General features: G+C 42.7%; 1 protein-coding gene across 1 annotated transcript; it reads left to right on the forward strand.

Annotated features, from left to right (window-relative positions):
* Positions 1–7,931: 7,931 nt before the first annotated feature.
* PDGFRA (platelet derived growth factor receptor alpha) lies at positions 7,932–43,617 on the forward strand. Its single transcript, XM_083862407.1, has 23 exons — positions 7,932–8,844; positions 16,275–16,335; positions 17,682–17,996; positions 20,726–20,989; positions 21,682–21,812; positions 23,149–23,320; positions 23,423–23,612; positions 24,114–24,229; positions 24,708–24,834; positions 25,331–25,524; positions 26,008–26,102; positions 26,212–26,344; positions 30,365–30,469; positions 31,139–31,249; positions 31,995–32,148; positions 33,404–33,570; positions 34,728–34,843; positions 35,394–35,516; positions 36,101–36,212; positions 37,990–38,089; positions 38,211–38,316; positions 39,009–39,244; positions 40,236–43,617. The coding sequence occupies exons 2-23, from the start codon at positions 16,287–16,289 to the stop codon at positions 40,381–40,383; spliced, it is 3,264 nt and encodes a 1,087-aa protein (XP_083718533.1). The 5' UTR covers positions 7,932–8,844; positions 16,275–16,286; the 3' UTR covers positions 40,384–43,617.
* Positions 43,618–72,089: the final 28,472 nt, after the last annotated feature.

A 72,089-nucleotide genomic window follows, 5' to 3' on the forward strand; every position in this document is an offset into this window, starting at 1 on the left:
CTGCAGTATGATCACCTCCCCCCTGTCACACACATTCCCCTTCACACTGCATACCCCTGTGACCTGGGGCTTCACCCTTGCTTCTCCTGCATTTGGACAGGCAGAGCAGCTTAGAAACAATGATGGCAGAGAGAAGGGAGGAAACAAATCTCCCCAAGAATGACATCAGGCTTTACTCCGGCTCCAGTGGATGCTTTGAGGGATCCAACGTGGTTTTTTGAAAGACGGTTTGTTACATCCTTAATTCCAAATAATCCTCCCCGCTGAAATGGGACGGAAACATCCTTCACTGTGATCATTCTTCTCTCCTGCTCTTCAAAATAATTGAGAAGTGATACTTACACAAGGTGACTGCCTACCCTAACTCCTCTTGTCCCTTTATCTTCATTCAGATGCTAATGATGGTTTAAACCAATGTTTGTGATTCACAGGCCTAAAGCAAAGCTAGGCAGAAGGTCTGCAGACAGTAGGGGAGCCAGCTATTTTTAACTCCCCTCCTTTCCTAAGTCAATATTAGGATAAGCAGCAATGAAAAAGGCCAACATACGGAGAAGGAATGTGAAGCCAGGAGAGCTGCAGAAGCCGTCAGAACAAGCAGCCTCACAGGGCAAAGGGCAGCAGAGAGACACTGGCAGGTGCTAACTGGGCTGGGGGACCATTTGTCTCCCACAAAAAAAGCACTAGAATCTTCAGATATTTACAATGGCTTCTGTCCACTCAAACTGTCTACCTACCTATATATTTTAACCTCCCCTAAACAGAGCTGCGTGCATCCAACATCCTTGTTACTGGCAGAGGCTATGGTTATACTTCTGAGCGCTGTTTTGATCAGCTCTCAGCTGTACAGCTGCTAATGTTTCTGGAGTAAAGCATTTCCTCAACCCTTCATCTTGTCAGGCTGACTAATTCCTACAATGTTTTGGAAAAGGATAAGCAGAGAAGGCTTCATAGATTCATTCAGACTACCAGAGACCCTGCTTGCAGCTTGCTTAGCAAGAGATTCCCAACAAAGTTTCATAGAGGCATGAATTTCAATAATACCTTTTTCCTACAGTAGTATATAATGCATTGGGAGAAAAATAACTAAGAAAAGAAAAATATAAGTTTGGTGATGGAATGATGGACAGGAATTGCAAGAATTTATTTGGATTTGTGTTGGCTTTACAAATATTTTTTCCCGTTGCAAAGAGAGGGAAAAAATATTCTGTACTCTCTTGACAATAAGGAGAGCACACTTGACTTTGAAATAAAAAACAGAGATAAAGTGACCTGCTCCTGTTCCTTCTTTCCATCAGTCATTTGTCCATGACTGTTGGACAAATAGAACTGCTCTGAATTGGGCATTTTTTTTTTTTATCCTAACTGCTATTCTTTCAGAATTTAACCTGTTAACAAGGGACAAAGGAAGCAAAACAACAGGGACCAGGTTGGTGACCACAATTCCCTTTCTCTGAAAGAAATCTCAAATGTGTAAAATCAGAATGGACTCCATCTTCCTGGATCTTGCAGTGCATGTTCTTTCAAATCTGCCATCTAGGTTCTCCTCTCATGTTTGCTTCCTGCAACCTCTCAAGGCACTCACACAGGGCAGAAAAAGGATGGTGGATAAGCTCATTGCAACAGAAGGTTGGGGTGTGATGTGTGTCTTGGTGCTTCCTAATACTACAAACCTGCTCAACAGAGAGGTTATAAGATTGCTCAGTGAAAGAGCAAAATGGTGTCTTTGTTCACTGATTCAGCAAGGAGTCCTCTACCAAAAAAAGGAGGGCTGACAAGGCTTGGTACTCATGTACTTTTGAAATAACAAAATAGATTTGATTCCTTCTACATGCCATCCCCACTTAAAAAGAGCAAAATACATTTTCCAAATTCATATCCTTCATATACCACAAGGAATCAAAGATAAATGACTCTTTCCCCTTCACCTCTTCTTTTCATATACACCCTAAAGAGAGATCTGATAATTCCATGATGAAAATTTGGGGCCAGTCAAGAGAATGACAAATGTCCTTGTGATTTCATTGGGGCTGAAAGCCAGATCTAACAAAAACTGATCAGCATCTTCTCACCAATTGCAATCAAATTATGTGACATATTTTCTATGATGGGCATGGGCTTAACAAACACAGTGATAGTGGACACAGAAACTGTTAAATGACATCTTGTTTTCTCATAGAAAATTGTGTAGTAATTTATAGTATTTCAGTGCTCCTCTAGGAACTCCTTGTACAGTTTGCTTTCCAGGGATACTGAGGAACTTGACAATTGCTCTTTCTCAATGTGTTGAGTTTAGCATGCAGATAACAAGGTTTGCACCATGAAAAAAAGCATATTGATTAAGGTATAAATTCAGAATTATTTCAGTGTTTTTGTTGTGACTTCACCAGCAAACAGAAGCTTGCAACAGCCACAGCATCAATCGTTTGCTTTTAACAGAATTTGGTTTTTGTTTGGACAATGTCCTGCAAAATTAGACGTTTCTGTACATAACATTTTAAGCACAGTTGGTTGTCAAGGGTTAACTTGGTCAGTGGAACGTAAGTGAAAGTTTTAAAATACTGCTGTCATAGAGAACAAATGCCTTCAAAGCATCTATAGCATATGTTATTTAAAAGAAGACTGAAATAAAGTCCTGGTTTTAATTATTTTTCTTTGCAGAACTTCTCTAATTTTATTGCCAAAGAAAAGACTTCCAGAGCCAATTTTTAATCTTCATTATACCAGATTCAATCTAGAATAATTCCCTTGAAGTTAGAGTTACACCAGGTTTACACAAAGCAGAATCTGGCCCAGTGTCCACATTAGACTTTCTCAAAAGATAATTTAGATTAAAAAGCAAAATATCTGACTAAAAGAAGCCAGCAGTCTAAGGATCATAATATAACTAAATGCTGCTGTATCCTCTGTTCTTGAGCTACATCAGAGCTTTCCTGTCAAAGCCTGAACTGTAGCTCCACATGCATGGCTACAGGAACTTTTACCTGCATTTTCCTCTCCTCTCACTCCCTCATTTCTCTCTCCACAACCACCTTGCTCAAGAGGAGTGAATATAACTGAGTTCTCTAAAGGATTGCCAACAATAAACAGGCAAATGATCATGTAACTGAGGCAGAAAGTGCTCTCTGCAGAATTAGATGAGGTACAGACTAAACCAAGGTGATCTCAGAGAAAAAGGCCAAATAGTCTTTTGGAGAAGTAACAAAAAAAAAAAAAAAAAAGTGAGGAACAGTGTCCCCTGACATTTCAGTGTTTCAGTCTCTCCTGTCTCTAAACTAAAGAAAGAAAAATGGGCATTGGCCACTCCTTGGAATGGCTTGAGGTGTGATTGGTGCCTGCTTGATTTCTTCCATCACTGATTAGGCCATAGAACCCTCAGTACAGGAGACACACAGTGCTGAAGAAGAATGTCAACGTGATTCATGCCTCCTGCTGATACACCTCCAGCATAATCTTGGTAAATATGAGTAAAATAAGTGAACAAATTCAATGACTAAGAGGAATGGCTACATTCATTTCCAGGCGTGGAGCTTTTTGCTGACTGTGACAACATGGATGCTGATATTAGCAGCTCCTAGTCGTGGCTCCACACAAAACCTGAATCTGCCAGCTCTTAGGAAGCATTAATGGCTTTCCATCTCCTTAATCCTTAGGACAGGCAAAATCCATGTTCAGAAACACTCCATGCCACAGAAATAGAGGGATAATGTTTTGTTTGTGGGGGTATTTTGGAGCATGAAAGATCCAGAGAGGAGAGGGATCCTTTTAGAAACCTAATTACAATTCATAAACCTTGGCTGTAGTATTTCCACAGCAAATCACCCCAAACATGTGTGTTAATCACTAAGCATCAGAAGAAAACCTGTTGTGGGATGAAGCAGAAAAATTACACTCCTTGCCCGGAGCATGGGCAGTTCCAGGTACTTATTACACAGATACGTTTCTCTCCTGAGTCTGACACTTTATGATGTTGAATGTCTTGGCTCTTCTGTGCCCAGGCTGTGTCTTGGCCTGTCTTGGCTCTTTTGTGCCCATGGCAGGAATGTACAGTGCCTGTGATCACCCCAAGCGTGTGTGGGGACTGACACTGACACAGATGCTGGCCCACGCCCACTGTGTCACTGTGACCATGCCCACGCCATCCAGGGTGGCCTCCACACCCCCAGCTCCCCCGTGCAGAGCTCGGGGCTGGGCTCCCAAGCACAGTAGCCCGAGGGGAGCAAAGCTGGTACTAATAGTAAATGGCTGCAGAAGGAAAGCGGCTCGGTCTGGCTGTGGTTTTGTTCTGCTGTGATCCATTATTTGCTGCAGCTCCAAAGAACAAAGGCAGAGATAATGGTCTCGGGAGTTATGAACCGAAGTCAAACCTGGGCTGAATCAGCAGAGGATCCTTTGATTTCAAGGGGAAAACTTTTCATTTGTGGCACGGGAGGAATTTATCTCTCCGCTTTACTTGCAACATGCCACATCCCCCGAGCTGCTGATCCCGGCGCGGGCTGGACCTGCAGTGCAGTCCATCAGATTCCCGGTTCGGCCCCTCCTCGCCGCACTCTCCGGAGCCGGGCTGTCGCTGATGGAGCACCAGAGGCGGCAGCGGCCGGCGGGGCGCGGTGCCCTGGCGGGCTCGGCTCTCCCGCGGGCTGCGGTGCCCTCTAGTGTCGCGGGCGGCGGTGGCACTGCCCGCCCTGCCCGGGCGCCCCGGCGGCGCTGCCCCTCCCGTCGGTGCGGCGGGGCCGGGGCTCCCCGCCCGGGGCTCGGAGCGGAGCGGAGCCGGGCGGCGCCCAAGGGCCAGGCGGGGAACAACCCGTTTATTCCTTTGCTTTGCTCTCCTCTAAACTGCCTTCAGCCTGCTGCTGGACCGGAGCGCTGTTTGTTCTGTCGCAGTCAAAAAAGTCAGGGCGGGAGCAAAAGGAAAAGCAAAGTCTGTTTTTCAAAGAATAAGGCTTTTGCGGCTGTTTCGGCATCTTTTAATGTCGAGAGCCAAACGCAACAATGAAAGCAAAACAGCTCGACGTCGTGGCAGCAGCGGCCGCGGTGGGAAAACGACGGGCATGGGGAAGGAAAAGGACGGGAACGGGGAACTACCTCAGCCATATGGGGAATAATAATAAAAAAAAAAAGGCTAAGGAGGGCAGGCTGGGCAAAGTTAAATTCTTTTGTCTGGCTGCCTGTCCTTCCAGTGACACGGGATCCTTGCTATTCAGAGCCAAATTCTGTTGAACAAACAAAATGAGGGAATCTGTACTTGTGGAAAGACTGAAAGAAAAAAAAAAAATCTAAAAATCTGGTAGGACTGTGAATGTACACAAGACCCTTCCGCCGCCAGAACACGTTTCCCGGAGGCGCTGGGGCCCTTGGTGGTCCCCCGCTTAGCCCCTTCCCAGGTGAGGCAGCCCTCACTGCTGTGTTTTCCTCCCTGGGCGGTAGATGTGAACACAGATGTGAGGCTGCTCTGCTTTCTCCCTCTCTCGGGGGTTATGAGGAGTTGTAGCGGCTCTTCACGAAGGGGTCCCAGCTCTAAAAGGTAAAAAGGGTGAGCAGCGCTCCGTGCATCGCTGAACGCGGGTGACGATGATTAAACCCAGATATGCCTTCCCATCCAGCCAAAGGCTGCGGCCCCTCAGCGGGGGCTCCCCCGGAGCCGGCCCGGGGCTCCCTCTGGCCTGGCCAGTCCCGCCGGTGGCCACACGAGCCACCATTGAGGTTGTTCAATTGGCTTATCCAGTCAACCGCTCCCCGGCTCACCCTTGGGAGAGAGGCAAAGGAAAGGATTTATTACTTGAAACAAATTGTAATTTCCCCAGAGAGAGGGATGCTGAGCGAGGGAGGAGGGAAAGGGGCCTCGAAGGCTCCCAGCCCCCCTGGAAGCGGCTGAGAGTGGAGAGGGCCGCCCGCAATAACCCGAGCCGTCGGTGCCCGGACTCTGAGGGCGCCGCGGGCCCGGAGAGGGGACACACACCTCTGCCCACCCCAGGGGGCAGCTTGGGAGCAAAAACAGGCGAGAGCGGCTCTGGCCTGGGCGCCGCGCTTGGTTTGAGACGTGCAGCTTCCATCTGTTACCACATAAACACACGCTAACGGGATGCTTTACGCGCCAGCCCTTCAGGGGAGGGGAAGGCGGGAGAGCAGGGGAGAGAGAGGTAGAAAATCCCCCCACCCCCAGCCTGTCCTCTCGCTAACCCCACGTTCCCCTCGCCTCCCTGGACGGGACCCCCCTGCACACACGGGGCGGGAGGCAGAGCTCAGCAGCCGTCCGGAGGGGTTATTTTAACCACCACCAACCCATAGACACCGCGGGCAGTGCGGGGAGGGCTCGGCCCAAGGCCCAGGGCGGGCAGAGCCAGCTCGCTGCTCCTCGGGGGGCGGCGCGGCCGGGCCCTTAGTGTGGGGAAGGGAAAGCTACGTCGGGGAAAGGGGCACCGCTCCCCGGAAGGGTCCCTGGGCGGCGGGACACCTCCATCCCTGTCTCCACAGAGCCGTCGGGCCCCCGCCCGCAGGGCCAGACTGGCCCAGCAGGCAGCCTTGCCAGGCCCCCGGTCTGCAGTTTTTACTTTTCGCTGGGTCTTGTGAGATCCCACGTGGAAGCCGTTAACGACCCCTCGATAATGATCGTGACAAAGGCATTATTCAAATGAGGCAGGTAATTGCAACCAGAAGGCGTCTCCTCCCCTTTCCTTTTGCTCCTTTCTTTTCTAAAGAGTAACTTTACATCCCAGCCTGACGGTATTTCGCCAGGAATGGCCCCGCACGTTAAAGCAGATCCGCTCCCGCCGGTACATGCGGGCCCGGGCCCTGCAGGATCGCCCCGGCGTGTAGGTAGTTGACGCTCATCCCCGAGGGCTTAAATTTGCGAGAGCCCGCAGCTCCCGCAGCTCTAATCCAAGTCATAATAAAGCATTTCCCTCCACAAACTGAGGGGTTCAGGATACGGGGTGCGCTCGCCCTCTCAGATGGAGAGTTCCAGGGTGCACTTTTTTTTTTTTTTTTTTTTGTTTTGGTTTGTTTGTTTGTTTGTTTGTTTTGTTTTGTGTTTTTTTCCTCCTGTGTTGTTTGGTTGGTTGGTTGTGGGGTTTTGTTTGTTTGTTTGTTCGTTTTCTTTTTCTCTTTTCCCCCCCTCCGTCCTTTTTTGGCTCACTGGGAGCCTGTTGTTTATTCACAAGCGTTACGGTATCCTGTTAGCATTCCGAGCAGGGGCTGCTCATAGATGTGACTCCGATGATTTCCTGGAGGAACATGTGGAAGCAATAGCGGGGCTGTGCACTCCCCCGAGCCGAGGATGGGCGCGCAGGGGGCCGGGAGCGCCGCCGGGAGCCCTGAGAGCCCGGGCACGGGTCCCTCAGCCTGGGCGCGCATCCCTGCGAGTTGGCGCTCCTTTCTGCCTCTCTTCTCTTCGGGGCATCCTCGAGTCAGAGGCTTAACTCCCCCTCGCTTAGGAAAGAGAAAAACCACTGGATGCTGGCTCTTGACTTGGAGAACAAACTTTAGTTTAACACCAAATGGGAGAAAGAGGTGCGGGTGGTGGCGGTGCTGGCCCGGGGAGGGAAGAGAACGGGACAAGTCCCGTCACCAGCCGTGGGGCCGGTGCCCTCCGCAGAAGGCGGGCGGCGGGCAGGACCCGCTCCTCTCCTCTCCTCTCGGCTCCGTTCCGTTCGTGGGGCTGCAGTGCCCCCTCTCCCGCGGCCGCCGCATCGCCGCGCACCGCCGGCCGCGCTCGCCCCGCTCCGCACGAAGCCTGCAGCAAACGGGGGCCAGGGCAGCTCTCCGGCAGCTCTCCCGGCCGCCCCTTATCGCCAGTGATAGCCTGGGCCAACAAAGCAGAGATAGGCAGCGCTGGTTCCCCGGCGGGGATCAAAGCTCCGTCTGGAGCGCGTTCAAACAGGAGGGATGGACGTGCGCTGCCCGCACCTCCGGCCCTGGCCGTGCCCTGCTGTGGTCATTGCTGGCTGTGTTTGCGCCGGGAAAAGCGAAGGAAGACACCAAGGGAAGAGTGTTCTTGTCCCGTCGGAGCTGCGGGCTTTGGGGGGGCTGACTCCTGGCGAAGGTTACCTTTCGTTGTGTCTTTCATTCATAAAAGTCAGTGGTTCGCCTCTCTCCCTGTCTCTCTGCGCCTCCTGGTCCTGGCTGGCTCACGGCCGTCCATCCGGCTCTCCAGCCCAAGCCCGAGCTCTGCGGCGTGCAAAGGACACGAGGGAGCCGCGAATTCGTTTCCGAATCAAACTCCCCATCCATAAACTCACTCTGCAAGCGTGGACGTCGAGCCCGGCGCCCGACCCACCGTCCTGGAGGGTCTGAGGAGGGAAGGCTCATTCATGAAATTTGGGAGCACTCTGAGTTTTCATGAAAGTTTTTTTGGGTCTTTTTCTTTCTTTTTATTATTTTTTTTTTTTTATTTTCTCCCCCTGCAGAGCAAAACCCCCCGCTTCCCCCTTTCCTCCCCCTCGCCCCTGCCATATGGCCGGCCTCCCCCTCCCCTGCGAGGCTGCCCAAATCTGGAGGCGCACACTGGCCCCCCTGCCTGCGTAAGAGCCTCCCGCCGGCGCGCCCGCCTCCGGCCGCGGGGCTGGGGGCGCCGGGCGAGCCACGGAGCTCTTATTGTGAAGGGACCTGAGGGGGGCTTCATTTCCTGACAGCTATTTACTTAAAGCAAATGATTAGTTTTGGAAGGATGGTCTATAACATTGAATCAATTACGGGACGCGGTTTGTGAGACCATTACAGTCGGATCGGGAGGGAGGGCGAGCGGGAGGGAAAAGAGCGCGGCTGAGCAGGGAAAGTCACAAAAGACGTGGACATATTTTGGATGTTTTACAATCTGCAGGATTGGGGCTGCGGATTGTAAGCGAGAAGGTAAGAGGTGCCGGGCATTTTCCCCACCTTTTTCTTTTTTACATCTTTTGTCCCGCGTTTTGGTTTTTTTTTTCCTTGTTTATTTTATCATTTTTTCTTTATTTATTTGTTGGGAGTTTTCTTCTTTTTTATTTATTTATTTTTCCTTTCTTTCCTTTTTTTTTTTTTTTTTTTTTTTTTTTCCTTTCTTTCTTTCTTTCTTTCTTTCTTTTTTTCTCCTTTTCCCCGATGCTGAGCGGAGCAGAGGGTTTCCTCCCGCGGGGCGCAGGCGGCGGGCTCGGCGGCCCCGCGGAGGGGAGCGGGGGTGCAGCGCCGGCCGTCGGGGCGCGGCGGCGAGCGGCGCTAATGACAAACACATTGGGACGGCGGGGCCACCGCGCCGCATTCCTGCCGCGGGGGCGGGGGCGACCCCCGGGGCTCCGCGGGCAGCGGCGGTGCCCGCCCGGGGGGGAAAGCGGGGCCGCGCACCGACAGAGCAAGCGGCTCCCCCTCTTCTCGCATCCCTCTCTTCCTTCACCCCGCTGCTCTCCCGTCCCTTCCCCCACCCTTTGTTTTTCACCACCTTCCCCCCTTTAGATCCCCTTTCTCACCTCGCTCCCCCTGACCTGGTAGCCTAAACCGCCCCGCGATCCCGAGCGGAGGCGCGCACACAGCCCCGAAAGGGGACCCGATCTCCATCCCCGTGCGCCCCGTCTTTTTTTTTTTTTTTTTTTTTTTTTTTTTTTTTTTTTTTTTAATGCCTCGGTGAAAAGGAAGATGCAGAATTTAGCCAAGGTTGGTACCTGGAGCCTTTCCAGCCCGCAGCCCCTCTCTCAACGCGAATGCCAGCCTTGCCCCGCCGGACCGCTGGAGCCCACTGCTGCCTTCCCTGGGAAGGGCAAAGTCTTCGCGGCCACCTTTTGGATTTTGTCAAGCGCGGATTTGCAAACTTGCCAGCCTCTGCCGGGCTGGAGTCCCCTGGAAAAGTCCTAGGAGCAAGTAGGAAATGGCTTTTTGGCTGTCCGCGGCATTGCTCAACATTTTTGGACTCGGATCCAGGAACCGTTCCAGAGAACAGGACTCGGACAGCTTTTTCTGGAGCCGGCAGCGACAGAGCTCTAGCAAGGTCCCGGGACACAGCCGGCAGCCCCCGGGGCCCGTACACACCCGCGGGGCGCGGAGCAGGGCCGGGAGCGATGCCCTGGCCCCACCAGTGCCGGGAGCGCCTTTCCAGCGCCCCTCGACGGGACTTTGGGCGCGTCTCTCGCCAGTGTTGGAGCTCCCTAGCGCTCCTTCGGGGCCTCAGTCTGCACGCCCGGAGAGGGCAGCGCATCGCCTCGGCCCGTGTGGGAACCGAGGAGCCCGTTCCCGGGGCTGCGGGGGCATCGCTCCCGCCTGTCCCACAGCTCCCAGGGGGGCTCAGCCTCTGTCCCCCCCGGGACCCCCGCCCCTCTCCAGACCCCGGGGCTCGGTGCTTCGCCTGCCGGAGAGGGCTGGAGAGGAAGCGTCGGGGGGTAGCCCAGCTCCGCAGGGAAACACGTCTGCGCTCTGCTCCTCTCCGTCTCCCCTGCCCCGCTTTTTCCTTTCCTCGGCTACCTCACATTAAGAAAAAAAAAAAAAAAAAAAAAAAAAAAAAAAAAAAAAAAAAACAAACAACAAAAAACCAACAACAACAACAACAACAACAAAAAAAACCACCTCGTCCCTCCAGCTTGGCAAAGGCTTTCCTATTGTTTCCCAGAAAAGCAGTAAAGTGTCTGGGAGCTGCCATCTCTGCTTGGTTTGCTCGGACAGCCTTTGATCTGCGCGGCTCCAGCCGTCGGGCTGCGCCGAGGGCGGGCGGACCGAGGGGGAGCCGCTGTCCCGCTCCCCGGGGGCTCCCCCCGGGCTCCCCGAGAGCCGCAGGGTCTGACCAGCGCCTGCAGCCCGATGGGGGCTGGAGAGTGTGAACGAAACTTCCCAGCACCATCCACAGCCCAGTCCCGACCGGCTGCAGGCGGCTGCCGTCTCCCCGACGGGACGCACCGGGGGAAGCGCGATGGCTTGTTGTGCTCTCGGCATCTCCCAGGGCCGAGGCTGAGCCCAGCTGCAGTCCCAGCTCTGTGTCCTTAGATGGGACAAGACACAGGATCAAAGCAAGGAGACAGGCATCAAAGATGCCTCTGTCATCGTCTCATCAAAATCGGAGCTATGGAGACCCGACTTTCAACTCTGTGTGCAGAAACGCTAGGGAAAGATTTTCCAACGAGGGACTTCGGGTTTAGCTTCTAGTTAACAATGCGTACTTTAGAACGGCCCTCAGCTAAACAGCACTTTAGCCAACCTCAGAGCTTGGGGAAAAAAAGTTTGCAGAAAAATGAGACCTCACAAAACACTGGGATTTAGGAGTCCACGAGCAAAGCAGCTCTCTCAGCCTGCAGGCACTCTCCTGCTGCTTTTAAATGAGATCCCTTGTTGTGGTACTCCTCTGCAGGCACTGAGGGGCAGGAGCTGTGCCAGTCCAGCTGCTGTCGGCTGCTGGGGCCATCTTTGCTCTTACTGGTTTGTTGATGTATGAGAAATCTTCATGTGGCTCTGAGGGTAATATAAAGGTATTAGGTTTCAAGAAAGCAGGAAGTAATAAATATTTTAATAAAATACCTCTCTTCTGTACTACAGCATTGGGCTAGGATTGAAGTAAAGTATATACAGACAGAAAGTCTTGCATAGCCAAGACCTCGCAGGTTATTTCCAGCTATACCAGTTGCTCTAAAAAGGAGGCAGAAATTTAAATAATCCTTGCCTTGCTTGCTTCTTTATTTCATTATGACTACAATGGTACCTACTTTTGCATGTGAACGCTAAAATTTTTAATAGAAGATGCTTCCTTTTTTTCTTTTGAAGACTTAAAGACAAAGGAATGACTTCTGAGAGGTGATTTTTCCTAATGGTGGTGAGAATTGCTGATAATTAAAAAGGAAACAAACAAGAAAGCAAGCTATCCTTTCTCTCCCTCTTGCCTTGTTCTCCTGCTTGACTCATCTCTTTCCAACCTATAAAGCTTTGCATGGGCACCCAAGGGAAAAGTTTGCAATAGCTTGGCTTCCTAGTTCTTGTGGTCAACAGAGATGGATTTTTTTTTCCCACATAATGCTTCTCAGTACTTGAGTTGGGATCTGAGGTGTTCTTTTATTTTATTCTGAGAACCTAAGGAAGATTTATTACTTGGAAGTGCCAGCTGTTTGTTTGTTTGGTTGGTTGGTTGGTTTTTTTCTCCCATTTTCTGGGACAGTGTGGACGACCCTTCTTGGATCAAGTGGAAAAATTTAGGCTTTGCAATTCCCCCATCACCTTTAGCTCCTAGACTAGAGTCCTAGAGGGACTCTGTCCTGGAGGGTTAGGCTGAAGAATTGGGACTGACTAGAAGGCTTGTTGGGAGGCAGCCTCACTGTGTGTCCTGTAGAGCCCAAAGCACTCAGCAGGAGCCCGGCACTGGGCTGTTCTTGATGCATGGTTATTCCTTGGGCTTTTCTTGATGCACAGTTTTTCTATGTAAAGACTATGCTGGATTCGAATATTTGTAAAGGGACATGGAACAAGTCTCATTTGGGGAGAATATTTATGCCAGTCTTTTTCACTGAAGAGCTTTGAACCTTTCCCCAGCAAAACCATCAGACCCACATGTCAGCATTGCAGGGCAGCGTTGCTCTTGTGAAGAGTTGAGTTTGCAGTTCAGGAACTGAGGACCAAGAAATGTTTCAGGAGGTCCTGTCCGAACATTTACATTCAGCTGGTGTCATATACCACAAGAAAGAAATGTCTTTTCTTGGGTTGGCCTTAACTCTTCCTGGAAAAGATCAGCTTTCCCAGAAGGACAGACTGCCACTCTGACAAAATCATGACTGAAATTACCCAGACCTCTCATAACAAGGATAATCATATCATTACGTGCCAAGATTTACAATCTAAATACTGTCCTATCACTTATGTAAATACAGAGAAAATGGGACCAGGATTGGTGTGTTGTTGTTGTTGGGTTTTTTATTGTTGTTATTGCTTTTGTGTTTGTTTGAGGTTTTGGAGTGCTTTTGGTTGGTGCGGGTTTTTTTGTTTGTTTGTTTGGTTGGTTGGTTGGTTGGTTTGGCTTTTTGTTTTGTTTTATTTTGTTAATCACATGAAATTAAAAATGTAGGAATTTTGAATTTTGAGTTGATCCGGGGGACAGTTCAGGCTGCTCCGTTGGAGAGCAGCGCTGCCTTTTGCAGGACAAGGAATGTGTCTGCCTAATGTGGATCAACATTGCCATCCTGTGGCCGCGGGTACCAACTGCAGTGGCTGGGGAGTGCAGGGAAATCAGCCCAGCCCTCTCCCGTGTCCCGGAGATGGGCTGGTTCTCTGTCTTGAAAGGGGTCTTCGGTTGATTCCCAGCAGTGTGAAAATAACATATACTCTTGGCTCTTCTCGGTTCCCCTCCGCTCTTTCTCTTTAGGTCACGTAGAGCACTCACCTAGGAATACCATAGTTTTCTAAACATATATTTCCACTGAGTCTCTCATGGAACATGGAATTTACTTTGTCTTTTGTGGCACAGTCCATGAAACCTTTCTTTATAGGAAGCCAGTGCTTGGCAGTTAGTGTTTGGAAAATTGACTCCTGACGTCCTTCAGAATTAGTTTTCTGATTTTTTTTTTTTTTTTTACCACAAAGTGCACAAGAGAGATACCAGCATTTCAGTCAGAACCTTTCAAAAATCTATGTAAATTCAATAACTTGCTCAACCTGGGGCAAACCCCTGCAATGAGTTTGGCAAATCCTCCAGAGCATTACTTAGCTTTTACTATACACATCCGTATTTCTATTTTAGCTAGCAATATCCTAAGTATGCAAGAAATTAAGGTTTGCTCAAACTCACATTGCACATGTCACGTTAATACTGGGTTACAGTTTGCATAAACTACTGGCTTCAGCAAGGCTACACCAAGTTATGGATTGATAGACCAGAATTAGGAACTGAATCTGATGTATTTATCCAGGGCTAAGATTTGGATAGCTGGGGATAAAGACAACTGGTCTGCCATAAGGAAGGCAAAGGACTTAAAAGGTGCATACAAAGGTGTATATGATTGTAAATAAAGAAAACCAGGATAGGTGTCCCTCCTTGGTGTTGTGGGAATGAGTAAACTCTCTTGCCCACAAGTGTGAAATGGTGCCTGTGTTAAACCTTGAGGCGGGCATGGATGTATGAGGATATGTGGTGATGGCACCAGCATTCTTAAGTCAGTTGCAGTGATGTAACTAAATTCAGTTCAAATAGGTTTTGAATACCTATTTGACGGTGAATCCTTAGTACATGCTGTCTTTCACAATGAAGATATGTTGCTCTGGGTCTTGATGAGATTAACGGGTCATTGAGGAAAGATCAAAGCTCTGGGTTGTGAAAGAAGAGCCAGATGGAGAAAGGAAATTTAGTTAAGTCCTTGTGTTTTGAAACTGCAATGCTACATTGAGACACTCATTGATTTCAGTGTCAGCCCAACCAAGACAGCAAGTTCAAAGTAGCACTTTGGAAATGCCATCACCTCTATTTACATCATTGGTCTTCAGTCCTCACTTATATACACTGCTCTACAATAAGTCCACTTCAGCAGAGCTTCTGGCGTGCAAGGGATGAGCTAGCTTTGTTTTTTTCTCCTCCTGTGCTGCATCACTTGCACTGAATAGTCTGGCAAAACAACACAAGAGGGGGAGGCGGTTGCCTTTTCAGTCAGAAAAAGGAGAGAACTTGGCAGAAATAGGGTAGCATTGTCTTGTGGATCTTGGCATATTAGGTATCAGATCAATAATCTTGATAATAAGACTTACCATGGTAAGTCTTAAAAGAGTTACAGAAGGTTACTTTATTAGATTAAAATGCAGGATACAAATGTGATAAAAATGAGTAAGGAGGCTGAAATTGAGGGAACTATTTGATATCCAATAATCTGTTATTGATGGGAGACAAATACATAAACACATGGCAATTATTGCTAATTGAAGAATCAGACAAGATGCCTTGTCTCTGCTGGAACATTGTTAGCTGAATTTCTGAAGGTGTTTGTACATGTTTTTGGGGCAGGTCGTCTTCTAATCCTGCTTCTGAGACCTTCATGTTTGAGTATAAAATTCTTTTGCCCTGAAAAAGGGTGCTGTCTGCTCCATCCATTGCAGGAGGAAAGCAGGACTAGATCAGAAACACTCCTTGGCATGTTGTAAGCGTTTAGCTCCCATATGGCACTGCTACAGTTGTAATAACTAGACGCATGTACGTGCTTTCATATCTCAGCATCAGGAACTGAATACCAGAGGATGAATAGAAACTCCCCAGAACCTTTGAAAAGTAGTCCCTGTCTTGGCACATCATCCTTTATTTTACTCCTTGGCCAGTGTTTCAAATTAGGGGCTCTTCTGTGCAGTGTTTTTTTAATATATATTGGATTTAGGCCAAATCCAGTTGCTATTAGAAGTCACCAACAAAACATCTATTGGTTTCAATGGGAGCAGGGATTGTAGGATCTTCTTTAGAAATGACCTAGCATGCTGCTTGAGGGTTTTATGTAGAAATGTCATTACATGGCACAAAAATTACATGGATGGTGATTGCTATTGTTGCCTCTGTAAGAGAGAGGCTTTAGGATTATATATTTGAAAGCTGAAATAATTGCATGTGATCTATGACTCTCTGCACTGGTGGGGAGAGTAGATGCTATATGAATGGCACTGCTGGCCTACAGTCTGTCATGGATTTATTTCATTAGAAAATTTCAGCATGTGTTTTAAATAGCATGTCTCTCTATCAAGGGAATTCTCCCTAAATAAGCAATAAGCACCATTGTATTGCATTGTATTCTGTAAGCTATATATACACATATGTACCATGGCAAAACAAAAATATCACTCAGGAATGTACTATTTGTAATAAAAGTAGTTTTAAAATGTACTTTTTCTCCCATAAAAGCTGCTTGCAGCTGGAAGGCGAGAACTTGCTGCAGGAAGATGTTACATCTTCATTGATGCTCGTAAGGGTGCTGCCTCTGTGCAGGGCTGTTTCTGTGGGCTCCACCCCAGAGGGTACAGTGAGGAGCAAAGCTGCCTGCAGGCTGTTGGAAAGGGGATGCCCCAGGACTTGGTTCCTTACACCAGGACACAGCTCTTTACATTGCCAGTGGAGAGAAAGGGTCATGGTGTCCCATCTGCCTGTGATCAGTCTGTGGCCATATGCGGTGGCACAGCAGTAGGCAGTGGGTGGCAGTAAGTGGCATGAGTCTCACTCTGCCCTGGCAGTGAATTGGGGTCCCTGGGCAATGCCTCTTTGTGGCACTGTGTGGAGTGATGGGAAGCTGCACTTGGGTGCTGCAGAAGAGGGGTCCTTCTAAGTCTTATACAATTGTCAGTCCATTAACTATCTTTCCCTTGATTTCTCCTTTCTGTTTCAGTTGTTGGTAGCTATGGCTACTTCCCCACAGACGTTCCTGATCCTGGGATGTTTTCTCACAGGTAACGTTCCTCAATTCTCTAAGCTTCTCCACCCGTAATTCTTCATAGATCCATATTTAAACTTGCTTTCATTCTGCCCACAATAACAAATGCCACATGGTTGCCAGCTGGTCACAGACCTGGTTTTTCTGCTCTTCCCTCCGGTAGGCTGCGACAAGACCTACTGAGAAGGCAGTACTTTTGCTGGCCCGTATCGGCCACTTTGGCTCTCCTGTGCTGCTATAAACTCCCACCTGACTTGTCTGAGTGTGCAGGGAGAGTGAGCCTGCCCACCTCCAGCTGTCCCACTCCTGCTCCGCTGGGCATTCCGTGGCAGCGGTGCTGGCCAGGCTGCCCGTGTGGGCTCCTCTCACACCGCGCCGCTCTCAGCTGCCGGCCTGGCCTCCCAACATCTGGCAAACGAGGGGTGATGGGACGGCAGGGCAGGCTCTGCCACAGGGTGCCAAATATAGAAAGAGCCAGGTAACTCTGGGCAGGAGTGGAAAAAGATTTCAAAGACAATCTGGATCCTGGTGCCGGTTTATTGCAGTGTGCCAATTTCACTCCCTGAGCCTAGGTGCTTGTTTATCGTACAGGTCATTTGGTAGAATGAAACCACAAACATATTTCCTTGGTGTGTTCCTCATTCTGTAGGGTTTGGATCCTCTAATTTTACTTCTGAGGGTTGGACCTGCACCAACCCACCTGCAAATTACCTAGACTTGCAAATCTGAGCCTGTAACTGAAGATTGCATCTGGAAACCAGTGCCATCTACAACATCTAGTTCAGTGAATTGCAGTTTTATTTGGCTACAAGCCTTCTGTACATTTTGGCTAGTGGTAGACCTGATGTACAAGTTCCTGCTTTGGCCCTTTGCAGAAACTGAAGTTAGAAGTAAAATGCAGGCTTTAGTCTTGGGAAGTGGTTTCCAAATTTCACCTGTGAGCTTACTTGAAGGCTGACAGGACTGCTGATTTCCTGACCATGGCTGTAAGAAGGTGTGAGATATCCGTGACCCAGGGCAGCCAGGGTGTGGAATTCATTTGTCTCAGTAGAGCTGTGTACACCTTTGGGGTTGCAAAGCTGTGGTGTGGATTGGGAGCTATCTCTAACTTCACCCCTGTCTTTCACCTCTTGATTTCGCAAACAGAAGTCAGCAAGCAAACACTTAACATTTCAAAGGAAAGCCATTTGCTATTCCTTGGGCAAAGCTTCGGCTTTTAACAAGGGCAAATTTCCTGGGACATCAGCAGGTCTGAAATAGTCAGTAAAAAAATCTGCTCTGGATCCTCTCTGCTTCCTTTCACATGCCTGTGCTGAGACTGTTTTGTGTATTCACATGCTATTTATTTGTGTCTTTTTGCAGGACCATTCCTAACATTTTGCCAGCTTCCTCTGCCAACTATTGTTCCCAATAGGAATCAAATGGTGGTACAGCTGAATTCCAATTTCACACTTAAATGCTCTGGAGACAGCGAAGTGAGCTGGCAGTACCCAGTGACCGAGGGAAACCACAGGATAGATATTAGACACGAGGAAAACAACAGTGGCCTCTTCGTGACAGTGCTTGAAGTAGGAAATGCCTCGGCCGCTCATACAGGCTTGTATGTTTGCTACTATAACCACACACAAGTGGAGGATGGGGAAGTGGAAGGGAAGGACATCTACATCTATGTGCCTGGTAAGTGGGGGATGCCACAGCTGCACCTGGAGGTTTGGGTAGAAGAGGTGAACCATGGATGTTCAGAAGGGGTGAATTGCTGGTGGCAATTTACTGTCAGAGGAAGAGAAAGAACGCCAGGGCCATTTCCTCGTGTAAATCAAGACCAGCCCCTGTGAATCTGTGGATATATTGTTCTTTCTTTCTATTGCTTTTCAATTTTTGATACGAGTTTTAGTTCTCAAGAAGACTTGAACTCAGATGAAGAGAGCTTTAGAGCTGAGGTCTGCTGACCGCCAAGGGCTGGAGAGGAGACCTTGGTGGCCAGGTCAGCTCATCTGTGGGTATATGTGCAGCCTTCAGATTTGCCTGCCTCCCAGGTGGTGATTAACAGAAATGTCAGTCTTTTCAGGGGGCACTTGGGTGGAGGCTTTAGGATGTGTACCGACCGAACCAGTGCTGTGTATGATACTAAAGCTGCTGCCAGATGAGGAAGGCCATATCTTGTTCTCAACCTGAATTAGGCTTGAAGAATTGGAAAAAGTTCATGTGTGCACTGGGAAGCATAAAGTAATGGAGATGTCCTTGAGGCAGCTGTCAGAAGGAGGGGAAAGAAGTGTTCTTGCTGGCCAGTCTGATACAAGATTAAACACATGGGGGCTACTGTGGAGTACCCTGTAATTTTCAAGGCAAACACAGCCTTTCCCAGGCCCTGTGTTGCATTTCTTTTTAGTGGTGGAAAACTGTTGGACTCAGAAGAAATGGCATACCTTCTTTTTGGAAGTGACTATTTGCAGCTTTGCCCTCCCACCCCCTTGTTCTGACTGGAAATCTGCTTAAAGGCTTTCCACAATATCTATGAGATGAAAATCTTTATTGTCATAGCTGAGATAGGCACCAAAGGCTAAGCCACAACTGACTGCATTTGTAAAGCCCTGTCTGGATGTTTCCTTGGCATTGGCTCGGCTTCAAGGGGTGAGGGTCACAACTGCAGTGCCAGAAGAGATCAAGCCACTGGATTTGCAGTAAATATTTTGAACAGGGAACAAAAGAGAGAAGAAGAGATTGCAAATCATCCTGCAAAACTGCAGCATGTTCTGAAGGAGATGATGTCTGCAATGACAAGGAAGATTCTGGAAGTGCAAAAAGCCAGGAAGCAATAACAGGACTTATTTCAAAGGCTATTTTCCAGTGGCATTATGTTTTCGCTGTCGACAGTGTGTGATTCAAAGACAGTGAAGACTTCCAAGACTTTCTCTCCATTTGCCACAACAAATGTAAATTGTTTGCGTTCGTTCTTGAAACAAGATGTTTCAGCAGAGGCTGCCAGCTTTGGCATATACATCTCAATATCCAAGCAGCTCTAACCAAATTACCAGAAGACGTTGTGTATGTTGAGCAGTCTTGCAACTCACCCAGTGGAGGAATATAAAGACAAGAGATGGAAGATTTCTTCAAGAGGACTTTTTGGTTTGGTTTTCGAAAGCCTCTAGACATCAGCCTACCAGATTTGCAGGGCAGAGACACCCTGTAATTTTTTTCCACTTGCTAACCATCAAGATGTCATAAATGCAGAAACATATCCTTTTCTCCAAATTATAGAGAATATCTCTGTTTCCACTATAAAGTTTGTCTTTACAATTGTTTTTCCTGCAATGAATTAGGAGGGCAATGGGTGGAAGCAACCCACTTTAGCCAGGGAGGATTACATTGGGACTTCACACAATATCCTATTTTCACTAACAGCACATAGAAAACCAAACTAGGTGAATCTTGTTTCTGTTTTAAATTACAGTGGGAAAATGAATACATGGAGTTGGCAGCATTTTTGGGACGGAGCGCTGTGTTTGGAATATTGCTACAAAGAGCCTGCCAGTGCAGCAGAAAGTCTATTGTTGGAGGGATTTGGATGGCTATTTATTAAATTTTATTATAAAGCTTTGCACAGAAGCTTCAGGCTAGCAGGGATTATTTGTTTATTCTGAATGGCCAAGTGGAGACGATTTCAGGGCTATGCTTTTTATGCATAATGTTATGCAATTATGTTTTAAACTCAGACTTTGGATTGGCCGGGTAGGAATGTTGGCATGTGTTTTGTTGACTTTAAAAGAAATAAAACTACTAGGTCCTTGTTTGCTTTTTTCCTAGTTGAATACTGTATTTTGAAAACCACATGCTGTGACCATAATTAACTATGTCTCATAAATGTAATGTTGGACATGTTAGAAATACATGAAGATAAGTACCTTGAACTATTTTTGATGAAATGTGACTTTAGTGGTGTTCAACATAAACAACATGAAACTTTTTTTTTTTTTAACTTGGAAAGTGTTTGGATTTTTTAATTTTATTTTTATTTTCTCCTCTGCTTATATATTGGTTAGGAGACAGCTACTAATAAAAAAGGGGAAAAACATCTAACTTAAAATCATGTGAGTTGTGATTAATAACACAACATTTTGGGGGGAGGATTTTTTGTCTTTTTTCATTTTACATCTTGAATTGTCACAAAGGAACCGAAGCCCTTTCTTGTTTTGTGCTTAGGAGAAATGTTTCATTACATGTCACATCAAATAGCTAAAATGCCATACCACATGAAATTAGCAAACCTTACCTGCAATATCTGAAACACTGGGAGAATTAACTGTACAAGTTTCACTTATGACCTGTAAGTGGTCATTGATATGCAATTCTTGTACATGCGCTTGCTACAAACAAGACAGTGTAAGATTTCCTCTTGTGTTTCACAGACCCAGACACGCCTTTTGTTCCTTCTATACCAGAAGACCAGTTCATCCTAGTAGAAGAAGGTGATCCAGCAGTTATCCCCTGTCGGACAAGTGACCCAGATGCTCAAGTGACTTTAGTTAACAGTTTAGACAAGCCTGTGTATGCTTTATATGACACCAAACAAGGTTTCATAGGCAATTTTCCTGCGGGCTCATACACATGCAAAACAGTGGTTAAAGGCGTGGAGTTCAAGTCCGATGAGTTCCTCATCTATATTATAAGAGGTATTTATTTCTGTTAATTAAAAAAAAAAAAAAGAAAAAGTGATTGTATTCTTTCTTCACACTGTGAGAGCACCAGAGTCATGAGGTTATATCAGATATTTCTCCAATGATGAATCCTTGGTCGTCTCGCATTACTGCCAGTTACTTAGTTTACTTACAATTTTCATGAGAATAATGTGTCCCTAACTATCTTCTCTCCAAAATTATTGCAAGAAAAATGTTTTGTACTCCATGTATTTTCATCCTATTTGCTGAAATACAACTTAGAAGACTGGTGTTTCCTAGTGGCTTTGAACTGTAGAACTCTGGGTAGCCTGAAAAACATAATGATTTAATTTTTTTGAAAATATTTTTCCTGACCATCAAGGAATTCTGAAAGACAGCCACTGATTAGCAAAATGGGAAATTGCTTTTATACCCAATGCCGTTTTTATGGAGGAATTTGAGATAGGAACCTCTAATTGAAATTTTATTTGTGGATCATTTCTTTGTGGGATTGAACTCAATGCCTGTGCAGTTCATGCTTTAAATACAAATTGTTTATACCAGTATAGATCATCAGTACTTTTACTGAATTTTCACAGTGATTCCTCAGTAGAGGAAGTGAAATGGAAATCTTCCTGTGAAGCTGTACCATGTGAAAATCACAATCTTTTAAAAACTAAATGAGATATCTCTCTCTCTTCTCTTAGCTACTTCACAGCTACCTGTTGAAATTGAAGCTCTTAAAACTGTCTACAAAACAGGCGAGACCATTGTAGTAACGTGTGTGGTCTTTGACAATGAGGTGGTTAATTTACAGTGGAATTATCCTGGGAAAGTGGTAAATATCTCTTTTTTTTTTTTCTTGTTCTTTTTTTTTTTTTTCTTAATGTTTGTAGTTAGGCAAGAAAGTGGGGTTGTAAAATATTCTTCTCTTACCTGAATGAAGACAGCTGAGAAGAGAAAACGAAGTAAGTTCTTTTAATTTTAGGTTACCATAAGAGAAAGTCAGTCCCAAAAGATAAATTTGCTGTTAGTAACTAGGCAAAGCATGAGAAGGTGAGGTTTGGCTGAGGAAGGAATGCTGTCTCTCAGGTCTTGTGCTGCTGCTGCAAAAAAGAAATGTTGTGAAAAAGAAAAATATAGCTATATTGAACATCTGAGTAGAGCTGTGCTGCTGAAGGTCTGAACCTCTAAAACAGCTCTCTTAAATCCTGGTTCTTGAGGATAATAAAGGACAATGAAGAATCAAGTCTATAATCTTACGTGTTAAGCATCTGTTACGCAGATGCAAACTGAAATGATTCTCGCTGAACTTACTAATCAGAAACATCTAGTAAGAAAATCTTGAAACTTTTGTAGAAACCTGAAATTTTTCAAACTACTTTAACATCCTTTTGCAGTGAAAACTTTTATTCAGTGAAACTTGGCTAGGGCCAGTCCTAGGCAATTTCAGAGTATCCCATGTAAAAAGGCTGGTTGCTGAGGGAATGATGTAATTGAATGTACCTAGCTGTTACTCCAAATCTCACCTTTTGCTTAAGTAATTTAAGAGCCCAAGAGGAAAAATTATTTGAGCAAGTTTTGTTTTGTTTCCATCTTACACATCAGTATAGTGTCTGCTATATGCCACCTTTAAAAATTAGCCCCAGCATATTTTTTTACCCGCCCCTCATGATAACATAGTCTGTCATTTCCACCATCTCTTTATTCTTGGGAGTTTTCTCCTTGTCAGTAAATTATTCTTGTTTTGAGAGGAGGCAGAACACAGCATCTATTGACTGGTTACTTTTTTTCTGGTGAAGGGAATAAAAATTAATCTTACTTCATGGACACTGAACAAAAGTGACTCAAGTAGCTTTTACATCTAAGGAAAAGGTAGTGCATAAAGAGTGAATTGCTCTGTCAAATTGCTTACCCAAATTTTCATAGGTATTTATTTCTTGTAAACAAAATATGACCTCTAAACCTTCTGTGTCTGCCCCCCAAAGGGTGTATTTTCATAGGCACAGCTTTTCTGTTGTGGCTGAAAAAGGCATCCTTAACTGAGCAAACAAGTTTTCTGCCATACAGGATTTAGATGTTTGCTCTCACCTCAGGGGTATCAAAGATCCTCAAAGATGTGCTTTCAGCTGAGTTACTTAAGCAAGGTTTTTTTTTCCTTCTCCAAACTACAGAAAGAAAAAGGTCTGATAAAACTTGATGATATCAAAGTCCCATCGCAGAAGCTGGTTTACACCTTGACCATTCCTGAGGCATCAGTGAAAGACACAGGGGATTATGAATGTACTGCTCGACATGCAACCAAGGAGGTCAAGGAAAATAAGAAAGTAGTCATTACAGTTCATGGTATAGTCTGATTTTAGTGTCCAAAATTATTACCACATTGGAAAACACCATTCTTGAAAAATGTTGCATGGTGTTGTTTACACAAGGCTTTTTCATTTACAGACAAAGGCTTTGTTCACCTGGAGCCTCAGTTTAGCCCTCTGGAAGCTGTCAACCTCCATGAAGTCAAAAACTTTGTTGTTGATGTGCAGGCTTACCCAGCACCAAAAATGTACTGGTTGAAGGATAATGTGACTCTGATTGAAAATCTTACAGAGATTGTTACTAGTTCCAACAGAGTCCAGGAAACAAGGTAAAAAACCTTCCAACCCTTACTTTGCCATGCTGACTTGAGTTCCTCCCCCAGAATCTTGGGCACTGCTCCTGCTCACTCTTGACACCTCAGTTTGTTGCTTCTTCTTGAGTAGCATTTTAAAACAGTTTATTTCTTTTCTATTCTAAAGTGCAATGCCTAATTTATGTCTTCTTACTACCTTCATAACACCAACTTCTTCAAGGTTCTTGAGCAAGAAACCTCTTTGTTCCCTTTAACATTTCTCCACACCAATAATTTCTGGCTGTTTCCAGTAAAATCAGGGCATTGTCTGGTCCTTGCAGGAAGTAACTAAAGCTACTTCTTTCTCAGTTGTATGTTGATAGTTATTTAACACTTGAGTAATGACTTAGTTAAAGGCAGGCTAGAAATGCTAAATGTCACTATGTTATAATTGCAACACACCCAGATTACGTGTTACACCAAAATTATTTTTTTATTCCTGCTTTAAAATATAAACAAAAACTTGCATTTCTGCAGGTTTCAGAGTATTTTAAAATTGATACGGGCCAAGGAGGAAGACAGTGGATACTATACTTTGGTTGCTGAAAATGAAGATGAGATTAAAAGATATACCTTCTCATTGCTAATACAAGGTAAGCAGCCCCAAAGCCTTGCACACCAGAACTCATGGCACGCAGTAAAACCTTGATCCACTTACACACTGCATTGCTTGGAGTGGGGATGTATGAAAGGCATGAACCATGGCGAGCAGAAGAGTGCGTGCGTGTTAGTCTCTGGAGTTTTTCTAGCCTGATCCTGGCTTTCACTTCTGCACTGGCCTTGAGCCAAAAAGAAAAGTTTATCCACCCAGCTAAGTTATTCCAGCTGACAGTAGGATGATAGCTCATTTAACATGACATGAAGACGTGGCACAACTGCAGCACTTCCTTCTCATTGCTCTAGCCTAGAATCCACTCTGTGCTACAGGAGATAAGCACCTCCTGGTGGAGTCTTTGTCTGTAGATCTTGCTAAGGTGTTGGCCAAACAACATCTGTCCTGCTTTGAAATTTGAAGCTGTTTTTTTTGTAGGCACTTACAAATATTTTAACAAACTCCTGACTCCTTCCCAGTTCCAGCTCTGATCTCAGCCCTTGTGGATGATCACCATGGCTCTGCAGGTGGGCAGACAGTGAGATGCTTGGCAGAGGGGACCCCGCTTCCTGATGTGGAATGGCTGATTTGCAAGGACATTAAAAAGTAAGAGGAGTGGGTGGTTTCTTACCTGAAATATGACTTGTATCTTCAATTATCTTAACATAATTAGTTACCATGTTTTCGTCATCAAGGGCCAGTAAGTTTCAGATAATTCTTATTTCTTTTTAGAGGAATGTTGCTCATATTTCAAGAGAAGTTGTCAATGCCCTTCTTTTTACATCCTATAGGACACAAAACAATGCATCGATTCAGTTTTCTCTCATAAAAACTTTCTGTTCAGTAAGCCTAATCCAAGGATTTCACAGTCCAGGCTTGAGTAAGGATTTTGAGAAGTAGCTGTCCCTTCATTCAGGGAGTATTTTTATTTTGAAGGAAGAAAGGTGCAGGTTTTTCAGAGATGCAATCTAAAGACCCTTCTGGTCCTTGAATGTGTTGTTGTCAGAAGAAATTTGCAGGGAAAGATAATTCTTGTTCTGTTCACTCTTATTTATCCATACCTACATCCAACATCCATTTCCCTCATTATTCTTCTCTGCAGGTGCAGCAATGACACCTCATGGACCCTTTTGACTAACAACATCTCTGATATACACATGGAAGCCCACCTGGATGAGAAAAATATGGTGGAAAGCCAGGTGACCTTCCAGAAGGTAGAGGAAACCCTGGCTGTACGATGTGTGGCAAGAAATGACCTTGGTGCCGTTACTCGAGAATTGAAGCTTGTGGCTCCCAGTGAGTTTGCTTTGTCCTTCTATGCCAACAGCCAGTTTGACCAGTTGGAGTTTGCTCCAACTCACCCTAGTCCAGTCCTAATGGATAAAAACATGATTGTTGATAATATTTATTATCAACATGATGTTGATAATAAATTAAAGTGAATTTTTTTTCACCCCAGTATTTCTGAGGATGAGGCATTTTACAGGTCTTTATGCTGCATCTGCTTTTTGCTTATTATGTGGTTCCATAATTCATTTTACTATTTTATCAGTACTGGCTATGGGACATTCTTTTAGATAATCTGCATTTGGTTTTAAAACAAGATGGCAAAGTAGCTCTGGGCTTGGGAAGACTTTATAGCCATCAGCCTCAGGAACTGCTCCTGCCACTTTTGCAGGATACAGGAACTGCAGTGATAGGGGAGGTGGGTGTCTTATGTGTATGATGTTCAACATGTCTCATGTCTCAAAAATATGCTCTTATCTTTTTACTCCACAGCCTTGAGATCAGAGCTAACGGTGGCTGCTGCTGTCTTAGTGCTATTAGTGATTGTGATAATTTCACTGATTGTCCTGGTCATCATTTGGAAACAGGTATGTAGAAAAGTATTTCAGTTTGGGTGCTGAGCCCTACTGGATTTTGGTCTGCTCTAAAGTCAGGTCCAGGACTAATGCTTGGTTTTGCATTCAATGTGCTCTGCAGAAGCCAAGGTATGAGATTAGATGGAGAGTCATTGAGTCTATCAGCCCTGATGGCCATGAGTACATTTATGTCGACCCAATGCAACTGCCTTATGACTCCAGATGGGAGTTTCCTCGAGATGGGTTAGTGCTTGGTAAGTTTTCTGTAAGGGACTAGCCTCACCCTTCTTTCGGGAGAAAGACATTCAATGACTATTCTGAGGTCTCTGCAGGACATGCAATGGAAGTTATGGCCATGAAATCCAGAGTCTCTTTGTCTGTTCTCCTCAGTTCTCCTTCCTAATCCTCTTGTACATTGGCATCACTCCTGAGGTCCTTGTGTTAGTGTCTCCTGTGCTTCCATTCCAGTTCTCCTCCACATGCCCTGTGTGCAGTGTCCACCCCTATGTGGCTTAGGGGACTCTCTCGGTGTTAAACACCCTTTTCAACACTCACTTCTGCTAAGGCATCCACAAGAAAGATGTCAGTATTTCTTATCTGCAAGAAATTTATATACTTATGTGCAGAGGCCAAGAAAATCTGCAACTAGTTATGTAGATTTATTAAAAATATTTTTAAAATTATTAATCCATGCCATGCACATATCAGTGCTGAGTAACTGCATATTATTATGACTACTGTCCTTTTTTCTTCCTTCTGCTTCTGCTTTCTTGCTTTGCTATTCCTCGTTGAAATTCATACAGAATTCACTCATAATTATTTCCTCAAGGCTGGCCCAATCTCTCATTTATATCAATTGAAAATGTAATGACTATAGAAAATTTTAATGTTCTATCCAGATAGTGCTTTAAACATATAAAGCTTCCCTCTCAGAGATATCTGTGGACCAAATTGTATTGCAAAACACAGGAGAAGAAGATAACATGTGTCTTTTGTTTGATATATTTCAAGAAACATACTCCCCGGTGTAGTTCTTCATCATCACAAAGAAAGAGTTAATTCTTGAAAGAAGCAAGAGAAAAAATTCTGGTTCAGGAACAATATCCTTTAATTAAATTCATATTGCTATTTGAAGACTAGAAGAGGGTGAATGTTTTATGGAATTATTTTATTACAACCCAGATTTAATTATATGTCTAAATCGGATTTGTCAGATCTGAGTTGTTAAAGACCACCACTGTGACTTTGTCTCCCTCTGGCTCACGAGCACCAGCCTGCTTCAATGCCTTCTTGTTTACAAGTGTATTCAGAATAGTCAGTAACTTTAAAACCCAATGCTCCATATCCTTTTGGCAATCTGGATTGCACAATTTCTCTACTTGACACACTTACCCACCAGCACTTTTGCCATATTAAATGCTTACTGGTGAGGGGAGGCCCTCTTTTGTTTCTGGGGCTGACAATTTTGGTTTGTGTAGATTTTCTCTTATCTGAGTGGGAGTTGACAGCAAAGCAATTACACCTTTAGTTCAGGGAGGCTCTGAAGCAGGTTATAAATGCATTTTGGCTCCACCAGATGAGTATTTCCCATCCTAGCTGTGTAAGCCAGCTGGCATTTATTTGTTTTTTCTGGCCAGTAGTGTCTGGAGTGCAGTGCTGTGTTAAATGCCAACTCTGAACATTAGCTTTGATTGATAAATTTGGGTTACACTGCAAATTTCCCTTTGACCCACTGCAGTATATGCAGTAATGGGCTCACAAACCAGTGCAGGTCCAGGAGATGTATATCAGAAGGAACAATGCAGTAATACCATGAGCTGTTTGAACACCACTATCCTCTCCTGGCTCTGCTGAGAATTAGTGAGGTCCCAGCACAAGCTAGACCTCCTCATCTGGCTGACAAAGCTGAGAGCAGTGCCTTTTGAGGCATGGGGTCTGAGTGCTGCTGCTCAGGATACTAGGTTGGCTGTACAGAGACAGCAGAATTGCTCTCAGCACTTCCCTGCATGCCACTTATTGTCCTGGTGACCTTAATAAAATGAAATGCAGGTCTGACACAGAATCTGACCCATGCCCATTTGAAAAAGGCAAGTTAAGATTCAAGTCACACAACAGTCAGAGATGTGGTACCTAATTTCATGAGTCTAGAAACTGGGTGTAGATTATAAAGCTTAACACTTGTTGGGCTTTTAATATAGACCAAGAGACTTACGGTTTCATTTGGGGTGGGTTGATTATCCCAGGCCAATTTTAGCAAAAGGAGCATTCAGCTGAGATGGTTGCATCTGGAACAAATTCACACACTTGACCCTTGTGTCCTCTGAGCAGAAAAGCACCACCTCTCTGGCAGGCACAGCAGATAAACTCTGTGGATGGGTACAGAGACTGAATTAGCTGCTGTTCCTCCACTAGTTTGAGAGGTCTTGAGCAGCTGCTGTGTCTACACAGTCCCTCTGGTGGTGAAGCAGCACTGTGCCTTCAGCAAGCAGATCACAGCAGTGCCTTTATACTGAAAAGTTAACTCACACTATAATTTTGAGCTTCAGTGAAGCACTCATCAAAAATATGACGGCATTACAGATGCTTCCAGTTCTTGGGCAGTTAGCTCCCACCTGGCTCCAAATTTCAAATGCAAAAGACATGGGGCTTGGGCTATATTTGCAGAGAGGGTTGAAAAGGGGAAATAGCAGTGATGGCTCCCTGCCATTCTGGAAGTGCTCTCACTTGTCTCCACATGCACCCCAGCCCAGCAGTGGTGATGGAGAGGGAGATGTGTGCCTCGTGCTCAGCTGGCAATATGTTTTTGGGGAGGAATTGGCTTGTGAAGACAGGAAGATCAAGGAGCATCAGCAAATGCCATCACATTCTGAAGGGTTGCATCCTGCCATATGGCTCCCAGACCTTCAGTCTGAAAAGTTTCAGGGGCCAAATTTCAAACTCAGGTTGTTTGAATTAGTCTGAAATTTAGTGTGAAGCTTTCTCACATCCTGATTGGGAAGGATAACCTTTGGAGCACAGGAATCTTGAAAAGAAATTATATAGCTTCTGTGGGCATGACAAACTATGCTGTCATAATCTTGGAGAGGTTAACCAGTGTTAACTCAGCTAAGCATTCTTTAACCATTTCTTTTGCTTGTTAATGATGTAGATATTGTTTGGCTGGAAATTTTCTTTCAAAGGCATGTGTACAATAAAAGTGGGGGCAGTAGCTAAAGGATAACAGAAACATATGGCATTGCATGCCAGATAACACCTTCAGAAGTGTAAAAGGTGACAAGTTCAAACTGCAAACGAACGTCAAAGACAAAATGCTCCATATCTCCATAGTAAAACTCACTACTTGTTCTTTCTGTGCTCAAAGTTAAAAAGTAACATAAAATCAAAGTGACAGCTTGTCAGGCACGTGATTATATTCTGGCATCTGGACCTCATATACAGGTTTGTTCACAAAGTGTTCCCTTGGTGAACTTAGTTTACAATACAGAAGCCATGGAATACAGTATTTTGGAGTATGTTTGTGCAGGTCATATTTCTCTAAAATCTTATTCAACCTGTACAAAATTCTTCTGGAGAGACTGGATCCATATTAGAAGACAGGATATATTAATCCCAATTTTTTGTCTAAATTTATTTGTGGGAAGAGTGAAGGGTCTATAAACATTAGCTGTTTCATTACAGCACTTGGAAATTTGCAATACAATTTATTCCAGCAGATGAAACACACTTGTACATTAAACTTCAGAGACATTTCCCCTCATATGTGATCAGCGTGTATTTCAGCTTCTTGCAGATCTGAAATGATGTTGCCTGTTTGTTTCTGAATGTGCTGTCAATGAGCTTTAGTCCATTTAATGGCTGGATGTATCCAGCATTATATCATAGACTACAGCTGAGAGACCCAATTCAGATTTGTAAGTCAGGAACACACTTGTATTTTAATCAAATGCTGACTGAGGTTAACTTAAGCCTAGGACAATCCATTATGTGAGAGGATAAAGTGAAGATGGCAGAGCACAGGAAGGGACGAATTTGAATAAGCTGAGCTTCCATGTGCAGGTGTATTCTTGATGTTTGTTTGCCTACTTTTAAGAATTGTACTTAATGATAGCATTTTATATCTGCTTTTTCTGCTTAAAAACAACAATAATACCAACAGTCTGGATAAGGGAATGTGCCCTTTCCACACATGAATCAACTTGCAGAGGAAAGGAGACAGGAAAGGAGCTGAATTGCTGTTACTTTCTGAAGTAAATAATGCTCTCCCTTGTGTTCAGGTCGGATCCTTGGTTCGGGTGCATTTGGAAAAGTAGTTGAAGGGACTGCATATGGATTGAGCCGCTCTCAACCGGTGATGAAAGTAGCTGTGAAAATGCTGAAACGTAAGTTGTCGTGGTTCCATTTCCTGAGCGAAGTAGGGCAGGTTTCCATGGGGTTATTCATAATAAATTAATTATTCATATCTAAAGTTGAAAATGAATGGGTAAATGACGGGATTTTAAAATTCTATGTTAGATTGTTTTATGGCATTTCAAGTCTGAAGGCACCCAGGCTTTTGAAAACATCCAAAGTTCAGGTTTAGCTGAACAGCTACAATAACTCAACAAATATTGAGAAAGATAAAATAACCATGAATGCCTGTGAACAAACAGAGCTATACAACAAGGGGAAAAAGGCAGGTCTTGTATAAGAATCTAAAGTTCTCTGAAGATTTCCTGGTTCATGAGAACTGAGAATCTGATGCGGTGATTCTGTAGAAACCATGGTGAGTTTGCTTGTATTGAATGAGCAGCTTGTGGAGTGTTTCTGTGCCACATGTGCAATCCACTACACCCCTGAAGAGGGACAAATGAACTGGGTCAGTTACTGAGCCACATCAAGTGAGTCCCTTATTAATCATTTGTGGCTCCTCTCCAAGCCTTAAGAAAGACACGTATCAAGTAAAGGATATGGTGACAGCAATGCTCCAATGAGGCAAGCAAGAATAATTTTTTTGTTAATATGAAAAAGGTGACTGCTCCCACTGAGTGGCTAATGTGTTTTTTCTACAGCTACAGCTAGATCCAGTGAAAAGCAGGCACTCATGTCTGAACTGAAGATAATGACACATCTTGGTCCCCACCTGAATATTGTGAATCTGCTTGGAGCTTGTACAAAATCAGGTGGGTTTGGCTGACAAAATAAAGGTTTGCTGTGGAGTCGTCATTCAGTATTTAACAAGCACATTGATGCCTAAGAAGTTTTAGGTTTTTATGTAATCATATTTGTAGCTTTGTAGACTGTTAAATGCCTAGGTAAAACTTCTAGTACTTTTCCAGCTTTGTTTTCCACAGTCAACAAATGTTTATTGATGCGTTCCCTAAATTTTATCTACTCTTGCCTGTTAGTTTACTAAGGGGCTTTTATTTTGCACCATGTAATCATATACACAATAATGGTAGGGTAGGAGATTGGGAGTAGAGCTCCAATGGGGCAGAACCTGGGGCAGAGGTTAACTAACCAACTGCTCCTCTAATTGGACAATATTGGCTAGATATTCTAATTGCCCTATTTTATAAAACTGTACAAATTTAATTCTGAGCATAGGGTTTTTTGCCATACTGTGTATCTGAAGGCTTTTATGTTACCATTCTAACGTTGTTTGGAAAAGTTTGTGTTCTATTTCCAGGCATCAACACAGGTTTCAGTAAATGATTTACCAATAAATAAATAAATAAATAATAAATAAATAAAAACAAATATAGGTTTTCAGAAAATTTCTTGATATTTGGTAATAATTGCAGTCATAACTTAGCAGATAGAAATGTAGTAACTTACAACTCTATTTTCGACTATTTTGGATTCTTTTTGTATTTGTTTCTGTTTTTCAAAAACCCCACTCACCAATGCATAATTTTGCTTTAACAGGTCCTATTTACATCATTACTGAATACTGCTTTTATGGTGATTTGGTGAACTACCTGCATAAGAATAGGGACAATTTCTTGAACCGACATCCAGAAAAGCCTAAAAAAGATTTGGATATCTTTGGGATGAACCCTGCTGATGAAAGCACAAGAAGGTAGGGGAAAAAAAAGATATATATGACCTGCAACTTATTTTACCCTTATTGCATTACTCTGATTCATTGGTTTAAACTGCTCCCTAATCTTTCTCTTTAGACTTTTATTTGTTAGGTTTCATAGGTCTGGGAAGGTTTCAACATTATTCAACCTCCCCAACATGTGTTCTAGATTCGTGTTTCCTGCATGTACACATGCCTGCTGTCTGAGGACCCCTGTGGTTTCTCCACAGATTCCACAGATATCCTGATGTCCCAAAGATTTTTAATAATAGATCACAGCCCAATGTTTCTTCTTCTTAAACAAAAAAACCAAACCAAACCAGACCAAAAACAAAACCAAAACAAAAAAAAAAACCAAAACCAAAACCAAAACCACAAAAAAAAAAACAAAAACAAAAACAAAAACAAAAACAAAAAAAAAAAAAAAAAAAAAAAAAAAAAAAAAAAAAAAAAAAAAACAAAAAAAAAACCCCACCATCCTTTTGGCTCTACACACCAAAACCTTTTAAAATAAAGTGCATCTACCTGTCTCCTTGTTTCCATGCTTGGGAGTTTCCACTGTGTAAAACTCCAAAACTCCTTCCCTTCAACAACCTGTCAGAGCTTGTTCTCCAAGCTCAAGTCTCCTTTCTCTACTAATGGCTTAGCCAGTTCCTAATGGTTAATGTTCATCTCAGAACTTTTTTGAGATGATGGCTGAAGAAGTTTGTCATCATACATTCAGCAATAATGTAATGCCATAAAATGAGCCAGGATTTAAAAGGTGAACAGAGATTCATCAAAAAAATCACTCAGACAAATAGATCGACTGACTTGGTAGCTGAGTAAAGCCAGTACTGTTCATCTGGGCATGGGTTGGTTCAGCAGGACTGGATTTGATGCAAACTGTCTGGGTGAATAAATTACACATATCATTTGGAATACCTTGAGCTAAAACCCCTAGGTAGTGATACTTGAGTTCAGTGGGATTTTGGGAGATAAGGCATGGTTACATGCCTGACTGTTGGCAAAAGCCTAAGTTTGAAGCGCTTGTGTTTGACTACACTAATGCACAGTAACATGCACAGTAACCAACAAGTGTTGGTTATGTTATATATATGATATATGGTAATGATCTTTTTATATATATATATATATATATATATATATATATATATATATATTCCCTAACAAGAAGCCAGCTGTTGAATTTCACATCAATACCATCTAATTTATTTATGTGATGATACATCATGTGACCATCCAATTTCAGTTATGTGATACTATCATTTGAAAACACTGGAGAATACATGGACATGAAGCAAGCTGATACCACTCAATATGTGCCAATGCTGGAAAGGAAGGAGGGCTCTAAATACTCTGATATTCAGAGATCTGTGTATGATCGGCCTGCTTCATATAAGAAGAAATCCATGTCAGGTAATGTAGAACTGTCCCTTCTGCATGTATCACTAATGCAAATTACTCTTGTGCAAACACATTTTTTATTTTTGTCCTTTAAATGCATACAAACTGTTTAGCTCTGTTCAGCAAGAGTGTAAGCATAAGCTGTAAGCTAAAAGTTTGTAGTCGTGTTCTTCCATTCTGCTCTGGGGGTAGGAGTGCATGTTGCTGGAGCAGAAGGGGTCCAGTTGTGTATTTGTGTCTGTGCTGAAGCGTTGCATGGTTGTGTTCTGCAACGGGGCTGTAGGCACTCTTTGGAGGCAGTGATTTTATCAGTCTTGTAGTTTGAAGGATTTTCAGCAATAGCAATGACCAATAATAATCGTAGTTTATATTGTACTGTTTCCACTTGTATTTCACATTAACTGACACTTACCAAATGCAGAACACTCCCAAATATTTTCCTGCATTATGTAATGAAGATAATGAATGCATCCTATTCCCTGTCCCTGTTCTCAGAAACCAAATATGCTTTTGTTTAAAAACAGACACCATCACTTCTGCCTCCAGGCCTCAGAAACTGAGCCATATCCAGATTTACATGGCAGACTTATGTACTCATGCTCTAGGACAGTCAGAGAAAATGAATCACTGACTTTTGACTGGGTTTTTTTTTTTCTGGCATTTTTCACAAAAGAAATAAGAACTGTTGCCATATAATAAATGACCCTTTTTGCTGGTATTGGATTAGTCTCAGTGAATACTTCCTGGGAAACAACAGTGTTCAACAAAAGCAAATATAAGAATGTACATGCATGCACAAAACCCTAAAGAAGGCATCACCACTAAAGAAATATTTTTGTACCACACACTGAGTAAACAACCTGTGTGACAGTCCAGTAATGGCCAGTAACACTCCTTTTTCATTTTACTGTTTCCCTACTGTTCCCAGGGGAAAAAATTACAGACCGGAGAAAACCCAAACCCGTTATTTAATACTGTCTGTTTTTAAAAATGCAGTGTGTGTCAGTGACTGATGCAGACATTAAAAGTGGTAATAGTTACTATGAAATGACTGTTTTGGTCATGGTACTCTGCTAAAATTATCAGCTCAGAATATTGATAGGTAGGGGAAGATGGATGCTACTTTCACACCCCACAGCAAAAACACATTTTTCCTCTTTTTTCAATAGAATCAGAAGTCAAAAACCTTCTTTCAGATGACAGTTCAGAGGGCCTCAGCCTGCTGGATTTGCTGAGTTTCACCTACCAGGTTGCACGGGGAATGGAATTCTTGGCTTCTAAAAATGTAAGTAAATTAAAAAATAAGCAAAATGGAATAAGGGGTAAAAATGTCTTCTACAGCTATGGTTTTAATTTTAGGTTTTGAGCATATGACACAATACAGTATTCTTTTGGAGATATAGACAGCTTTTTCACTTACCTGGAAATAGAGATCAACATAGTGGGAAAAAAATCAAAGCAGCAGTCACTCGTCTTCCCCTGCTGCATCCTGTGACATTGCTGGAGGCAGGGTGCCAGAGATGGTGGAGGATTAAAGAAGGGTCTGGGTGAAGGGTCCATGTAGTTACAAACCAGCATGGTCAGAAGCACAGGCATATCATTAGTACATCATGGGTAGAACAGGAAAGGGTGACCTCACTTTTGCCTCCTCCCCCGTAAAATGCATCTGTGTCCTCGCTGGTCCTGAGGCCTGGTGCCTTCCTGCCCCTGTTAGCAGGTGCTTGTTCAGTAGAAGGGCTTGTTAGGACTGTACCCAGAAAGTCAGTCCTTTTGTAAGGGCAGTGGCAGTCATAGAAAAATCATGTTCTTGAACAACTTCATTTTTCTCCATACAGTGTGTGCACCGTGACTTGGCTGCCCGTAATGTCCTCCTGGCTCAAGGAAAAATTGTGAAGATCTGTGACTTTGGGCTGGCTAGAGACATCATGCATGATTCCAACTATGTCTCCAAGGGCAGTGTATGTACTTAATCTCTGGAGCTCAACTTTAACTGAAATGAAAATTGTCAGTTTTAAATGCTATTTCATGTTCTTGCCATTTAGTGTTGGTTACAGTAATTGACCATTGGGATGAATGCTCCTCAGAACAATTTATCTTCAGATCATTAATTCCTGTAACTCTTCTAGCTCTGTTTTAAAGCCAAAAAGTACACATTTAGTACTTCACAGTATGATAATTTTACATGGCAGGTTTTGCAACTGGATAAATTATTAAGGAACTGCCAGACAACGACATATCAGACCTAGTTCAGCAGTGCCAGATTTTGCATCATACCCTCAATGATTTGCTACCTGGTAATTTGCTAGTAATGAAATGAATACAGTTATGGTTTAACTAGTTTTTGTGGGGGGCAACAAGTAACATTGCTTATAATCCTGGTACTTCTCTATTAAATTGAATTTAAAATAAACACTAGCAAGGTTAACACAACTTTTCTTATAGAGAGATGTTATTCCTGGCTATCAAACAACAGTTGCAATGGTAAGCATTTATTTAATGACTAATCTGTGTGTTTGGGCTTGCTTTCTTTCTTTTATTACAGACTTTCCTCCCCGTAAAATGGATGGCACCTGAAAGTATTTTTGACAACCTGTACACAACACTGAGTGATGTCTGGTCTTATGGCATTCTGCTGTGGGAAATATTTTCTCTTGGTATGTACTGTGAATATTTTCCTATGTGTAGTGATTAAGTTTTTTCAATTCAAACTGTTCTACATGAAGTTTTTAAAATTCTGCATGTAAAAATATATGTGTGAAATCAACTGTTGGTTGTTCTCCTGTATGGGATTTCAGATTCCAGTGTTAGGGGCGAAGTGAAATACTTTCCTAAAGTTTTCTTTCATTTTGGTATGGGTTTTTTTGTTTGGGGATTTTGGTTTTGGTTTGTTTGTTTTTGCAATATACTTTTTTTCTGTAAAACTAAACAAACTGTGTAAAAATCTTTAGTGGAAAAGTATTGCTGTGCCACAACAGGATTGATTTTCTGTCTAATATGAGAAGGAACATGTTTCTCCCTTGCAATGGGGTGCCTGGGGCTGCAGCCCAGCTCAGCAGCTGCTTTGGAACAGTCTCTTCATACACATTTCAAAAGAGCCTGTCTTAGTCCCATTACAGAATGAAAATAAATGTCAATCTTCTGGGACACTGATTTCTCATTTCCAGGTCAACATTGTTCACACAGTTGGTTTATGGCAGTGTAAAGTGGTTATGACAACATATAGCAGTTACAGACAGTGTACAGTTCCCAGCTGGGAACAGCCTGGCTCTCTCCTCAGCCTCATTAATTAGCCTCCTGGACGGGTGGATGGCCCGCTCCAGCAAGCGTGCATTGCCCACATTTACTGCCAGCAGAATTACTCATGCCTGGGTGGTGTCCACGGCTGCCCCACAGCAACCCCAAGCTTAATGTTGTTTGCTAGAATAAGTTGTCACATAACTGCTTCTCAGAAAACAACAGTTGCACCACTATTTATGGTATTGATTCCTGTAATCTCTGGGCATCATAGGATCCTGTAAATCGCCATTCCCCGATATCCCTGAGAGGCATTGGACAGCTCAGGAACCAAAGCACTACACTTCAGTGCTCAACCTGTAAAGAAGGTCCTGAAGCTCAGTTTTAGGTGAACATCCTGCTTTTGAAAGGGCAGAGGTTTCTGAAGCAATGTTATGTCTCCTTCATCTGAGAAAGTTGTTCCTTTTTGGAAAGCAAAACATATCTTCAGCAGTGTTTGTTATGAAAGTCAATTTTAACATCTTGCTACCATGCTGACTTCAGCTTGAATTACCCTTTTACACATGAGCAATGATGTCTCTGTGCTGCAGCCCCAAATTATCAGTTAACTGTGTCAGCTTGGGCCAAGCCCAAACTTTTTGCCAACCCATGCATGTAGGCATGTTAGCTATTGTCTAAAGCCAGCTGCCCAGCTGGGACAAGAGGGCTATGGAGGGGACTCACACCAAAGCTTTGGCCATACTGTCGGGATGAGATGTGTTAACTCAGGTTGTGTCACTCTCAGCTGTTCTACAGGTTCCAAAGACAATAATGCCAGACAGAGCAAATATCTGGGCTAAGTGCTCATAGAAAGGCAGTGTCAGGGCAGAGCCATGACCTCAGCCATGCCAAATGCAGGCTGATGACCTGATCCAGGTATCATTCAATCTCTGTCCCCAATATATTTTATGAACACTGGTAAGATATTTTTTCTAACTAATACCTACTTCAATCTTTCCTAGCCAGATTTTCATGTTAGGGCTTAATGTCATCAAGACAATAGCTCTGATGTGAAACACTGGCTACGAAAGAATCATTCTAATATCATGTTAAATTATAGTGTTAACACTTCGTGACATGAACAGGAAGACAGTATTTGGGAACTCTGCATGCATAGTCAAGTATAGAGTAGTACTTTTGCTTCTCTTCTATCTGCAGGTGGCACACCATATCCTGGCATGATGGTTGATTCTACTTTCTACAATAAGATCAAGAGTGGATACCGAATGGCCAAACCTGATCATGCTACCAATGAAGTGTACGTGTGCATTTGGCTTTTTCACACCTGCCCAGTCTCCAGAGAATTTCGGCTTTAGTTTCTGTTTGATCAGTTATGTTCCTCTACCTGCTGGTTAAACTGGTTTCCTTCTTATCTGCAGGTATGAGATTATGGTGAAGTGCTGGAACAGTGAACCGGAGAAAAGACCTTCTTTCTACCATTTGAGTGAAATTGTGGAGAGTTTGTTGCCTGGAGAGTACAAAAAGGTTTGCTCTTTGTAATTTTCTCTGTGTTTTCTGTATATTGCTTCAGAGGGAATTATAAGCATAGTTCCAGCCATGAGAGCCATGAGCACTGAACTGTCATGTTCGAACCTATGTGAATTATGTGATTACCATGGGGACATTGCATGCTCAGTTTCTCCATTCGAGCTTGTTGAGAGAAGCAGTTCTGCAATATTAACTGGGAAGCAGAACCCTTCGTGTCTAATTAAATCTTAACAACCCAATCTTTCCACTGAAGAACTAGTTCTGTATATTTTCATGGGATTTTGTAGGCTGTGAAATAATTCTGTAAAAGGGACTTCGTGGCCCATGTGCATAATCTCCCTGTCTCCTTCTTTGGACCCTGACACCAGCAAGTTTTCCCCTCATACTTCTCATAGCTCTGGACAATTGTGCCTGCCCCATCATTCAGTGTTTCATTTTTCCCACCTACCTTAACTCCCTTCTCTCTATCCTCCTTTCACATCTATTTGTCTGCTTTGTGCTGCCACAAAACTTTGCTCCTGCATCATCTAAAACTTAAGTGTCCCTTCTCCCTTCAAAGCAATTGAAGATTCTGGACTTCTCTATTCAGTGTTGCTGCCTCATAGGGCAGAATATTTGCTAGGCCCATCTGAAGAAAGGCAGCCTTAGTGAACAGCATCTAATGAGGGGGTTGAAATTAATATTTTCAGAGCTATGAGAAGATTCATCTGGACTTCCTGAAAAGTGATCACCCAGCTGTCACACGCATGAGAGGGGACTGTGACAATGCTTACATTGGTGTAACTTACAAGAACGAAGACAAGCTAAAGGACAGGGAGAGTGGATTTGATGAGCAGAGGCTGAGTGCTGACAGTGGATACATCATTCCCCTGCCTGACATTGACCCTGTCTCTGAAGATGAGCTTGGCAAAAGAAACAGACACAGGTAGGAACAGTTTATAAATTCCTTAGCCCATAGTCACCATTTGGGGTCAGTCTTGGCAATGACCATTTACACTTTCCAGCATCATACTCTGCAAATGGTTTCCTTAGCTCTGTTGAAACTACTTATTGGGGGAGTTGCATATAAATACGATAGTATGACTGGCCAAAATGTTTTCAATGGGAAAAAAATAATTTTGCTTGTTTTGTGATTGCCAGGGTAAGGTGACTGCTGGCAGGATGCTTCTGTGTGTTTTTGGGGATCCTTTAATAGCTTGATCAAGTCACATTGGTTGTCTGGTGGATCTGTGGGCACATTTTGCAACACATCTTGCCTCCTTAGAGCTTCACATAAGATCTCAAAGGATTGATTTGTTTCTATGAGACAAATTCCAAAATTTGGGAGAAGTTGTTGATAATATCTTCTATGGTATAGTCTTCTATGAAAGCAGAGTGTCAAGAACTTTTTACTTCTCTCTTGTCAATTTGTGTGACCAATGCCACTAGAACACAACACTGTGTGACCCTAATTGTGAATGGTGCAGGTTTAATCCAACACTTAATTCATAGTATATAGATTCAGCAACCTAGAAATGTTGGGGTTTTTCCCTTTTTTTTGTATATTTTTGTGCTTTATTCAAGTGAGGGAAGAAAGGAGTCCCTATCTTACTGTCTGCTATTGCTATCTTATTTTCACCTGACCTCCCTAGATTTACCTAAGTGACCTATTGTCACAGTAGTGTCATAGAACTATTTCTCCAACAACTGTCTGGCTGAGAGTGCTTGGAGGAACACAAGAACAGCATGCTCCTTTGAATTCTATGGTGGTTCACTACTTTTGATATACAAGATATGTCATGTCCTAAGAAACTGGTGGTCATAGTCACCTAAGATTGCACCGAGAGTCAGAAAGTATTCAGTTCTGCTAGAGGCAGGAGTATTTACCCAGCCATGGTCACCATGTACCATATCTCTGAGATATTTGTCTGTTCCAGTTCACAGACATCTGAAGAAAGTGCCATCGAAACTGGCTCCAGTAGCTCTACCTTCATCAAGAGAGAAGACGAGACCATTGAGGACATTGACATGATGGACGACATTGGGATCGACTCCTCAGACCTGGTGGAGGACAGCTTCCTGTAACCCCACAGACACCTGCCAGCTCTGCATGCAGGGAAGCTCCCTGTGTTGTCTACAGACTTCTGCTCCACAGAGAAAACCACTTTATTGCAACGTCAAGGATGTGAAGAGGAGGTGGATTTGTAGAAAGCAACTCCCAGAAATGGGCAGAGGAATCAGCCTGAGTGTAAATGAAAGAGACATGTTGAAGATGGATTTTTTTAGTGTTGCTTCTTGCAGTACTTCAGTAGCATCTCAGTGTTGTTTGCCATTCCAGCTGGTAGGAGGATGAAGGGAAAGGCCACAAACAGACCAGTTTTGTGTTTCAAGGGCATTCATATAACTTTGATGGATCAATTTTCCACTGCAGCAATACTTTACCATTGTAATTATGTAAATAACTGTCTACTCAAGGATCTTTTGAGGTGCACATTGAACATATGCCATGGATTTTAGAAGAGGTCATTCATGAATTTTGTGTATTCCTCCTTCAATCTCAATGTCAGCTGCTGTTGAACTATCATGTGAATTGAAGAACATGCAAAAACCACTTCTGGACCAAAAAGGTCTAAAACCACCAGGGACTGACTGGTACTATAAAACGTGTTACTTTCTACCATTAATTCAAGTAAAGGGGAATAATAATGATAATAATAATGATAATTAAAAGTCAGTCTATAATAGGTGTTAGAACCTAGTAAGTCTTTATTAACTATAGAAGGTAGCTGTTTTCAAGATAATACTACTACTGTTTTCAGTAACACTAAATGTATATTTTACAATCCATTGTCCTTCAGTAAAAGCACAGTATCAAAACACGTTTTTAAGTGCAGGGGAGAAATTTACAGCCCAAAAAATTTTATGGAACAATTTTTTTTTTTTTTTTTTTTTTTTTTTTTTTTTTTTTTTTTTTTTTGATCTACACAGAATGGTAATTGTTCTGGTTAGCTAAAACTACTTGAACATGGAGAAAAAAGAAAAGATTTTTTTTTCTTTCATGAGCTGAGTAGCTTTTCTAATCAGATATACTAGAAGCAATTACTTTTCCTCTGATACAGTGATGTTCTAAACATTTAAATTAAAAAAAAAAAAAAGAAGCCAGATTTCCAAGATGCTGGAGAATGGAAGATTATGATAAACCACCAACAATGCCCATTATTAGTGTTTTGTGGGTACTCAAAAGAAATCTTATCCTCAGGTTAGCTGTGAAGAATTGATTTGATATTTGAACTATTAAAGGAGTAAAGATATTTCTCCTAGCCTGAAACATGAGTTCAAATAAGCAGAAATAAATATGTAGAAAACATTGTCTTAGTTTCCAAGTTTAAACAGGAGCAGAACACTCTACTATCTTTGCAGAAGGTAACTACAAAAGGGAAATGCTTCTAGGAGTGTTTTTTGGAAGAAGGTGCATGAAAATGAACCTGCTCTCAGCCTGCAATTGTTGGTTTTTGACACCACTTACATGAACAAATTATTATGATTACTGCTATCGCTGTACAATTATTGAGATATGACGCTTTGGAAGACTTACATGTGAAAAAAAGTACATCACTGCCAAGGGCCCCATCCTTTCTGGGACTCAACTTTCAAACTTCGCCTTAATGCAGTGCAATGAGCACCCTGTAGGACATGCCCAGCCTCTGTTACGACATAACCAATGCAAATGCGGTGCAAACTCAATCCTGTGTTGCAGTCTTTTCCTAAGACGTGTGAAAGAGTGACTGACAGAACATGCTGTCATGTTAAACTACAGTTTACCTTCAAATGGCCCTACAAAAAGCTTCGTAAGTCCCCTTAACTTCACTTGTGGACAGTTACAGATCAAATAAAAGCAAATGCAATATAGGCAGTGTTACAGTGTGGGACGCTGCACAGACAAGTAATTCTGAGTCTGGGTTTCAAGCTGTCACCTTGCTGAGGCCATGCACGAGATCACAGCAAATGTGAAAACAGGACCTGAAGCAAGCCCCCACATTTTCAACCCCGATGGAAGCTGACAATCAGAAGGAATGGTGAATGATGGTGCATTCTCTACTTCTTGCATTCGACAGATCAAGAACAAGTGTCTTCCTGGGACCATGCTTTTGCCAAACATGTCACTGAGCTCTGTATGGGGACAACTGTGAAACATAAACTCTTGATATAGCTAGGACAGATGAGATGGTGTGAAATCTCCCTCCAGTTAGGAATTATGAATTGAGGAAACACAGATTGTCTATGGGTATCCCAGATATCTGAATGGCCACTTGAGATGACATGTGCCTTAATTTGCATGTATAGTCTTTACGACTACACATTCAAATTAGGCAAGAAATTTCACCCGCATTTTTGCACATGGCCTAGTGTTCTTCAGGGTTTGAAAATCAGCCCTAGCATGCTTCATTATAACAGTTACTGGAATCTGAGGACATTTTCACACAGATTTGCCTTCCCCTCACCAGCCTCATTCTGTATCTCACAGTGCATCTCAGGCTAGACTCAAACAGTGAACCAGAGCTGGCTCACTTTCTGGTACACAGTAATGTTACCTCCCCATCTCGTCATGAGTATTGTGCAGGTCAGTTGCATCTGTGGCAGGGGTCTAGCCAAACCCAACTCACTGCAGGCTTGGAATCAGACAAGCTGGCCTGGAAACTGGAATGAGAAGAAGAGAGAGGATTTACTTGAGAGGGAGAAATGTGAGAGGATGAATTGTTTATTTTCACAATATTATCAGTATTACAGACTTTTTTTTTTAATGGCTTACTTTTTGAGAAGCCACTGGAAGAGATATTCCCAAACCTTTTGCTACAGTAATTGTATAACGACAATCAGTGTTATCCTATGAAATGCAGCTTTCGATTTGGAATGGCCAACCAATTCCTTACAGTGTGGTCTGCAACTTGTACAAAATGGTCCTATTACATGATGAAGGACGTGAGATATGATGATGTTATACATCAATATGTATATAAGTATTTTTATATAGACTTCTAGAATACTGCCAAAACATTTATGACAGCTATATCACTGCCTTTGTTTATATGTTTTTTACTGTGATATATTCCACAGGCACGTTAACTGTTGCACTTTGAATGTCCAAAAGCTATATTTTAGAATAATAAAAAAGGAAGTGTTTCCAAAATGATGGCTGTTGTGAAATGTTTGAAGAAGGGCAAAGTGATGGTAGGCACAAAATGTATTTCAAAAATGCCCCTGTTGATATTTTGTCTTTGAAAAAAATCTTGTAAATTAAGATCTCTATATTTCAATAAATGATATATAATTTAAGGATACGTGAGGGGTCTATACTCACTTATTGAAAGATGGTTATAAAGAATAAACCTGGCTCAGGGATTTTTTTCTCTCAAGAAGCCTCTGGGTTTTCTGCAAAGCCATCAGGCAGTAATGACAAGCATGTCTCCAAGCCCTTCCAGTGGGCATAGTGAGGAAGTGCTGGCAGCAAATGACCAGGATACCAAGTGACACCTGCGGGGAATCATCTCCCAAAGCACAGCAGGTATGGTGCTGCAGCACTGGGTGGGTGAGTGGGTGGGCACTGGGCACCCTGCACAGGATGGAACCCTTGGCCTTGGCACCATGTATGCTGGGGGGTTGGTGCCTGCTGCTCTGCACACACTCGGGAATGGCCCCTGGCAAGAGGGCTTTTTGAACTTGTGCTGAACTCACCTCCTTTGTGAATCAAACCAGATTTTAGTACGGTTCTGTGCTCCCACAGTAATCAATTTTACACAGTGTTTGTAACTGAATGTGAATTTGAGAAGATTTGCAAGATTTCCACCTGAAATCAGAATTAAACTTGATAGCTGCACTTCCTGCTCAAAAGCCTGTCTTGGTTTTCCAGTGGGAGCCAGGCAAGGCTGGCTGTGGGAATGCCCTGTGAACGGGTAAGTTAGCAACCTTCTGTCCTTGGGGTGGTCACTGTTCTTGCTGGGAACTTGCTGGGAGATGAATGCTCCATCTAACATCTCCCCCTCCTCATTCAAATGGGGTGCAGCATCCTGGCCCCTTGTCTGAAATAAGAGTTAGAGTAGGTTGTCTCTCCTTTGTGTGTCCTTGCTGAAAGGAGTCTTTATCCTGTAACTCTGCACAGGCACACACCACTTCCTGTCACCACAGGGGGACAGGAAGGAGTCCTGGAAGTGCCTGTGCCCTTACATCCTGCTCAGCTGTGCACCTGCTCTTCTGGAAGCTCAGCAGCTGTGTGAGACATAGGGACTAATTGGACTCGTTATTTCTGCTGTGTGGGGTAAAGGGTGGGGGTACTGAAATCTCCCTCTGTGCATAGCCTGGGTACAGAGCATTCTCCCAAGCACAGGGCATGGCTGTGTGTGCTTGTGAGCTTATCTGTCCATGCTGGGGAACACGGATAGTGAGTTTCTCACCTCTTGCTGATGTAGACCTATTTTGGGCAAAATTCTAGCCCCTTGCTTCACCAGATTGGGGGTCCAACATGAGAGCCACACATCATCTTGCTCCCTGTCTCAAGACCTAAGCTGGAAACATGCTTAGGGCATGCAATAGCACATGGCAGAAGCAGTCTGCCCAGGAAAGAGGAGCTGTGAGAGAGCAGCACTGTGCCAGGAGCAGAGAAGAGCAGGCTTCTGGCCAGGAGGATAGGAAGAGGATGGCTTTAGGTTATGCAGGTTAAAAGGTTTTTGGCTAAGCTTCTGTATTGCTATGAGTGGTGCAAAAAGCAGCAGGTTCATGAGCCAGAAAGAAGTTATCCAGCCATCCTGAGATGCTCCCTGTGGCTCCAGAAACCTGAGGCATGGTGCCTTTGCAACTCAGCAAGATCACTGTGTCCCATTAACTTATCCCCATTGTTAGAGGTTGTGTGGTAGGGGCCTGTGTGTTGGCGTAAACCCCAGGAAAAATGAAAGGGAAACAAAGAAAAGACTAGGTAGGCTCAAAAACAAAGAAGAGAGAAAGTCGCCTTATGGATCTGGGCTAGCCCATGAAGCCAGCAGCTGCAGCAGAGTAGCTGCAGTCCCATCACTGCTGCCTACAGCAGATTGAGGGGGTGGGTTCAGTCCATACTCTGCTGCAGTCCCATCACTGCTGCCTACAGCAGGTTGAGGGGTTGGGTTCAGTACTTATGGGCTTGTGCTCCTGACCCCATCTCTGTCCTGCATCCCTTGGCACAGCAGCTCATACGAGGCCAAAACAGAGTGTGTGGCAGAGGAGGCACCAGCCCCTTCCTCTGCTGGCATTGATGTTCAATCCTTTTCAGGGAAAGGGAAAACCTAACTTCCAACCCCAATTCATTCTCATCCAAACAGCTGGAGGTAAGGATTAGAACCACCCCTAAAAATCCCAGCATTTCCTTTCATTTGTTAATAATAAATTTACTGAAATAAAGACCCAAATTTCTCTTTTCCAAGTTGGCCACAAGATGGAAGCAACAGACAAAAATATGTGAAATTGTTTTTTCTCATCCTTTCCCCGTTTTTGATTTCACAGCAACACAGATGTATTGCCATTGCAGAGGCAGAGCAGCTGGAGCTCTTAAAGCAGTAGGAAGAACACACAGTGTCCATCAGCTCCAGCTGTCTTCTTTGGGAGAACTTTGAACCTATTGTGATAACCATAGTTTTTTACAGGATGAGACCGGCAACTGCCTTGCTATCCCTGATAGCGCTGAAGGGCACTCTGCCTTTTGCCTCAAAGAACTTACCTCTTGTGGTGAGAAGGGGAGGGATTTAAAATAAAATATGATTTAAAATGAGGCAAGAAGTAAGACCTTAGATATCCTAATATCACCCAAGACAATGTCTGTTTCTCTGCATTCATTCTTTTGTTGCTTTAGTGTTGTGCTGGTGCTAGATGGGGAGCTAAAAGCACTGCTCAGCTCAGGGCCAGGTTCATGTTCCTTTGTGAGACTAAAAAAAATAGTTGGGACCAGCCTAAGGTATGTACCAAGACCCCTCAAAGGTAACCCCCAGAAGGCATGGGGGTAGGAGGTTAGCTCAAGTTTGCAAGCTATTCCTTGCAGCAATCTGATGTATCAGACTGCTGTATCCACCCTGCCATTAGCTCTGATGTGCTCTGCCAGCAGGGGCATTGCCTGCTTCAGCATTTCTCCATAAAAGTGATGCAAGCTTTGTAAGAAGGGGGATGTAATTTATTAGACCACCTGATAAATCTGAAAAAAATGAGAAGAAACTCACATCAAGTACTCAAGCCCTTGAGATAGGGCTTGAGTAGCTAAAACCTGGGTTGTGTTTTCCAGCTCTAGTAACTGGCCTCATAAAAGCCATCTTTTGCATATTACTTCTGTATTACATACAGCCCTTGTGTTGCCAGCAGAAGCATGTGCCAGCTGATACCCAAGTCTAAGAAAAGCCTATTTAAAGGCAGCTCTAAGCTTTGAAATTGCAGCCACCTTGCCTAAGGTAAGCCAAGCATGTGTGGGTTCCCAGAGACAGCTCTGCAAAAAAGTGGCTCCCACCAAGAAGCGTATATAGGTGTAATTGTATTTATACCAAGTGGATTTGTCATCTCATTGACTGAGTGCTTTTAAAGGTAGAGTTCTACTTTTTTCACAATCTATTGACATTCAAAATGATGGGTGCTTTGGTAGGTAAAAATGCTGCTATACGGATGCAGGAACGATGTCAATGCTCTAAAAGCTAATCTTCAATTATACAAAAAATAGAGTCTACTCTAGTCATTTAACCTGGCATGCTGTATGATACAAACCAGAGGGTTTTCCCAAATTAATTCCCATTTGAATCAGAGCCTGCCATCTAGAAAAAAAAGGCAGGCTTTTCTCATCTCTGCGAATCCTTGTGTAAATATCAGGTTTTGCAGCTGCTTACATATGAGACAAGTGTTATTAGTTCAACACTCTGGGCATGCACCAAACCAAGACTTATATTTTCACACTGTTTGCTCAGAGGAGCTCAGAAACCCCATCATTTCCAGTCTGATGGGCTGGATGAGCAGGGAAATGGGATTTCATTCACATATTTTAATTGTTTTTAGTGTAGTTCCTGGTGTCTGCCTGTGGTAGTTCTGGTTATGTGTGTGCAACACTCTGATGCTCTGCATGTGAGGAGGGAATTCCTCTGGCTGTAAGTTAGTGGAGGTGGACTGGCATGAAGGAGAAAAGATGCCTGTAGGAAAAAAATGACGTAACACTTCTATTCAGTAAAAACATGCAGGCAAATTTAGTTAAATGTGTTTTCCCACTCTGTCACAAGACCTTCCCATGCTGCTTTGAGCTGTGTCTCCCTGTTGGTGGGCTCAGAGAGATTGCTCTCTGAAGGGCAGGAGGGGCACCACTGCCAACCCATTCTGGGCTGGGTCAGAGTCGCTTGCACTTGGTTTTTATGTGTGCAAAAGCAGGAATGTATAGAGAACCCTCCATAGCATTTCCAACTACAGCGTAATCTAGCAACACAAAGGCTTTGACACTGCCTTTGATTGCAAGTACAGGGGACCGTCCATGCTTCTCTTACAGCTGTGGGCTGGTCAAGAGATGCTCTCTCTTGACTGCAAGGCTTGGCACAAGTAGTGAGACAATGCTGGGGCATGACACAGTCTGCTTTTTTTGCTGTCTTGCTAAGACTGCCCAATTTGATCAAAGGTGCATTTGACTTGGCTCTTTTCTCCCGTGCCTACTCTTTTCAGCTTCCTCCTGGGGCTGGGCTGGGAGGTCTGCTGCATCTCTGCCCCACTTCAAACTTGGACAACACCAGCTGCTGCCAAGGGCCAGAACTGAAGGGGTCCAGTGCCACTTGAAGATGCTCTTGAGAGCTGGCATAGCTAATGCATTTCCACGGCTCCTCCCTGGATCCTCAGCTGTTCCCCTGGCAGTGAGAAACCCTGAGAATTAAATACCGTGAAAAAGCGTTGTTGAAAATGTTCAAGACAAACTGCATTTCAAGAGAAAATGCATTTGAAAATGTCAGCATACTGTAAAAGAAGAAGAAAAAAAAATGGTGCGAATATCTGTTGCTTTACTGTCAAAAACTGAGCAGCCCAAACCTGTCCTGAGCTGCCAAAAATTAAAAACTTTATTTTTTCTCTTGAATGTTTTGGTATTCAGATTTTTTCCTGAAAATTCCATTTTTTGCTATGGACTATAAAGCAAGCTATTGTGATTTTTTCACCTGGTTGAAATTCACTTTTACCTCCTCCCTCCTGACATTCCAAACAAATGCTGGGAGAGGATAGGGGCACGAGAGCTGTGTCTGCTGAGCTGCTGCTCAGACTGTGGATAAGGGATACCGAGGCATGAAAGATGCATTTTGTTCCCCTGCTCTGCCCAGTGGCAGTAAGCTGTGGGAGCCAGTGAGAGGCTCCTTTTCTGAGAGGGTCCCTGACACAAGGGCTCAAACGTGTGAGCAGAACATGGTGGTGTATGTGGGCATGTGTCTGCCTGCCAGCTGCTCCCTGCCTATGGGCACCTCATCTTTATGGCTCAGGAGTAATGTGAAAGAGGGCTCTGAGCCCCACCACAGCCTTACAACTTCACACCAATCAGAGACACCACCAGTACCAGCCATTTGGACAGGGCTCATAAAAGACATTTCCAACCTGCCAAATATTAATCCTGAGACCATCTCAGCCAGGGGAGCTCTGCTGTGCCAGCACTGAATTTTGTCACAATACTGCACAGGTTATTTTCTTCTCTCTCACCAGAGAGTGAGCAGGAGGCTCATGAGAGTACTGAGTAAGTAGAAAAGAAGAATTTTATTATATGTCTGCTGAGCAGTGGTGATGGAGCTCATGGCAAACCTGCCTCACTGTCCTCTCCTCTCTCCAACACTATATATCTGATTCCAGTAGCCTGTCTATCATGCTGTCCCCAGGCTCCTGATGAGGTCCCTCAGCCACACACATATTGCTGTTCCTACTGCTGAGACCTGCCTGACTCATGGTGTGGGAGGAACAGTAGCTCTGTTCCAGGAGACCTCTCCAATAACAGGATCTGCTGCTGGTGGGGGAGGTAGAAGGACCCCTGTACAGTTGTAGGTGGTAGGAGAGAGAGTCATACCACGTAAGCACTAGACAGGATAAACATCATAACATGGTGCATCCTACAGTGCTAGCAGAGATTAAACCCTGTCACCTTGTCCAGGACAAAAGCAGCTCTGTTCTCACTCCCACAGGAGCATTGGGCAATACTCTGGTCAAGACCAGTAAGTCCAAAGTGTGACACTCCTGCATCACCAAGAGGGACAATTAAGAATTTAGCCTTAAAGTTATCACCTGGACACCTTCATACAACCTTAAAAGAAGCTACTGCATTGAAGGAGGCTCCTTTATGGCTCAGAGGATGCTGTGATTCTGGCTTGAAGTTTCTTACTTCCACATGTGCTTACCATCACTCGAGACATCCTCACCGAGTTTTGTGCATTAACACCTCTCTCCTAGGGACTAGTTTGAGACCTCTTTTGGCACTGTCTAGAGAACAGAGGGATGAGTAACCTAAAACAAAGGGAGTAGGTCACTGTCTCATTTTACTCTAGTCAAACAGCTGCCAGAAGGTAATGGCAGTGATAGTTCCATTACTACCCCTACTGCTGTCGGCAGCCTGGGCTACATTTGAACAGCTGAAAACTGATCCTCCTGTCAACTCCCCAGATCACCCATTCTTCATTTTATCTAGAGTTTTACATCAAGTAGCCATGCAGCAGCTAAAATACTGTCAGATTATTATTTTTATATCAATATATTGTTGAACCTGATGTGATGTCATGAGATTGGATTGTCTATATTTATATACATATTTAACTGTACCTTCTCTCTTTGAATAGACAAACACTCCAAATATTGGGAATGTTTGCAAGTTCCTAATTTTTTAATGAATCTGGAAAGAAGAAGATAGTAAAAAAAATTAAAAATATATAAACCATTTAAAAATAGCAATAAATAAAATAAATAATAAAATCAATTATCGTCTATCTCACATGACCCACAGCCTAGGCTGAGATCAAATCTTTTTAGTGCAGCAGGCACATCTTAAAGACACATAATTTTTGCTAACCATCTGAATTCTTCTGGCTTTAGTAGCTCTGTTATTGGAAGCACTCAAAGTCTAGACACAATTATTAGTATTCAGAAAAAAAGTGAATATTCATTTATTACAGAAATTGCAGATTTTTCAAACTTTTCATTACATTGTCATGACTACATCAAAAATGGTTTGTTGAAATGCAGTTTTGGCTTATGAACCTTTGGATGTCATCTTATTTGCCAGTAATTCTGTATCAAAATTCTACTAAATACCTGAATGTAAAGCCATATATCTGCTCAAAAGGGCCACAGTTTCTCAGCAGAGAACATTTTGCATGAAAATGCAGGTTTGGTTTTGGATTGAGTAATGAAAGCAAAGGATGTTTGGTAATGAGAAGGTCCTGCGAGAGCTGGAGGAGCAGGAACTACCTGGGCAGTGTGTGGGTGTGCCCAGGTCCTGTCCCAGTATAATCCCTCCACTTTAGGTTTCAACAAGCTCAGTTCTTTTAGCAAAGAAATTAGCAGAAATATTCCTTAGGATGCAACATGCAGAAAGTGGCAACTGATAAATACTTTTCTTTCCTGCTTCCCTTCCTCTCTTCTAATTCTTCAAACATTATAATTATGGAAGTCACAAACTAACAACACTATTGCCCTTTCCTGTCCTTCCTTTCCCTTAAGGCCACATCACCCCCATGATATGTCTGTGGTCAGTACTTTGGAAAATCAGTCTGACTCCTTCTTCCCTCCCTGCAGGTGCTGTGAGTCATTTGTCTGAGCACTGCTCTGGAGGACACAAATGCTTTGCTCAGTGCTCACTGAGGTACTTTGTTCCATGCTCATTGCAATACTTTGAATCACATATTGGCCTTGAGTTTTAAACCTACAGATTTTGAAGGGCCATACATGTCAGTAACTGTGCAGGAACTCAGTAGGATTGTATCTTTAAAAATATGTATTTTGATGCAAAATGTGCCAATTGGAGTAGAGACAAACAAGGCAGAGAAACCATAAAACCAAAATGATAAATGGACAATATGCATCAGTGTCCCAATATCCTCTCTAGTTCCTCAATTATGACTCTTCAATCCTTTGTAAATGAAGGCACATTTTCATCTCTGCTTCCAAAATATTATCAAAGAGTTATTAAAAAAGTCCTCATATGCTCCTTTGTCCCTATTCATCTTCTAGTACAAGTCTAGAAATATTCCTACTAGCATAAAAAGATTTTGACTCAAAGTCTGTCTTGATTACATAGTGGGCAATCTGTTCCTTGCTGGCTGGCCTTATTAACCCTGATTGATGCCTAGGAGGCAAAATGATTATGGTGCTCAAGAAAAAACCTAAAGCACTGCTGTACCAAAAACCAGGAGTTATAATCCTCCATAACAGGAGTTATGATCCTCCAAGGCAAGATTTAAAATCAAGACAAAACATGTTGAGTTCTTACAGTTCCACTTGGTGGACTTTCAAGTTTGTGCTTGTTTCACATGATGTTGTTTATCTTTAATGATGAGAGTTAGCAATGCACAAATGAAAGTGAACAATCTGTGATTCCAGTAGCTGGGAGCTCACCAACCATCACAAAGACATGGCAAAATAATGGCAAAGGAATCTGATACAGCCCATCACCAGTCCCACCTTCCTGCCAGAAGTCCACAGGATTTCAGATTACAGGGCTTCTCCAGCAATTCACTCTATGGGAAAGCCATCAGCATTCAACTGATTAAGTAGAGTTGTGCACTTGGTTACATGCTTTTTCAGGGGAAAAAAAAACCCAAAACAACACCTTTCCCTTGTCTTTTTCAATTTGCAAGTAACTTTTAAAAAATGAGAATCCCACTACCTGTTGCTAAGTAGCTCTTGAATTTGCCTGTTGAGCCTTAATAACTAGCAGCAATCTGAATAAAGCTGAAAGTAAGTTCAGGAGCTTTACTGAATAGGATATTCAGGCACTGCTTTCAGTCTCAGATATTCACACCTATAAAGCAGAACTGTAAGAAAACCATGACTAATTTCTATTTATTTCTCCCATTTCCAAAATGTCAGGTTTGTACTCTGTCCTATGTGCAGTCATTAGCATGTAATAACATAAATAGCTATATTGCCTTATCAAGTTGAGTTGTTCATCTGCTTTTTATCTTCTGCAGGTTCAGACGGCTGTGTGTACACAATCACAGGTGTACGTGTAGGGTCTGGTTTGGATTTGACACTTCCTCTTTCATCTCATCCATTCCAAGCGAGGCAGTGATGAGCATTTTGTATCTCTGAAGTCCATTTCCTTTCACTGCTCCTTGTCATTTCCTAGCAGGATTTGTCTGTGTATGTGAAAGCACAGCTGGAGAAGGGTGATGTTTGTCCTTTTTTTTTCCTACAGCTGCTCTGTGTGTGTGTGTGTGTGTGTGTGTGTCAAAGCTGCCAAGGAGGCTCCTTGGTCACAATGAGGAGCAGTAGAGGACTGTGACCTTGGAGACTTCTCAGGACACAAATCAGCTCCCTGGTTTTAATTTGGTACTTCCTGGGGTTTTCAATGTATAACTATTTTCACTTTTTGCTTCTTGGAAAATAAATTAATGGGAAATGGGGAACTGAGAAGAAAAGCTGAGTGTCTTGGGCTAATGAGACGAGGCAGGAAAAGAGCAGAGACAATTCCACAGCCAGGGAAGGTGCTAGAGATTAAATGAACCAAAGTTAAACCTGGCTGAAAGTTTGCAGCAAAGGAGCAGCTGTAGATGAGGAAAGGCCAGTATCAGAGGCAAATGTGGTGTTTATACAGAGCTGGTGAAACCAAGGGCAGGTACTTGCAAACTTCCTCCAATCTGTATCATACCATAGGTGTCATTCAACAGCAGCATTAAAAGGCACTGAAAACTGAATTTAAAATGTACTTTTCTAGACTGATTTCACAAAAACTCACATTCCAGCTATGACTAGTGGTCAATTTACCAACAGAATGAGGGCTAGGTCCTCTAAGAAGAGCACATTTTACCATGTAAATCTCTACCTTTTTTTGTTAAAAGCATGCTGTCAAAATGATACCTGCGTATTTCCTAAAATGAGCTAAATGTAGCTTGAGGATTACACCTGTCTTTGCCAATTTCTATCATTAAACAATTTCCTGTCTCCAGTTTTGTGCTTTATTTCCTGCTGATGTCTAAAGGATGCACACTGACAGCTGAAGAAAGCGACTGTTGTGAAACACTGGCACTGCCTGTGGGGCCGTGATCAGCAGCAACACTGACTGGTGAGCCTGGGTGAGATGTTTTCTTTTGTTTTGATCAATCGTTTAGCATGAGAAAAATGTGGCTTTGGCAGATCTGGCACTATTCACTAATTGGGCTGAATGTACAGATTGACTAAAGCACATGCTTATGGTTTGGGTGATCCAAGTTCAACTCTGCCATCTGCTTCAAGCCTCATCTTCCTGCAGCCCTTGCTGAGCAGGCTCTGGGCTGAGCAGAGCTGGCAGGTGCAGAGTCTCTCTCAATGAAGCTGTTACACTTTGCATACAAAGATTAAATATTTATTAGTGCTGATGGTCCTCTGTGTCCCAGGTCCCACCTGGGTGCCCCAATCACTGCACTGTAATGCTCCCTCTGGAGCAATTCATGTTCAGTGTAATGTGCAAAGTGAGACCACATCAAGGGGAGAGGTGGCTAAAACCTTTCAGTGCTGGGTAACAGTTTGCAAGGATAAGACAGTCTCCTGGGGAAGGGATGTAGTTATGAATCTCCTTGTACAGAGGAAAGCAGGGCACAGCTGGGTTTTCCTTCACTCTGAATATGTGCTAAGCCTGAGGCTCTGTGGAGTTCCCTGTTGGGTGTGGAAACTTCTCCAGTCTCCGAGCTGCGCAAAGGACCATGAAAAGTGCTAAAGAAGCCTGAGCCTGCAGGGGACATTTTAAATCCTTTGTACTAGCATCCTCACCTGGCAGCTTTGGGGAAATTCAGTTCATCAGAAGAGCTGGAAAGAAGTAGAGAAATGCTGGGGTAAATGGCTACAGCACTCTGTAGAATTACTATTAATAAAACTAAGACTAGCTACATTCTCTTTTGGCTTTTATCAGTTCAGGTGATGCATTCAAGTGTTTCTGACGTCTAAAGATTGCCCCAATCAACAACACATCTGCAGAACTGATTCTTTCCTTCAAAATTTCACAGGCCATAGTAGGTAAATATAGTTCAGACACAAATATGTTTTTAGATGAAGAGTGTACTTTCAAATCTTTTTTTCTCTCTTTTGAGAGTGCCAAGTAGCACCAGTTTGGAAGTAATTTCTGAAATGTGGACATCTGTCTTCTAGGATCTGTACTGAAAACACCATCTTTTTTTCATATGGCTTACCAAACAAGTCATTCATTAGTAACTAGTTTCAATTTTGATGACTTTGGGTCTGATTATTGGTTGTAACTCTTGAACTTTGTGCCACTGTCAGTGGGGTTTGTGTGAGGATACATCTGAGTGTAGAATTGAATCTGTCCCTCTTTCTGGTCAGACTAATTATTTTCATGTGACGTTTCACAGGTCTTCATTGATCTCCAGAGTACTTCTAATATCTAAGAAAGAAAAAGTTGCAGAAGAACAAAAATACCACAAAATTACTCTAAAAGTAACAGTTAATCTCCTGTTTGAGATACTAATTTATAGCAGGAAATGCTATGGAATATACCCTGAATCTTGTAATTAAGTGACTGGCTTTTTTCTTAAGCAATCTTCTTAGCTGAGAAAGTATGTCTTCTATACCCAGATCTTTTAGCAGTAGTTGAAAAGTATTTCACATCAGTCCACATGTAAAAAAAAGTATTTAATCAGTCTGAAGTAAGGTATAAACAACCTCAGGAAGTTTGGAACATGTTATTAAAACTGTTCTCTAGTATCCTTGTTACAGGGTGTTTTGGCATCTCATCCTTTAATGTAAACCTATTATGTAAGTCACTTGTTGGCTCACCTCTGGTCTGTCCCATGATTTCTCATTAGAAAACCACATTGTTCTATAGGTGGGGTATGAAAAGAGAGACTGCTGGGTGCTGCTGTGGATGTAATGATTCATTTGTCTTGCTTTCCTCTTCTAAACCCCCTCGTTATCTGAATTTCAATCTACCTGTGTCTCAGGCATCTCTTCTGACTCTCTTTCCCATGTCTTGGGCACACATGCACTCAAAGATGTCCAGCTTGGCTTTAGTCACTGCCCTGACCATGGTGTCAAGGATGTGCTGGCCCTCAGGGATGTGCTGTAGCCAGGGCAGTGGCCATGGCACCCTGTGCACACAAAAGCCAGCTTTAAAATGTAAAGGACACTGAAGAGGAGGCCCTTTGCTCCCCTGTTGTAGGGCTTGAGCTGAGCCTCCCCAGAAGGTGGTCCTCTCTAAGGCCCATACACCATCCCACTGCCACATTCAGGCTTTGCAGAGAGAGGTGATGCGGTCCCTAAACCTTTGCAGAAACCAAGAGGTGTTTAAACCTCTTTAAAAAGGGAAATGGGGCACACAGATATTTGTGTTTCCAGTCTCCAGTCAGTGCCTTTGCTTCTTACCTCACATTTGATATATTAAAGGATGCCACAGACAGATCTTGTACTTAGAGAATTTTGAAGATCAACCAAAATACCAGTCTTTGAAAAAGCTTTAAGGCCTTGTAGCTGTGGATGCAACAAGTGCTGTTCATTAGTGCTAAGGAAGTATAACAGGTGGTCACAGAAAAATATGAAACATGAATATGAAATGTTTACAGCACTGAACAAGGAAAAGCATCACGTAGTTAATTTTCTTTGACAGCATCTCTTGAAATGAATAGGTCAATGTGTTCCTAGGATGGCATCTGATATCTCAGTCTTCAAAAGTCTTCAGACTTTTGTCACAGCGCTATAGTCATCTGTCTCTTTAAAAGACCCTTGACCCTGTCCTTTTATCAGTCATGCTCCTCATGCTGAATAGAGCAAAGTTTGTAAATCACCCCACAAATCAAGTAACTGAACTGACAACAGCTGACAAATGAGGACTGCTGAGCACCACCACCACCAAAGAAAAGTCAGCTCAAGCTTGTGGTGAGGTTATCTGAAATGCCCAGAAGCCTCAGAATCAGTATGAACCCAGCCCCCCTCAGAGCTTCCTGCACTGCCTACGGGACCATCAGGAATCGCTGGCACTGGAGCCACAGGTGCTGCAGCTCACAGGGCACCGGGGGTGGCTGCAGGAGGAAGAGGATGAAGGCAAAGCAAACCTTCAGAAATATTCCTGCAGTCTCTAAGGCATTACCAAAATTTGACATGCTCATGCAGGAGGAACTGGAGAAAATACTTTTGTGGCAATCAGTTGAAAAACAAACCCATTAAGTGGACATTGCCAGCGTTTACAGATACTTTTTCCAAAATTGCTTTGCAGGTGGAATCGACCCTAAATACTTCTTTGCTCTTCTTTATACAAAGGTATGCTTAAGACACCATTTTGAAAAGGTTACTTAGTGGCTGCAAGGTGATATACTGGGGACTTTATTAACAGAACTGTGAGGTGAGGCATGAGCAACAGGATCAGAGAAACCCAAACCTTGTGGTGGCAGGGGTGCTGTTGCTGGGGGGGACAGTGGATAGCTGCAGTGGCCACGAGGGAGGGCAGCAGCCTGCATCACTGTGGGAAGTGGAGAAAACCTATGAGAATGTGCTTGCAGAGGGAGAAAATAAAAAGCAGCTGGTTACCTTGTCTGTCCTCATGGCAAGTTGAAGCCCAGCGTAAAAGCTGCTATGGTTGTTATACACTATAGTTATGCTATATAACAATAGTTACACACTACTGTCCCTCAGGAATTACTAATGTGTTAATGATACTTTATCTATTAATAAGTACTATAATTTAGATAACACAGAATTCTTCTGTTCTTTCTCTGGTGCTACATTTTACTCTCTCTGAAAAAGGCAGGTCTGTATCTACTTATTTGCTTATCTGAATTGCTTTTGCTGCTTTTGCTGCCACTGCTATAAATTTCCTAGGAAACCACTCTGCAAAGCCACAGTAGGAATTCAAAATTTCTTCAAGGTCACTCACATCAGAGGTGTTGTTCAAAGCTTTTAAAATAGCTAGCCTGGTGCTGAGTCAAACATATTTTTCTTGACTTGGTTTGTATTAAAGGCCTGAGCTACAAACCTTACTCAGGCAAAACTTTATTTTAACCAGGGTTTTGGCTCCTGTCATGTCCTGGCTTTGCTTGCTTTAGTAGAAATCAACTTGCACAATATCCTGACCTACATGTATAGTTTGACACTAACCTTCTTTGACCAAGGCATCCTTGCTCATCCTGTGCAGGCTGATATGGTTATCACAACAGATATGGATGTACCAGTGAGGGATGGACAAACCACCAGTACACAGCCATTTCCTGAACTTCAGGCATATCTGGGTAAGGTCATCATGAAGACCAGTCCATTCTCCTGGGACAGCAGTCAGATAATTGCAAAATATTCCCCCTTAACTCCAGCACCATTGTCCAGCTACCTTGTTTGATGCTAATAAAACTTCCAACACACCATTTTTTTCTCACTAGAGCAGAAGTAGTCTTATTAGCTTGAAATGTTATTTCAGGGAGCAGGAGAGTGAGGTGAGGCAGTAGTACCTGAGCAGAAAATGAAGGTGGCATGTTCATGCAGCACAGACGTTCCCAGGAGGTCCACTAGCTGCTGGAACTGCTCTGGGTGTGGGGCTGGGCTCTGCGACTGCATGGAAAGAGCAGAGTATCTGGCTTGACTCTCAGATTGGTGTTTACAAGGCAGGCAGAGGAAAAATGGATGTTTTACTTGAAATGTTATGGAAATCGTTCAGAAATAATGCCTGCAGAAGGCAGTTCTCAGAGTCTATTTCTGTTCATGAAAGGCGTGCACCAGAATCAAAAATTCTGTAAATCCATTTCCTTTTGTTTTATTACTGCTAAGTTCATGAACTAAAAGAGGAGTCTGAGCAATTGGACTCAGTTTCCAAGGGGAATTATTAGGTTTAACTTTTTAAAATATATATATACTCAAACCTATTGTTTTTTTTAAGATAAGATGGGATTTTTCCCTCTATACAACAATAGTTAAATCTGATACTCAGTTGCTTGGCTAAGAGACTGATAGGATTAAAACCTAAAAATACAAAAGATAGAAACCAGATTGTGTTATCTAAAATATACATCCTCTCCTGTAGTGTTGGTAACTTAAGTTCACAGTGTAAACAGAGAACTAACAAGCTCTGGTATTGTCATTTGGGCTAGGGATTTTTTTTTTTAACATAAACTAGCTCCAAACAGCTCACAGAGCTCTTTGAGAGAGCAGGTACATAGGTTGCAATGTGTCCTCAGTCCACAAGTGTTTGATTGATATAGCACAGTACTCCTGTTCGTATAAATATTTGAAGTTTGAAAAACCCTCTGGTTTTAATTCTGTTAGAAAAAACAACAGTTTAAGCTAATTTCCCATGGCAGAATGGTACTTTCACACACACAGACACACGCACACACACACACAGACACACACACACACACGCGTATCTGTGTGCAGCTCTGTTTCTTGTGTATAGATCCCCACCAAGAATGATGGGTTTCCTGTAACCACTTGCCCCTCGTTGTTTCTTACAAACCAGGGGCCTGATCCAAAGCCAATTAACTGGTTTTTCATATTCCCTATTGGATTAAACAGAGTTATAGCACTGCTTGCTTTCTGGGTTTCACATGTTTCTAGGGATTCCAGCTGTTCTCCTCACTCCTCATGCAAGCTGCAGTCCCAGCACAGCAGTTACCAAGGCAGCTGTCCTCACAATAAAAGGCTTGGAGACCTCACAGAATCTACTAGTCTGGATGTTCAATTGATATGGAAGCCTTTTTGTTGTATTCACAGCTTTCTGAAAACTTAATGCTACATTTTTATCTTGCTGTTATGAGAAAAAACGTTACCACCTAGACAGATCCCTCATAAACGAGTGTCTGAGAGAAGGGAAATAAGAACACTGCAGATTCTTATCCTGGGGCATGGGCAAAAGCATTGAGTAAGGAAACCCAGAAGAGAATGGTCAATGAAGAAGAAATTGCAACTGACATTAAAAAAGATTTCTGAGATGATTTCCTTTAAAAGTTCAGAACTAGAAGCTATGTGTAAGAAGCCACAAACAAGGAAAATAACAATTAAATGTCAGAAAAATCAAGAGGCTGATTCCACAATCAATGAAGGCAAAAGACACAGCAAAGTCAAAATGCATGAGACAAAACCAGACTGCTCTGGGATTTGCCTGTTCTCAAGTTTCTATTTTTTTTTTTTTTTTTTCTTCTAGCTTCTCAGTTTCTCTACTAGGACTTCTCCTTGCCTACAGTCTAACACTGAAAACACCATTCTCCTGGTTACCAATGTGGATCATGGCATCAAAGAGCTCAGTTTTCACAGATGGGGAGGAGATGTCTGACATACTCCAGTTCCAGCCTTGGAAGGACTTTCAATTCAACACTAATAATAAACCCAAGTACTGGCAGAAGTCAGAAGCAATCTTTTAGATGCTGCTCCTGTGTAACTGGATGTCTGCAGCAGCTGGTGACAAGTGTGACTCACTGAGCACAATGCTGCTCCCAGCACAGCAGGGAAAGGCTCGGACGTGCCTCCATCACATGGTGCACACCCTCCAGATTCTGCCAAGTGTGTTGGGAGCCACAGTTTGGCTCCCGGTGAGGAGGGAGCATCAAAGCTTTGCCACTTCACTAGCCTAGTTCCTCTGTGTGTTGGTGTGGCTTTGTCCATAGTTTTTTCAGGGAATTAGAGATTGCATTGTTATGGCACTATTTTTAATATTAGGCAGGATTGTTAACTTTTTTTGCACTGAGTATCTACCCATCTGGGAAGTAGGAGCCTCCAAGCACAGCCAAAATATTAAGAGCCGTCTGCACTGGTTTCATTGTCAGGGTGGCCTTTGTCCTTCATCCTACATAGAATCATGGAATAGTTTGGTTTGGAAGGGACTTTAAATCATCTAGTCCAAATCCAACTCCCTGCCATGGACAGGAACACCTTCCACAAGACCAGGTTGCTCAAATCCCCATTTCAGCCCGGCCATGAACACTTACAGGGATAGGGTATCCACAATTTTGCTGGGCAATTTACTCCAGTGCCTCACCACCTTCATTGTCAATTTTTTTTCCTTATATCCAATCAAAATTTACCCTCTTTTAGTTTAAAAGTGTTGTCCTTTGTCCTGTGACTACAGACTCTGGCAAAAAGTTTTTCTCTGCCTTCATATCTGCTCGTGCCCACACAAAGTCTGTGATGTGTGGAGGAGCTAACAAATGTGTGTCAGCAGGGGAAGGGGTAAAGCCACCTCGTTGTGAAAACTGGGGTGAAGCAAGGTCACTTGGAGTGTTTATTCAAAGCTGCCCAGACCAGGTCAGTTCTATATCCCTGCAGGTTGCTTCCCTAGGGCAGCTGCCTGGTAACCTGCAACTAGCAGCTTCCCTCAGTCCTGCACCCTTGTGAGAGACACCACTTTTCTGGGAGAAGTTATTTCAGAGTCAGGAAGCCTGTGGAAGGAATAAAAGGCTGCCTCTAGTAAGGTGGGAGCTCAAAAGCCAGTACAGTGTATTTTCCTGTGCTTCTCAATACCTGGAATTGAATACAATTGCAAAGTTTAAGAAGGTAGGCTGTCTAATTTAACTTCACCTTTGTAACATTTGCTTTGTTTGCCTTTTTTTTTTTTTTTTTTTTTTTTTTTTTTTTTTTTTTTTTTTTTAAATTCTGGCTTATACAGGTGGAGCCAATCTATGCATTAGCTTGTTCCTGTCTTCCTGTGGCTTAGCCATGTATTTTAAGACTGTTTTCCTTTACAGGAAATGGGAAGCTGTGGAATGCAAAGTATCATTTTAGTAAAAATAATACTGCCTAACAAACGCCAAATGATTTAGTGTATGCAAAAAAAGCCAGATATACCAGAGAGACTCACTTGGAAAGTGTATTTGGTGTTTAACATTTTTTTCAACACTCCACTTTTCAAAGTTAGTTGGATACATCTAGAGAAGCTGACTTGAGTAGGTGGTTTGTTATTCATCACTTATTATTCAGCCATTTCTCCAAGCATACACAAAATGCAGACATATTCATTCTGCACCAATGTCCCCAGCAATATTTCTGCCTCTAACACAGTCATTATCCTATACAATACAGAATTGTCACCAACAACATGAAGTCCAAGGAAAGTGGGCAGCTAGTTGTCCTTTGGGGTAAGTTACTGGTTAAGAAGCAAATGTGAATGTATCAGAGATTCCTCATTCACCGGTGAAAAAAAATCTGTCTTCTTAAAATAAAAGAACACTACTACTTTTAGTGTTATACTGAGGACTGAGAACTTAATCAAAAAGGTGATAGTGAGTGTTTCTAATTACTGAGAAGACAGGTTAGTGCTGGGGTGGTCAGTGGCCTGCAGTACATGGCTATGGTCTGCAAGTGCAGAGCCTTGTAGGGACAAATTTGCTTTCAATGATTTCACCTCCTCAGAGATCTGGCTGCCATTTCTTTCCTCTGTTTCCCCACATATCCACAGGTGAAGCAGATCAGCTAATCAAGTAGAAGATGAGCCAATTTGTGAATATTTTCTGTGGGCAGAGGTGAAAACTGGGACATTCTCTTCAGCTTGACCTTGGGTGTAGGGTATGGCTATAGCCCCCAAATCCTTTGCACTTACAGATGCTGAAGGTTCATGATTATGATTGCAGTTTGCCATTTGCAGCTTTCCCACTCCAGGCACCAGGAGTTGAGGTGCTGGTAGCTTAGCAGAGCTGGTGGATGTTGGAAGGGGTCTGTGGCTTAGCTGCCTGCCAGCCACAGCGCTGTGCCCAGCAAATCCTTGTGTGCCAGAATGCCTTTAAGAAAATCATGGAATCAGTTTGCAAGCTATTAATTTATTTAAGCTGAAATTTGTTGCACACAGTAAATTTATTTATACTGAACAATTCCATCCTCACCAGTGAATGATTAGTTTTGTTTGTGGATGGACTGCAGGAATGAACACAGACTTTTCATCATCTGTTACTCAGTTTTGACCATGCAGGCTAATTAAAGAAAATGTATTAAATAAAGTACACTTTAGCTTGTATGTTGCAGAGGCTTGCCTTGGCAGATCCAATTACTTTCAAATGTAGTGATAGGATGACATTGTTCTGAAACCCTCCACAGCAATGTTATCAGAACAACTTTCAGCTGGCACACATGGACAAGAAAGTCGACCCAGGTTCCAGGGAACTGGGACCTTCCCTAAGAGCCCTAAGGCTCTGTTTTGCTTGCCAGGGAAATGAGAGAGGCTGTGCATGGTGCCACAGCAGAAAACAAATTAAAAAGAAGCTGTGAATCCATTGACAAGCAAGGTAACCATACCAAGCATATCTTTGCCATGCAGCTGTGTCAATTTGGTTAAAATATTTACATCTTATACATGTCAAAAATACAAAGCATGCTATGGTGTCTTTCTTAGAAAAAGATAATAAGTTTAATAGTGTAAGTAAGAGAGAGAAACCCTTATTTTACAAAAAAAACCTGCTACAGGTATTTTCCTTTTTTTATATGACTACTTATAATAAAAAACCTGTGAGAAAACATAGGCCATTGCTCTAGCGGGTCATCCTTCATGCTGACCACAGCATCAGGCAAGTACAGCTTTTCTGAGACTCTATTTGGCATTTTGATTTTGTTTCTCCTGGACATCATCCTTTTGTTTTGAAGGAGGGGAGAAGAAAACAACATTTACCTGCTGTTGCTTCATGCCTTTTCATTTAGTTGTTTTTCATATTCCAAAGTAAACACATCCTTCCTTACAGTGTTTGTCATGTGCTGGAAAACAGATTACTGCTGTCTGGTACCTTCTCTTCTGCTGAAAAGGAGTCCAAACCAGCAAGGTTTTCCATCTGTGAGTAATACTTACTCAAATAAATGGGACACTGCATAGAAATGACTAACTTGAGCAAAGATTGAAAAGACGTTTTTTTTTCTTACAAAAACACTCCTGAACATGAACAGAAAAAGGCAAAAATACAAGCTGAGAGAAGGAAAAGAAACAACAAGAAAAAAAAAAAGACAAAAACCTGAAGGCCAGATCTTCAAGTCTTAGAATATACCTCCTGCATAGCATCTTCAGGTAAACAAGTTGCAGGCAAAAATGTTATGTCCACAATTAAGTGTTAGGGAGTTAATTCTATTTAGGTCCTTCAGTGCTTGATATGTGGGTACCACCAGATAATTGATGGTTACTTATATCACACCTGGTCATAAACACTGGCTGTGGAAATTACACCTCAGTGTTTAAAATCCCCAAAGCAAATCAGATGCTAACATCAGGGCAGCCCAAATAGCATGCCTCTTTTCTTTCAAGGAATGACAAGTGTGAAAAACCCCATCAGTGCCAGTGCTTCCTGCTTGTAGTGGACTTGGGTCAAACCATCACCCAGAAGAGTAAACGCTGTAAATGGAAGCATCCAAATGTGAGCTGGAGTTTCAAAGTGGTATCTACTGCCAAAAACATCACATAAAGCCTGACACTTCCCCTGTGATGTGGTTAAAACTCACACCAAGATCACTGAGGGAAGGATCAGATCCAAAAAATGTGGCCACAGGTAGTGATGGCAATTTGAATGGTGTAAAGAGTGAGCTTGTAGATCTAGAGATGCTCTCCAAATCCTCAAAGTGCCCCTCACTCCCAGCTGGGAGCATTGCCCTTGTTCAAGAGCGCTGGCCCTGATTGTCAGGGAAGATTTTGCACCTCTGCTGGGCTAGTTCTATTTTCATGAGACTGCCTGTGCAATACTAGTTTGAATAATTGGCCTTTTCATTTTACTCACTAACAAAATGAGGCTTTTTAAAAACCAGAACCCCAGGAGCAGATATAGGCTTTCCAGTAGACTGCATTAGCACTACCAAATTGTTCAGATTTGATTCCCATTGCTTTGCAATGTCTTTTTAGTTATTAAATGCAAAATCTTTGTTTAAGGCAAAGTGAGAAAACCAAAAATCTGCTTTCGCCCTTTTGTTTCTCAGCTATTAGGCCATGGTGCCTTTTCAGTGGTCCAGTGTGTTGGAAATAGCTGAAGATAAGGGCACTTCCAGAGTAAATCTGGGTTCCTCACACCCTGTTAACTTATTGTGAGATTGGTGAAAGTTTTTTACTAAGTTGCTTAGGTTGGCAGTTGAAATGCTGCACTAAGATATACTTCTGAGATGTGCTGCTAGGCCCAGCTGCCTCCAGAACAGAGAGCTGGGAATTCTTTTTGTTAGCTAGAAAAGGCCTTTAATAGACATTTTATTCAGTGTAGATCAGTCTAGCTTTGATATCCTAGCTTTCAGTGTACTTTTTTCATGACAAAATGTATTTCTTTTATAATAATGTCACACTTGCAATTGGTGTTATTTATTCTTACTCTTGAAGGGACAATTTTGCTGCTTTATCTGTGCAGTTCAGTCGTTACAATGCAATACTAAGATTATAGTGCAAAGGTACAAGATTTTTCCTCCTTGTGTTCAGTTTCACTTCTTGAACTCTCTATTCCTAATATGTATGTACAAAAAGTGCTGTTATGGAAGATTCAATTTGTTGAGAAGCATAGCCATTGATTTGTGACTCTTTTCTTCTGCTGTAGTCTCATCTATTGCATTAATGCTAATCAAGTCATTTTCTTGGTGAAACAATAGCTTTTATACACGTGTACAGCATTTTTATTACAGCTCCAGTTCATAAAAGGTATAGATTTACCTTAAAAATTCAACTTCTAGGTTTCTTCAATTTGTTTTTGTTTTTAATTTTAATTTTTGCTTTTATTTTTTAGTAATGAAGTGCGTACCCCCAAACAAATATTTTTTCAGACCATTCTTGTTAGGCCTGAATAGTTTTTAAGTTGCTTAAATGTTTGATATTAGAAAAATTCAGATCATGAGAACCCTTTTACCAGTGCTGGTAGCTTTGGTCCAGGTCTCCATTATTGCAATTCTCTAAGGAAAGATGTCAGTATTTGAGCTTGTGTATGTGCTGGGCATTGCTCGAAAGAGACTTGTTTCTCTGTCTTTGTGGAAGTCTAAAATTTTGAAGCCTTTCTTTTCAGAAAATATCCTTTGCACTATTTAATGATTGCCAGCCTCTTAATCACTTTCCTTTTGGCTGACTCCAAAGTCTCCATGACACCGGATTACAGTCTCATAAGAAGCATGCCTTACAGATTCAATTACAGCCTGAGAGAAGAAAGGTGAATAAGATGGAAACTTGCAGACCGAGCGAAAAGCTTCTCTCTCTAAAGAGAATCCAGAAAAATCTTCTTAGGAAAGGAGGGGGTTTACCTTAAATACTGTGGAAAAAATGGAAAAAGCAGCTTCCTGAAAATAAAATGGGGCTGATGTGTATTCTCTTGTGTGTGTCATTCTTGTAAAGTGTATCTTTTTCACAAGCTGGTTGGAGTTGAGATGAAAATTTGCATGTCAAGCAAACTGTCTTAATTTCCTCTTGCTTCCCTCCTAGGATGACACTGCCTGATATGTGTTCTAACAAACATGTTTGTCAATGAAGAAATCACAGCAAATGCACAAGTTAATGACAGTGTTAGATGCTAGTTTGGCATCCCTCTCTGACTTCATTGTCAAATCTCTTGGTGAAGATAGCCAGCAACACACTCAGGTACACAAAGACCGGCTCAGGGAATTTTAGTCCAATATTTCTCCTCACAGTAAAATTAACTTAGACTTTAAAGTGTTTTCACAGGTCTGATGAGGCTCTGTACCTGCATACTCTTGGCCTGAAATGCATAAAAAGCCCAGTCATACAGCTCTAATTTAAATTAACTTTATCCTTTGTAGCATTAGCATTAATTCTGTGAAACTAAATGCACTGTAATTACAGTAAATCCGTTGGGTTTTCTAGTCCATTAAAAACACAAATGAGAAAAAAAGTTCCTCTCTTTTTCCCCTCCCCAGAAGGCAGTGGTTTTGAAATGGGGGACAAACAGATCTTTCAGGAAGTCCAGGTGTTAATGTGAATGACTTTATCATTTCTGCTTCAAAGCATCCTATTTTGGCAAGTATAAAAATATGAATCCAGACATTTAAAATCAATAAATCAATAAATCAAAAAATCGATCAGGAAATACCTTTGTCAAGTTAATTACTGGCACAATGATATTCCTAAAACGAGAAAAACCTTAGGAGACATAAAGTAAAAGAAAAAGAAATTCAGAAGGAAAGGGAAAGTGTTATGAGGGAAAGCCATGCTACCATCTCAGAACGAGATTGTAAACTAGGTAATATCTTCTCATTTCAGGGTTCACTGGAGTTAATAATCTTGAATGTTCTGCTCATTCCTGAATCTTCATGGTCAAGCAGCAAATATCTAGGCCCTTTGATGTGAAGCAATATTAAAATGCATTCTATGCACCAATAATTATACCACCTCTCACTTATGGCCAGGAAGTCTCAGTCACGTTTTCACACTGGGCACTGCAATAAGAGCCTTTGTCCACACTGGCTGAACTGCTGCACTCTTTCAGCACAAAGCTTCTAGCTTGACAGAAGGTGATCTTTACAGATTTTGTGTTAATTAAAACAAATGAAACATTTGTGAATTTTGAGTGCTTGTCCTGACAATGTCAGTCTTCTGATATACCTCTTTGTTAACATTGCTCAGATTTGAAAAAGTAGCAAGGGTGAGTGTATACTCCTGGAGTACAGGAGGCACTTTGTGTTCACTTCCACTCAGCCTAGAAATGTATTGCAGCAGGGTTATTTCAGACAAAAAGGTGGTGGGGTTTTTTTTTTTTGTTGTTGTTGTTTTTTTTCCCTCCCAGAAACTAGCATTGGGATTTATAGCAAACAGTCCTGCTTTTGGATGGCTGGGCTTCTCTGCCTTTTGTACAACTGTGTGCACTCTTTCCACAAGCAGGTTCTGCTTAACCTGGTGCAGTCAGCAGTGTGATCTGAGAAGAGCTGGTGTTCCCCATATCTCTGCAGTGATCTTTGCTCTATCAAAAACCTCCCTCCTGTGTCCCTGGGTAGGAAACACACCAGGTCCCTGCAGAGCTGGGAAGCCAGACCCTCCAAAGGGTGGAAGGCCAGGGCCTTGCACTGCTTGGCAGGGCTGGGAGGCTGGTTACTGGTAGTTGTGCATCCTCTCCTTTCTGAGCTACACCAGAATGCACCTCTTTTGCAGGGTTACACCATAGGACATGATCTACCATAAAATTGCGCACAGAAACAGCTCTGGTGGTCCATGCAGCACTCACCTCCTGGTAAAGCTTTCCCTTTGTGAGCAGAGGCCAAAGGATTTCGGATGTTGTGTCATGTTGCTCATGGCAAAAACACTCAATGAGCATTGAAGCTCTTGCAGAGGATCTTAGCCTCAGTAGGCATCCACTAGAATACACCACAGACTGGATAAATAGTCAATACCACTGAAAAGAGAGGTGTACCTTGAGTGGCTTTTGAGGCAGAGCTTGAAAAGGCCAGACTTATATAGAAAAAAAAGCAGAGGATGGCCTTCATGTAGAGATGGCCTACACACGTAGTTTCAAATCATTCCTGCACTGGTAAATCTAACTCCTGCTTCAATGAAAACCACCCAGCCTAACTAAGCATCCGGGTCTACAGGCGACGTTTCTCATAAATGAAAAACATTAAAGGAATTAATTAGAGATAAAAAGGATTTGTATAATATTGAATGCTAAGCAAACCAGCTATATTTTTTATATACTTAAAATAGGAAGATCCTGTGTTCCTGAAAGTGATAATATCTTACCACATACACTTCAGGTAAAATTGAAATACTCTCAAAGTCTCTGAGGACATTTTTATGGAAAATTCACCTTCCAAGAGAGTATCAGTGGCTTTTCATGGCATCAGAATGCAATTTTGTAATTTTATAATCCCAACATAATAGTTATGTTATGTTATGCTAGTTATGTTAGTTACCTATTAACAAAAACCTGTCCTGCAGACAGTCGCCACCAAAATCTTAATACACTATACATCTGTGTTGGGGAAGAGATACCTTAGCAATTACAGTCACTTGCAGATGTGTGTTCTATAGTGTGTTGTAAAGATTTTTTTCCTGATCATCCTTTTGCTCTGCAGCATGTGTCAACTGAACTGAAGGAATTTCTCAGTGTTTTACTGGGCTCAGCCATTGAGAGCAAAGGCTCTTCCTCCGTCTCCGCTGATGCTTGTGCATTGAGCATTGTTGCTGCATTTCTATCGTTCACAGATGGATTGCTAGGGAATGTGTGAAACTGCCTTGGGCACCAAGAAAGCAGGGGCATCAAGCCAGGACGTTAAAAGACTATTTCCAACAACTGCAGCTGCAGTGTGCCTTACTCCACACTGAGCTCCACTCTCCTACCCTGGCTGGTTTGCTTCCTCTTCATGTAAGAAAGAGGGCATATTTCAAGTGCAAGCAAGTTGGGGGATTACAGTAAAAATGAAAATATAATCTCCTTTAAAGCATGTGCAAATTCTTTCTTTGGTGCTCTAAATCTACACATTTCCACACATGAGATGAGCTCTGAAAGTGCTTAGACCTGAGCATCTTTCATCAGATCTCTCCCTGTTTGTGCAAACGTACAGAGAATGCAAAGAGCAGTACAAAACCACCAAAAATTAAACAGTGATGTGATTTAATTTTTTTATTTTAAGCCCTATTTTTCACTTTTCATTTCTCATCATTTGATATGAGTGATGGTCCCCAAAATAATTTGAAAGGAGAATTTGGAAACAGGAGGGAAGATGAGCCAGCTCAGCATCAAGCTGTAAGGATAAGATAGGAAATACCATGCCATCTCAGTGCCCAGCAGACCTGAGGCACATCACAAGCAGAAGAAAGCAGTTCAAATTTGCCTGTAAATCAGAAGTGTGGGAGGCTGTAAAATCAGCTAGTAACAGCCTCTAAGAGGTGTACCTGTCCCTAGAGAAAAACAGAACTCAGGGACAAAAGAAATCTTGCAAAATTTTGGCTAAGTGACAAAATTGCGGATACTACTTGAGCTTTTAAGAAGTGTCTAGGAAAAAAAAAAAAAAGAGAAAAAAAAGGATATATTTGATACCAACATAAAGGATATAAATGTAATTGACATCAGCATAAATTATACTGTAGCAAGTTCAGGGCATCATTTGTCTGTCTTACAATATCATCATAACTGTATTGTCTGCATATTTCAATTCATTTCATCATTCTGCATCTGGAATGCAAAAAAGCCAAAGATACCAAACTGGAAACAGATGGCATTTCCTCCACCTAGATTAATATTTACATTTCTAGACACTTAATCTCAAAGAAACACCAGAAATGGAAGGGACATAGGAAAGTGAAAAAAAAAATGAGAAGAGTACAGGGAAAACTGCCCTGGTGAGAGAGCTGGATTGTAGAGGAAGGAGAAAAAAAAAAAAAAAAAGGAAAATAAACTGGTAAATCCTGTTTCATATTACAAGGACAAGAGAGGGAGCCAATGGAACTGGAAGTCAGTAATCAGAAAACTAATTAAATCACCATGCTTTGTCTTTACACAATGCATAATTAATCTATGTCACAGATGTTCTAGAGTCAAGAGAGATTAGATGACTGTATACATAATATGAACATCTGCAGCCATGTGATATAGGATGGAGGCCCTCGTGTTGCACATATCACCCAGGTACTTACTGATGGAGTTTTGAATCAAACTTCTCTTGCTAACAGGCTATTTGCTATCTCTGCTGCACTGGGCTTCCATTATATTTAAAGCAACTGGAAGAAAGCTCTAACACTGAGTTCCTGATGTGTTACACTATTTGGCCTTTTCTGACCTGTGTCATTTATTCCACACTGAATTAAGGACAAATATGTGTGTATATATATATCAACCTCACATAATAAAAATCTCTCATGAAAGAAAAATAAATATGACTTATTTTCTTACGTGGCTTAAAGCAAAGATTGCATCTTAGACACTTTGATTAAAGAAAATATATTAATTCTGCATATATTATAGGGAATTAATCATATGGATGCAGATCTCTTCCATCAGAAGGCTGGCTTCCTTTAAGCAGCTTTTCCCTTTGAAAGCCCTGAACTCTGGATGTGACAAAATCATTAGTATTTTAAAAGAATTACAATGAATGCTAAAGAGAGACTCCCACTTCCCACATACAAACTTTCTGGCAATAAAGAGCCTTTTCAGACTGTATAATCCTATTTACTGTTCTTAATTGGAGAACTGTGTTTGTCAAAAAAGCACAGAAGTCTTCAGTTGTTTGGAAGTGAGTCTGGCTCATCAGCTCCTAAGGGAAGAAAAGAACTATTTATTTTAACTGTTAAGCCTAAATGCAAATTGCACAATAAATTTGTCTATCCAAATACTGACCTATTTCATGTAATGTCAGGATGAGGCTGGCCTTGCTCTATAAGGCTATTATGGGACGTAAAAAAAAAACAACCGAAGGAAAATAAAAACCTCAAAAAACCGAGCCCTGGAACCAGCTTCTAGGAGGTGGCAGGGTGAATGACGGCCAACCCCACCGCCTCCCTCAGCTCCCCCAGAAGGCACAGCCTGCCGGGAGGCTGGAAATGAACCTCAATTACCCAGCTCCATCTAGTGTTTGGGAAACAGGTTACTCTCTGAGACTCACCCTGCCCTGTAAATGTCACTGGGTTTCTGGTTCCTGGAGAAGAAAGCGTTTTGCAGAGCGGGCAGCGAATGGCAGTGCTATGATGGGAGTGGGTGCTCACATACAGATGAGCGTGGCCACAACCACTGTTTCTGTGCTGAGGAGCTTATTCTATTGCAGTCGGCCTTGCTCAGATCTGTGAACTGCAGGATATTGGTAAATACTTCCAAGATGAGCAGGCAAAGAACAAACTCTACTGGATACGCTTGGCTTGTTAAGGGATCTAAATTTCCCCTTGAAGATTTACCAGGATCAGCAACAGAAACCCACTGTTCCACATTCAAAAGTGGTGGCCAGGAGGAGATGGTTTTGAAGCTCGTCAGGAAAGCACCAAGGTGTGTCATTCAAAATGAAAATGCCTCTTGATTTCTAGACAGAAGCAAAAGCATTCAAACCAGTTTTATCTCCCTTTAACTGCCCTAACAAAGGCAAGCCTGTAGAAAGCAGAATCCAAAGAAATTGCAAGAGAAAAAGTTGTCTCTGGGGCCTTCCAAAGATCTCCTTTCTGAAACTGCTGACAGTTGCCCTCTGCTCACTTTCTCTGGCTCACAGGTGACTTCTCTTTGGCAGCCACTAACAGAGCTCCTAGAAAACATGCAACAGCTCAGCTGCCAGTCACGTTTCTCAAGTCTGACATGTTTCAACGATATTTCCTTAAGAAGGAAACAAATTCACAGCTCTGGAAATATGAAACCATGGCACTTTGCTTCCAGTACTTCAGTCTGAGCATTTTGAATAGTGCTGAAATAGAGCAGTTTAAATAAACAACATGAAAGTGTTTTCACGAATAACTCACTGTAAGCACTTCCCAGGAAATACTTTTAAAATTTCATTAAAAGTCTCCATTTAAAGTCAGCTGGTTTTCTTTCTGGTCAGCTCAGAATCAAAGTTTCTTGCTTCTCTCTCTCCTTACTAATTTTATGTGATTTGATTGGTAATGCACTCCAGCAAAATTTCCTGGGTGATTGACAGTTTGGTCCAGCAGAATGGGGACTATTCCTGTTTAGGCTCTGCAGATGAGAAAGCTATCAAGCTGCTTCTTCTGAGCAGGTTGAATTATACACTTCAATCAAAGCTTGCCCTCACACTGCAATGGAGCTGCTCCACTG

Source organism: Zosterops lateralis (assembly GCF_965231275.1).
Source record: "Zosterops lateralis genome assembly, chromosome: 5".
In the NCBI taxonomy this organism is placed as follows: domain Eukaryota; kingdom Metazoa; phylum Chordata; class Aves; order Passeriformes; family Zosteropidae; genus Zosterops; species Zosterops lateralis.

What these genes read in the sequence shown, in the direction of transcription:
- PDGFRA (XM_083862407.1), top strand. Translation starts at nt 16,287, where the DNA reads ATGGCTACTTCCCCACAGACGTTCCTGATCCTGGGATGTTTTCTCACA. An exon ending in GATCATGCTACCAATGAAGT is followed by an intron (nt 38,090 to 38,210) that starts GTACGTGTGCAT and finishes TCTTATCTGCAG; the next exon opens with GTATGAGATTATGGTGAAGT. An exon ending in GGCAAAAGAAACAGACACAG is followed by an intron (nt 39,245 to 40,235) that starts GTAGGAACAGTT and finishes TGTCTGTTCCAG; the next exon opens with TTCACAGACATCTGAAGAAA.